This window comes from Leptodactylus fuscus, chromosome 6 (assembly GCF_031893055.1).
Source record: "Leptodactylus fuscus isolate aLepFus1 chromosome 6, aLepFus1.hap2, whole genome shotgun sequence".
NCBI classification, from domain to species: domain Eukaryota; kingdom Metazoa; phylum Chordata; class Amphibia; order Anura; family Leptodactylidae; genus Leptodactylus; species Leptodactylus fuscus.
In genome coordinates this window covers 142,245,431-142,317,519 of record NC_134270.1, presented here as the reverse complement: position 1 = coordinate 142,317,519, position 72,089 = coordinate 142,245,431, and the positions used below count along the sequence as shown (strand labels likewise).

The 72,089-nt window shown below is 43.2% G+C and overlaps 3 protein-coding genes across 3 annotated transcripts; all 3 read right to left on the bottom strand.

Annotated features, from left to right (window-relative positions):
* Nucleotides 1-1,870: 1,870 nt before the first annotated feature.
* Nucleotides 1,871-5,929, bottom strand: LOC142210088 (uncharacterized). Its single transcript, XM_075279117.1, has 6 exons — nt 5,824-5,929; nt 4,139-4,291; nt 3,570-3,716; nt 2,620-2,766; nt 2,357-2,498; nt 1,871-1,907 (listed from the first exon to the last, which is right to left on the bottom strand). Exons 1-6 carry the CDS (start codon nt 5,927-5,929, stop codon nt 1,871-1,873), a joined length of 732 nt encoding a protein of 243 aa, XP_075135218.1.
* Nucleotides 5,930-11,536: 5,607 nt separating this feature from the next.
* Nucleotides 11,537-16,534, bottom strand: LOC142210086 (uncharacterized). Its single transcript, XM_075279116.1, has 6 exons — nt 16,453-16,534; nt 15,440-15,592; nt 14,837-14,983; nt 13,670-13,816; nt 12,973-13,113; nt 11,537-11,556 (listed from the first exon to the last, which is right to left on the bottom strand). Exons 1-6 carry the CDS (start codon nt 16,532-16,534, stop codon nt 11,537-11,539), a joined length of 690 nt encoding a protein of 229 aa, XP_075135217.1.
* A 21,218-nt stretch (nt 16,535-37,752) lies between these two features.
* Nucleotides 37,753-65,507, bottom strand: LOC142210085 (uncharacterized). Its single transcript, XM_075279115.1, has 10 exons — nt 65,433-65,507; nt 63,577-63,677; nt 63,206-63,393; nt 62,521-62,598; nt 59,373-59,528; nt 57,076-57,222; nt 54,976-55,107; nt 52,285-52,431; nt 44,514-44,657; nt 37,753-37,772 (listed from the first exon to the last, which is right to left on the bottom strand). The coding sequence occupies exons 1-10, from the start codon at nt 65,505-65,507 to the stop codon at nt 37,753-37,755; spliced, it is 1,188 nt and encodes a 395-aa protein (XP_075135216.1).
* Nucleotides 65,508-72,089: the final 6,582 nt, after the last annotated feature.

Genomic DNA, 72,089 nt, shown 5'->3' with positions numbered 1-72,089 from the left:
AGGCAAAATTGCAATTTTGAGGTTGATGTTGACACATGACCCCCAGGACCAATCAGAGGTCTCATCAGTCCCCTGGGGCCTGTGACATCACCCAGGTGGCCAGAGGAGACTTGAAAATAGCTAAAATGGACAGCGATGGAACTCAGGAGAGAGAAGGTAAGTATTCATGTTCATCGTTCCCTGGGCCTCTACTTCTGAAGAAACCCCATAGTATAATAGTGATTCGTGGATGATGAATCTCAAAAATTTGGGGTTTGGTCGAACCCGCAATATTTGGAAAATTCATCAATTTTAATCAGTTTGCTCATCTCTACTACCAGAAAATGATCAATAAATCACGTGGCAGCAGCCTAAGGGTGCGTTTACGTGTTGCTTTTTTCTATGAGAATACTTGCATTTTTGCTATAATCCAAATGCACTTTTAGAGGAAAAAAAAGCAATGCATAAACCCAGCCTGAAAGTGCCAGCAAATAGTTGACAAAAAGACAAATGCTAACTTGTTGGGTGCTTGAACCTTTTATGCAGCACTTAAATCATTGGACCCTTCAGTGTACTGGTTAGGATGTTTTATAGTCATTTTAGTTGCTTTTTTTGCCTTGTCTTTGGCAAAAAAACACTCATGTAAATTCGCCTTCCTAAATTAATATGTTTTGTGTTTGTTCCTATATTACTAGTATAAGTTGAAGATGGAAGTACTGACATGGGCATGGTAGAAGAGACTCTTGCATGGGTGCACATCTTCGGGGATTTTTGTAAAAACATAAAATTTTGATACAATTTGGTAAATAAAAACACAGACAAATATATTGTGGGAAAATAAGAGGAGTCAACCACAGATTTACTAAAGAACAAACATTACAACTAAAATAAGTAATTTATTAACACATTGAAGGTCTGGCCGTCCTCCGTGGGGATAAGACATTTTTCACTATGGGTGACCTTGACTTATTCTTCCAGAAATGAAAGGGACAAAGTTCCTCATTTGTCTGTTGTGACTTCTAGAAAAAAGGATGAAACAATAGTATGGTGAAATGACACCGCTTGTATAACAACATCAAGAAACATATTGGGAGGGGGGTGGGAAAGATGTCTTTGCTGCAGAGGAGTCGAAAGAGGACGGGGCTTCCTCCACAGTAAGTATATGGAATCTGCCACCGTATATGGCCTGTTGTGTCAGCAACAATCCCATCCAATATCTGGCCACAGCTGGAGAATGGACAGCTTGTGCTCTTTCATTAAAAGGGTTATGTCAATATTAGAAATTATCCTGATAGAACTTCCACAAATAGTGTGCCAGGCCGAGCAAGTGCCTATTGCTTCTCAATGGAGAATGAATGAAGCGGCAGGGCGCATACTAAGGATGGAAGAACTAGACCCCTGTTCTGTTACCAGCTGTGCTGGTGAGCTACAGACCCGGTAGCAACCCTAAGTCCAACTGAGAAAAGCTCCATTAAAAAGAGAAGAGCTGATGGTCACAGCAATGAAAGTCCTTGGGCCCCACTGCAAAACATGGCCCACGTCTACAATGTCCTATTGGTATCTTCTTATGTTGTAGGGAGAACTTTGGCTGCTACCTTTGCAGCCCCTATAGTTACATCATTATACTTCAATGGGATAAGCTGCAAATACAGGCAAAGCCCATAGACAAGAGGGGTGCTAAAAAGAGAAACAAACCTGTTTTCTCATCCTGGACATCCCCTTTAATGCTGTCTTTGCCTATCAATCAGATTTATTACTCAGCATGTAGTTAGTTTAGGACATACCCTTCAATGGTATTGTACAATTCTTTCCCAATCCTGTCTCGCAGCACTTAGCAGGCGCTTCGCAGTCATAGTCAGAGTTACAACGGTCTGTCTTCTGAATCGTATTGTCAGATGTCACAGGAGGAGGACATGTACCACTTCTCTCTAAAATAAAGAAATATGGAAATGACATTCAAGAACAGATAAGAGGACAGGACCGCTCCTCCCAAAACCCATGGTAGATGTTTAGGGTAAATTTACACATCACCAAATGGTAACAGCGCACCTAGTGACTACATTGACAATGCAATACTCATTGATGCAATGTATTACAGTCTGCTAATACAATGTGTGGTTTACAGAACTGTACCTTTTACCTAGGTGTTGTATAAGGGGAGTTGGAACGCCCCATGGTATGACATGCTGACCTCAGTATGAAGCTTGGGTTGTGGCTGGGAAAAGTCTCATTATATATAGGGGAGCCTTTGCACCTTCTCAGGAGCCAAGTGGAACCAGGAGCAGGTGGATTATGTATATTACTAGGAAAATTCCCAGTGGGCTGACTGGAATATGGGTTGCTGGGCTGGTAGGTTACCTGCCCTAAAGCCCCTTACCCATACTGTTGCTTCAGAGTGCAGCCCATCAGCCCCTGCTCTATTCCTTCAGAGCTGAGGTCACCGAGCTGCACTAAGAGTTCATATTGGATGAATCTCACAAGATTCATCGGGTGAGGTTCACCCAGCAATTTTGTTCGGACTGCGCAGGTCAAAACCAAAATTTCTATTACACTCTGGGGGTATATATTTTAATTACTATGTGACTATGTGTATATATATATATATATTACAGTAAGTACACACCAATTATGAATATTTACCTGTTTGTGGCACCTCACAGTTATTTCCACAACCATGTAGACAACACTTTTCATTATTGGGGCACGAAGTGTCATCATTACAAATTGGACGTTGTGCTATTAAACAATATATTTTTGGGACTTCAACTTTACAGAAACCTTTTTTCTCTGGAAAAATAAAATAAAAATCAGAATACAACAAAAATAATGGAACCAACAAGTGTGTGTATATATATATATATATATATATATATATTGTTATATATGATATTGTGTCAGTTTATAGGGAGTTTTAGGGTTCATTCACATGGAGGAACTAACTGCGCCGATATCTCTGCAACAGGGGAAGATAACAGAAAAGCTGGATTCACTGCATTGTCAGCTTTACTATGGGAAATATCACTCTCTGCTTGAGAGGACATGAATGATCCCCCTTAAAAGCTTTATTCTATCCATTGTTTTCATTAGTTGTGAAATATTATAGATATTAGATAATATTATATTAGAGATATACCTTTATGTAACAATACATTATGAATGGAAAGAAAAATGCTATTGAATATCTTATTGAGAATAATGGGGCAGAATAAATGAGAGTAAGCGGAGATCTAGAAAACTGTGATAACATTAACATTAATTTGCTCCATTCCTGTATTCCTTTTAGAGGAATACAGGAATGGAGAGAGGTGAATATATCTGACATCCAGCAGATTTCCCTGCTCTTCCAGGAGTTCAAAACATCTCGCCTTTCTATGGGAATCTCTTGGATATACTTGGAGAGTCAGTAAGCATGTCTATAGGAAGACACCTGCAACCTTCTGGTGTTATGTGATCTCTTAATGACTTATTCTTATAATTTATAGTCATGAGTAATTTATTATATATAGAATAGCAACTGCTGAGTGACAATGATGTATAAAGGAAAGGAAAAAGTCATGTAAAATATGTTATATTTGGAAATAAAAACCTACCTCCAACAGAGGGCGTACAGATCCGTCCACATTTCGTAAAGCAACACTTAGATCCAGGAGCGCACTCACTGTCAGAAGTACATCCATCATTACAGGGCTCATAGCTGACAGTCTTATGTGGGTTTGTGGGGCATGAGCCACTCCTTACTATATACAAAAGAAACCATAGATATAACATTGTATTACATAGAAAGAAAAATACACAAACACAAACCTCTAGAAACTTCAAAGTGACCTCACGTCCATTGGTCACATGGCAGTGATACAACTAAGTCCTATTATAATAAATAGAACTAAGTTGCAGCATGGCCAAGTGACCAAAGGATGTGATGTCATTTCCCAAGAAGATAATGTCTAATCCTGCACAAACCCAGCTGTTATGAGAGCTGAAAGTTGTCTCTTTTCAGTAACTGGAGCAAAAGTTACCATCCCCAGAACTGACTAGAACAACAGGCAACTACTAAACTCCTTCCACAGAGAAAAAGCAGCCATGTTTTCCTTATCCTGGTACAAGCCCTATAACATTGTAGATCTCTACCATATGTTACTATATACTGGTACATACTGACCTTTAGCGGGCGGCTTGCAGAATTTGGATTCATTGTCTTTACAGCATTTTTTATCTCCTGGGCAGTCACTGTCATAAGTGCAGGTCATAGGCTGAGACTCAACCCTTTTAATATAGAACCTTTCTGGGGGGCATTCTCCAGGCTTGGTGGTCTCTAGAAAAAAGTTGCAGACAAAGCAGTTTATGTAGGTGAATCTCTTTTTCACAAATGGTAACTGAAGCAGATTTTTACTCTCCTATGCACATTTTCTTTTTTCCAGTTTTAGCTCACAATGGGTTTGTGATGTTCTTAAAGCCCCACGTGGGACCTTAACCAAAGGGTGTTTTGGGCTGCAGGGTTTTGTTGTAGTGTGTGAACAAGATTTGGAGGTTTCAGGAATTTAGCAGCATATATGTTATGTTTGGACATATGCTGAGGATGTGTTCACATTATAGAACGTGGTGCTGATTTTGAAGTAGATTCCTCTTCCAAATCTGCACCAAATTCTACTCTCATTCTGTAAAGACTGAAGCAGAATACTGAAAAATTAAGCATCGTGTTCATCCTTGCTGCAGATTCCATGGCTGATTCAGTGGCAGAGCCCGCGGTGCAAACCCATTCATCTGAGCCAAATTAGCACAGAAAGGCCAAAGTGGATAGCCAAGAGGCCAGAGGATTGGAAATGGAAGGAAATTTGAAGCAGAAATCCACCTCCAATTCTTCTTTAATTCTCACTGTGTGAATATACCCTAAAAGTAACGGCCAAGTTATGAATTTGTCTCAGAACAAAACCTCCAGATGATTGTAGTGATGTTACAGATTTACATCTACAATATCTACAGAGACTTGAAAAAAATTACAAAGAAATCGGTTTACATAACTGAATCTTATTTTTCAACTGTTTACAAAACTAGAATCACCTATAACTCACAGAACTTAAAATGCCAATGAAAGCAGCACAAAATGCTAGAAAATTCTGTGTGTTATGATAATACTGCTATAGGTTTACTAAGCAAGATCCTTGATATTCTGCAAAAACTGTATGTGCAAATCAATTCTTCTTGATGGAAAAAGGAACACTTGCTCTAGCACCTCCTTTTGTAAGGTAACTCCCTATAGATCAATGCCTGGTTTTCAGGAAACCCAATGAGTAGTGTCATTGTCTAGGCTGAAAGCCAAAACAAATACCTCTGTTCTGGTTTGGCTTTAATACAATGTCTTTAAGACAGTGTCACTAGGTTTTTAGAAAACTAGGCATTGATCTTTATGGAGCAATCTTTCAAAAGGTGGCGCTAGTTTTTCTATATCCATCAAAGATAACTTATTTGCATATTATTTTCTTCGAATACTTATCAGAGCATCTATGTCCTGTAAGACTCTGCACAAAAGGTGACCTGCATAGTCAATGTCTTTAAAGGGATATAGTACCCCTCTGACCCAGGTTCTACATGATGTGATCCTATAAGATCACTATGTTTGGCACTACATATTAGACCAGACTCACATACTATATTAGACACTTCAATAGTGCATATGTTTTATATTTGGGATGATGGCCAGAGCCCCTCATATTATTTTAGATTCTAATGAGCCTCAGTATACACGTCACATACAGTACACTGTATATAATATCAATCTATCCATCCATCTATATCATAGCCATCTATCCTGTATGTTACATCCAGCATTCACTCTTCATAACTTACCAGCTGATGATAAACTTTGGGTAAAAGAACAGAGCAAGAGCCCCAGGAAGGAGACTTGAATGGGATTCATCCTTATCTCTATGATGGTATGGTAGATGTAAGGCATCTTTGGAGAGCTGGGCTCTTATATAGGCAGTAGTAACCTGGGTGTTGTTCTTGCTCAAACAAGGAAATGGCCAAGTCAATGGGATTTTTTTCTTTGTTCTGTACCTTACGCTACTAGCCACATCCATGTAATGATTGCAAAATTTCCTAAGATCTTTTCAATGTGAACTGTGGTTACATAACTTCAACATGATAAGCAAAATCTGCTGATCTACCACCCTAGGTTGACCTCACTGCTCAGTAAAGATTGGGAAAATGGTGGAAGATTTCTTGAACCAAATGAAGGTTCTGTCATCTATCTCATCCTACCACCTGTTAATATGACAGATCCTAACATGGTAGGGTCAAGAGGGTCAAACCCCAACATCTGCACCCACCTGTGTTCCATCATCAAGAAACCTAGTAAAATATTCAAAGGGAAATTCATGCGGACCCAAGGCTAGAAGCAGTGTATAGCGGCAAAATGGCCATAGCCCTGTGAGTACATATTGCTGTCCCTACCACTCTGTTTTCAGAAGATTTTGAAGAGACTTAGTGAGTGTCACTGCTATTATTTTATATTCTTTGAAGGAGTCGTTTTCATGTTCTGTATGACTGAAGAGCTGACACCACAATCACTTCCATAATACCAGGTCCAGTTGCATGTGGATGGATTTGCTCTATATGAGTATTGCTGATGCAGCATCCCAGTGGACACTGCTTCTATTATTTTGCATTGCTTTATTGTTTTATGTGTCACTGTGTCTGCATATATTATTTCACACATAATTTCTTACGTAATGTATTATTTTGTAGCTTCCCTACTGTTTTATTTCATTTTTCCTGGAGTATTCCACTATGGAGCTGTCATTCATTTCATTTTTGGGACTTGGCTTCGCCACTCCAATCAATGGCAGTGGAGACTGAAGTTAGTTAGCGAGTTGAGACCTAGCTGAGAAACCGTGCAGTTGCTGTGGAGAAGAGAAAGACTCTTTTCGATCCATTTTCCTAGATACCATTGCCACAGCCCTGACATTGGGAATAAATGCTGTCAAATTCCCCTGAAGGGAGAGAAGTTCCATTTGGAAGAGAAGCTGAGTTATTCAGCGCCTCCCAATCAGTACCTGGCAACATACAGGTAGATAGGGATCCTTGGGACTTCATCATATCAGCCCCCCATAGACCTATTGGAGTGGGGTGGACCATCTATTCCTGGGCATTTCTCATACCATGTCCATATCAGCCACCCATAGTGACACTCACACCTACTGCTCCCATCAGAAAGCTACATATGTTCCTTGTTCATTTTGTTCAACTGCACGGCTTCCTCCTGAGTTGTTCTGCATTCACTATCAGCTCCGTTCTGAAAATCTGAGAACGGGTGAGGAACCATCTCTTTATTGGAAGCCAATCCAGTATATGAATATGCAAATCATTTTTCTTTGATAGAAAGGGGGGGCTTGCTCTATCACCATCTGTCAGAAGGTAGCTCGCTATATCAATGCCTGATTTTCCAGACATCTAATTGCATAATCTGGAAATAAAGCCAAGAAAAACTCCTTCAAAAAGAAGAGGGACCCATCAGTGAGCAGGTGGGCACTGGCAGGCTGGTGAGAGTTCATAGTCATGGGTCAAACGAGATAGTATGTCTCATTAAGTAGATATCATCTTACAGGGTACAGGAACTTATTAGTCTATGCATGCCCTGCTAAGAATTCTGGAAAAATAATAGGTCTTCCTTATCAGTGCTCTTTTGGTAGAAAGGAGGAGCTTGGCTTTATTTCCAAATTATACTACTAGGTTTTGAGGAACCCAGGCATTGATCTATAAGGATCTACCTTTTAAAGGGTGGTGCTAGAGAAAGTTTTCCCTTTCTACCAAGGAGGACTGAATTGCATATTCTTTTCTCAGAACCTTGGCAGGGTATGCATGGTCTAATAAGTCCCTTTACACAATAAGGGGATGTTTCGTTAACAAGACAGAGTATCCTTTTGACCCACTAGTATTTTTACATCAGGTATAGAGAAATGATAACAGATATAGCCAATAAGAATCAATTCACAAAACTTCACACAAAAACAGTTTCTCCTGGAACAAGAAGAAGCTTTATTTCATGTAATGCATTATGTATTATATAGACAATAACTAAAATGTTTCCAAGTCTCCACGTAGAGGAAAACTAAAGGAGATCAGCCGCCACTAGAGTATTGGAGGATGAGGAGACAAAACCTGAGAACAGCCAGAACTCGTTCACATCACATATAAGAACTGACCAATGCAAATGGATGAACAAAGACCCTTACCCTAGTAATGACTGACAATGGTAAAGAGAAAATTCTTCTATTCTGGTATCTGCTGCCAGACAGGAATTTTTTTTTTGTTTGTTTGCTACTGTACAATGCTGGGCATACACTTTAGATAACTGTCAGCCAAATACTCACACCCTTCCCCGTACAATGTACACTCTCTTTGGTGGAGTCCATATACTCTGAAGTCACTGCCAGGTATTCGTTCCCGCTTAATGCTCAGGAGGTTGAACTTCCAAGAAAACTTGTTGTAAATCTGGTCATTTGCTTAGGATATTTTATCTTATAGTTTGATAAGGCAGAACTTCAGACATCATAAGGCCTGGTTCACATCTGTGTTGGTAATTCGTTCAATTCTGAGGAAAAAATTATGGAATCATGAAAAACAAACAAAATAACACTCCAACACATCACTAGGACTTTGTTGCTCCACCACTGGCTTTTCTAACTGCTTGCAGTCTGAGGCATTGACTTAATGAGTGATAAACAGGACTCATCAATCTGGCTCAAGCCTTCTCTCATTGCTGTTGCCAGATCAGCTTTGCAGGTTGGAGCCTTGTCATGGACTATTGTCTTTCACTTCCAATAGGATTGAGATCCGGACTGTTTGCAGGCCATGACATTGACCATATGTGTCTGTCTTCAAGGAATGTTTTCACAGTTTTTGCTCTATGTCAAGATGCATTATCATTTTGAAAAATGATTTCATCATCCCCAAACATCCTTTCAATAGATGGGTAGTGTACTGTAAAGTCCTAGTGATGTGTTGGAGTGTTATTTTGTTTGTTTTTCATGATTCCATAATTTTATCCTCAGAATTGAACAATTCCAGAATGTATTTCCTGTGCTTGTTCTAAAAATCTAACTGTTACTGGCTACCACAATTTTTCTTTATTTCTTATAGTGTTTCTAAAAGCCAGAAAGTTGACATATGAAATGCCTTTGGGGTTTTTTTCATGGCTGTGATTGGCATTTTTCTACAAAATTAAAAAAACTGAAGGATCATCCTCAGGGACTGGTTATTCCATAATTTTTGCCAAGGGTTGAACAACCATTTTGTCTTCTATGTTTGAGTTATACTCTATGGTTAGCCATCTACTTTTGACCTCCTCTCCTCAGTTTGCTCTCCACTCAGTTATACCGAGCAGGATCTCCAAGGTGAAGGGAAACCTCCTGTGACACTTTCTCTGGACCAACAGGGTGGTCGTTCCCAGATGATGGGGCCCAAATTATTGGTGTAGCTCCAGGAATTTCTTCACATTCGAAGTATGGAGACATTGTTTGCAAAAGAATCTGCTGACTCCTCCAAGTTTAATGTTCTCTGGCAGTTGTGGGTGTTCTTCCAGGAGTCTGCAAATTCTTCCAACTTCTGAATCTCTTTGCCCTAAGTCAATCTTCTATGTTCATTATACATTTTCCTAATGCTCTTCTCCTCCTCTTCTCTCTCTGGTTCCCATCTCCCTCCTCTCCGGTCTAATCTTTATGTTGGTTTTTCTTTCCTTTTTTTGTTCTGTTTCTCAGTTGTTTACTTTCCTGGTGCCCTGCAGGAGTCCTCAGTGGTGGGCACTTGTTCTTCTTTTGGTCTGCCATATAAGGAATATTGCATGGTACCACTATAAAGAATAATCTGTTTCACAAAAAAGCATTCCTAGGAGTGGAAAAAATTAAAACAGTATGGTTTTTTGGAAGGTGAGGAGTTAAATTATCCAAGGTCCTAAATAATATGCTAATGGGACACTAATGTCCTAATATAGTGCCAATGGATCACTATATATAAGGCTCTAAATAAGAGAGCCAATGGATCATTACCCAAGATCCTAAATAGTAAACTGTTAAAGGATCATTATTCAACTTCCTGATTAAATGTAATGCTAATGGATCAACATCCAAGGTCCTACATCATATAATGCTAAAATGATCACAATCCAAGATCCTATATAATATGATGGTAAAGGATCACTAACCAAGTGTAGTATTTCACAGGATCATTACCTGTGAAAAGCATTGTTGTTATGATCTGGGGCTCTCTGACCATGGACTAGTCCCTAACTCATAACCTCAGTTAAGTTTAAAGGAAAAACACAAAACAAAAAGAGCATGAGCTGTTTGGAATACCTAGTGTGTGATACTCCTAATCCCTGCCTTGCACACTAGAAGTAGCCACGGGCCCGACTGACTAACCTGAGTGAGTGCGAACACAAGCGAATAAATAACTCCTACAAGAGAAACAGAAAACTTGACTAGTTTCATTTATGAAGGAGTGGTAAGATACAGAAAGTGTGAACATTCCCCTGCAGCACATCAGATGATTCATGCGCCAAATGCCATTGACCGCAAAGACTGGGTCATAACAATTGTGGCTCAGTTACTTATTCCTTTGACAATGTCAGGTTATTTAGAGCAGTTATGAACAACTATTTGTGGCAGTAATTCCAGACTACGTGAGACAGATTACTGCACACAATCAGCCATTAAAACCATCAAGTTAACGTTAGCTACATCTGTTTAGTTGGTGTAGCATTGGAGCAAATTTACTGACTGGTATTTTGTATGCTGTTAGTTCCCTCACTGGCATGTGTCACCTGAAGTATTAACATGTGCCAGAATTGAAATGTAAACCAGTCAGGGACTGGCACAGAATTCTGGTATAACTCAAGCCAGTTTCCTGAAGTGAGTAATAATAAATTTGTCGAGCAACAAAAGAAATCAGTGCCGCAGAGGAGTTTGCTTCAATTCATCAGCTCCGCCTGTGTAATTTGTGCAGAAATTATAATGTGCAATTCTGGATGTTCACAGAGAGAACCAGGCCCCGGTGTTAAATCAATATAGCAAGCTATGGTACTGGCCATCACAACACTAGACCTGGCTAATCAAAAGGTCTACTGTATATTTGATACAAAGGAAAAAATTATGACTCAGTACCACTTTTCCTACTACTAAATCTGCCTACTCACTCCATTGTCCTTGTTTTTCAAGGGCAGTCATAACAAATGTGTCCTAGGTACTGTCATAGAAACACAAGGGCTGCAGACTTTAAGCTCTTACCTCTCCAGTCTATCCTGTATGCTGCATGTGACCACACATCTTCAGGGAATTTTGTAAAAACAAAAGACTTCGATATAACTTGGTAAATAAAAACAGACAATTGTTTTGTGGGAAAGTGAGGAGTCAACCACAGCTTTACTGAAGAGCAAACATTACAACTAACACATTTATTAACATGCTGAATGTCTGGCCCTCCTCTACAGGAACATGTCCATATTTCAGTGTACACTACAGGTGCCCTTGACTTATTTCCCTGGGAATGAAAGGGATGACATTCCTCATTTGTCTGTGGTGCCATCTAGAACAGAAGAATGAAATGATATGGTGAGGGGAAAAAAAAAAAAAAAAAAAAGAAAAAAAAAAAGGGTACACAGCAATAAAGGTTTCTGGGCCCCACTGCATAATAGCCCAAACCTCCCCCAGACCTAAGTGGAAGACCCTTTTTATGGCAGAAGAGCTAGACCATGCCATCTGTACACATCCATCAGCCAAGAGCCCAGTCAGGGTGTCCATTGAAATTCTCATGGCTTCCCACCCACCATTGAACAAGTTCCTCCTTCTAAACACAACTACAGTATACATTGCTCAGACACCGGGGGCCTGTAGAACTGCAAGTTTTTTAAACCGGATGCCCATTCACACCTATCCAACTTGGACATCCCTACCATGCCTCTGTTGTTGGCCCCGTGCACAGACCAAGTCCCAGTAGATTCCACTGTGTCCTCATTTGAGGACCAGGCGTCTCCTTCAGACCACTCAGCACCCACTAAGTGGCAATATCTTCAACTGACTCACTTTTACACCAAGACCAGGGGCAAACTGCGTACATAGACCAATTCTAAACTGAACCTGTTCTCTAGATGGCACAGAGTCCCAGAGACCCTTCACTCCATGTTTCCAACTACTTCTGATCTATGCTGGAGATGCGGCCAACTGAGGGGCACAGTGTCACATGGTTGGTGTGTGGAGGAGGGGAATATTCAGTCTGTTGTCCATTTCCAATCTAAGATCAGAGACCATCCACAAAGTCACTGATGTCTAAAAAGACACTCCTGCTTTCAATCTTTCCCCACAACTCCCCCTCTCTCCATAGTATACTTACCCATCTTAGTTCCCTAAAGCTTTATTACGGTATTGAATATTCAATCCTACTGTATTCTTGCTACTCTAGGACCTAGATGTTGCTGCCGCACCAGGACTGTTACTACTAGTTTGTTAATTGATGCTTATTACTTTTGCTTATCTGAGTTTTTTTTCCAATAAACAATGTGAAAATAAAAATAAAGCCATTATTGCTAAACCTGAACATTCCCTTTAATGCTGTCCTTTGCCATCAGCAGCGCCGCACCTCCCATGAGGCGACCTGAAGCGAGCGCTTCAGGCGGCGCTATGTCAGGGAGGGCGGCATTTTTGCTACCCTAAGCCAGTCCAGGACAAGGACTGTCCTGGACTGGCTTAGCACCGAGCGGTGGTTTGGGGAGGCCACTGGCAGCAGCGCTGCTCCAGTGGCCTCCCATCACACTCAGGCAGAGAGCAGGCAGTCTCCGGGCCAGTTCTCTGCCGGCGAACAGTGCTAAGCCCCGCCCCCTCCACTCGGCCACACCCTCTCCTCCCGGCGGGGGGCGGCTTTCTGTAGATCGCCTCGGGCGGCGAAAGGGGAAGGTTCACCCCTGGCCATCAGTCAGGTTTATTACACAGTTATTTTAGGACATACCCTTCAATGGCTTTGTACAGTTCTTTCCCGTTGCAGTATTACAGCACTTCTTAGGTGCTTTACAGTCATAGTCTGATTTACAGCGGTTTGTCTTCTTAACTGCACTGTCAGATATCACAGGAGGACATGTACCACTTCTCACTAAAAGAAATATGGAAGAGATATTCAGAACAGATAACAGGTCATCTACTCAAAACCCACTGTAGATGTTTAGCACACCTAGTGGCCGCATTGGCAGTGCATTGTTCCTGTGATTGGGCCTCGGTTGTCAGTCATGATGTAAGAAATGCCAGCGTAACCCATGTGCTGTTAAGTTGGTGCCATCATTTTGCATCATGAGGGCAGAAAACCAACCAGAACCACTGTCATCATCGGGCCTCTACACCGAGTCCATCAACTAAGATTGATGGCAGATTCTGCATTAAACAATTTAATGGCCTCCCTGACCCCACTGCCTATACCTTTACTTAAATAGGACCACCTTACATGGAGGAGCTACTTGTTCTGGCCCAGTCTACTTGTCTTGACTCCACTTATAAAATGGGGTTACTTAAAATTTTGGGGAAATTTCCAGATCCCAATGCACCCTAAGTGAAAACCATCAGTTTGGTATTCCAGTTTACACAAAATGAAGCTACCATGTCATGATTATATTTTACAGTACATACACCACTTATTCTAGCCTATGAATATTTACCTTTTTTGGGCACCTCACAGGCATTTCCACAACCACGTGGACAACACTTTTCATTACTGGGGCATGACGTGTCATCTTTACAAAATGGACGTTGTGCTATTAAACAATATATTGTCGAGACTTCAACTTTACAGAAACCTTTTTTCACTGAAAAAAAAAAAGAAATTCTATTAATTTTTCTTTGTTACATTTGAGTCAGGTCTTGAACCTAGAGAGAATTTACGCATGGGGGTGGGGTCAACTGAATAGGCGAGGCAGAGGCTCCATTGCTCTTGATGGAGGTTGTTCTCTTACCAAGCTTCAATACTACTCTTGTTGCTCTGCATACGTATGATATATCTGTCACTACATTATATAAGTAAAATATATGTATAGTGAACAAAATGGCAGTGACATACAGAGATACACAGTACCTTTATGTAAAAATACATTATGCATGGAAAGAAAAATGCTATTTGAGGGGGAGTTCACACGGAGTTACGTGCCGCGAGATTTGGCACGTAGACGCCGCGTGACCCTTTGCGTGCCGTACACGCTCCCATTGAGTTCAATGGGAGCGTATGCGCTGCGCTAGTTTGCGGCCGTGAATAAATGCACGGCCGCAAACTAGTGCGGCGCATACGCTCCCCGCTCCCATTGAACTCAATGGGAGCGTGTACGGCACGCAAAGGGTCACGCGGCGTCTACGTGCCAAATCTCGCGGCACGTAACTCCGTGTGAACCTGGCCTAAGTTTGGCAAGAGAAAGACATCCTATTAATGGGACAGATTAAACTGCAAGCAGAGAGCTAGAAAGCTGTGAAGAATTGATACAGAAAGTACAATAGAAAATTCTAGAACTTTTCGTTATATAAATAGTAATCTGCTGAAATTGAACAATCTGTTTTAGACAAATGCAGGAATAGGAGAGGTGAGTATATCTGATATCCAGCAGATTTCCCTGTCCAACACATCTCGCCTTTCTATGAGAATCTCATGATATTCTTGGAGAGTCAGTAAGCATGTCTATAGGAAGACGCCTGCAACCTTCTGGTGTTATGTGATCTCTTAATGACTTATTCTTATAATTTATAGTCATGGGTAATTTATTGTATATAGAATAGCAACTGCTGGGTGATTATGTATAAAGGAATAGTTGTGTAACATGTTATATCTGGAAATAACCTACCTCCAACAGAGGGTGTACATTGCCGTCCACATTTTGTAAAGCAACACTTAGCTCCTGGAGCGCACTCGTTGTCAGAAGTACATTCATCATTACAGGGCTCATAGGTGCCGATCCTACGTGATTTTGTGGGGCAGGTGCCACTCCTTACTGTATATGCAAAACAAAAAGGACACCTGAAAAACTGAATTAGAAAGAATACAAGAGACAAACCTCAAGAAAGTAACCTGACAGCCATTGGTCACATGGCAGCACCACAACTCAGTCCCATTAAAATGAAAGGAGTTGCAGCATGGCCATGTGACATCACTTACTGAGAAGAAGAAGCCAGCTGGGTCGTCTAATCCTTAAAGTCGTCTCTTTTCAGAGACTGGAGCCAAAGTTACTATCACTAATATAGACTGACTGGTACACTAAACTCCGAAAATAATGCATGTGTTTACAGTGGTCAGTAACAGAGTGCGTGAGATACAATATCAGACACTATCAGTGTACTGGTGTGGCGCTGTTTCTGGGAGAAAGCAGCCATGTTCTGTTTATCCTGGTACAAGCCCTATAACAATGTAGATCTCTACCATTTGTTACTATAAGCTGGTACATACTGACCTTTAGCAGGTGGCTTGCAGAATTTGGATTCATTGTCTTTACAGCATTTTTTGTCACCTGGGCAGTCACGGTCATAGATGCAGGCGTTAACCTCAGACTGAACTGTTTTATTATAGAACCTTTCTGGGGGGCATCTCCCACGCTTGGGGGTCTCTACAAAGTAGTGAGACAAAGCAGGTTATGTAAGAATCTCATTTTCACATATGGTTACGAAGGCAAATTTTTACTATATTATGCACATTTTCTTGTCCCCCACCCCTCAAAGTTTGCACCATTTTCCACTGAGATTGAAGCCAGTTGCAGAAATAAGCCTTGTGGTCAACCTTGCCATGGATTACTTGGTTGATTCAGTTGCAGACCCAGTCATCTGAGCCAAATCAGCACAGAAGAGCCACAGCAGATAGCCGAGAGGCCGAAGGGTTGGAAATAGAAGGGAATTTGAGGAAGAAATCCAGTAAAATGCCAGCACTTCCAATACACACAAGTAAAGCTTCTACATGGCACTGTCACACAACGCAAAAAAAAAAAAAAAAAAAAAGAAATCCTGTATGCAGGATTTTCTGTTAGAAAGAAAAAAAAAAAAAAAAATTATATATATATATATATATATATATATATATATATATATATATATATATATATATATATATATATTGGACAGCAGATTTTAGTTTTTTTAAATTGAAGTTTATGGACAACAGTCAGTTCCACCACCACACACACACACACACACACACACACTCTGAACAGAATCCAATGATAGTGTGAACCCTACCTTACCATGTTGCTTATTTATTATATACTCTTGTTTAATGTTGTGCATATGTTAATTTAGATGCGACTTTTTAGGCCATGTGCACTTTTTGGGTAAGAGGCTCAATTGCTTTGGGATGGAATTTCATAAATGAAGTATAGTGCAGAGAAAGACCTCAAAAGGAACAAGGAGCTTAATAACTGTGCCTCAATCTGTCCTAGGATATGGTTAGCTCAAGCACTTACACTACGTAACTTACCAGCTGATGATAGTCTCAGCGCAACAAAACAGAGCAAGAGCCCCACGAAGAAGACTTGAATGCAATTCATCCTTCTCTCCATCATGGTATGGTAGATGTAAGGTATCTTTGGGGCACCTGGCTCTTATATAGGCAGTAATTACCTGTATATGGGTGTTGGCCTTGCACAAGCAAGGAAACTGCTTAACCCCTTCAAGGACTCAACAAAAGAAAAAACACCTTAAGGGGGCATTCACACGGAGTAAGGCCGGGCGTGTATCACAGCCATACACGCCGGCGTTACGGCAGATTGCCGAACACTTCCCATTCACTTCAATGGGAGCGCTCGTAAACGCCGCTGTTACGAGCGCTCCCATTGAAGTGAATGGGAAGTGTTCGGCAGTCTGCTGTAACGCCGGCGTGTACGGCTGTGATACATGCCCAGCGTTACTCTGTGTGAATGCCCCCTAAGGCTAAGGCCCCATGTTGCGGTAACGCAGCTTCTTTTGTTGCAGATTTCGCTGCGCCAGACCTAGGAACAGATATAATAGGAATGGGAAATATATAGGAAGTTCTTATACTTCTCCCTTCAGCTCAATCTACTCCTGGCTTTGGCTCTCAAAACCTCAGCAAAATCTGCAACAGAAAAAGCAGCATTTGCGTAATGTGGGACCTCAGCCTACATGCCCCACATGACTTAAACTCTGCAGTTTGGCAACTACGTTGCAAAGTGAATAGGATTCTAGCAAAAAAAAACTGTTGCTATTTTGTAAATCACAGCATATCATTTATTCCTACAGAAATACTGATGATTTCGCTCTAGGTATAATGGAAGCAGAAAGTCCGCAGAGGAAACCTGGGGCCTTAGCCTAAGGCCCCGTTCACACGGGGCACGGGACCGCATATTTTGGTCGTGATTCTGATGCGACCAATTCTGATTCCGACAGTCGCAGCTTCCCACTCCGGAGTAGGTAAATCATGTGGCAGCATCCTAAGGGCCCCTTCACGTGTGCTCCCATTGAAGTGAATGGGATGTGTTTTGAAGCGCTCGTGTATACGTGTCTGAATGAGCGGAGCGTAAACTCCATGTGAAGGGGCCCTAAGGGTGGGTTTACATGTTGCTTTTCTCCATGAAAATACTTGTATTTTTACTATGAATCTAATGTATTATTGTAGAAAAAAAGCATTGAATAAACCTAGCCAAAAAGTGCCAGCAAATAGTTGCCAAAATGCAAATGCTAGCTTATTGGGTGCTTTAACCTTTTATCATTGGACCCTTCAGAATACTGGTTAGGATGTTTTTATAGTAATTTGTGTTGCTATTTTTGCTTTATTTTTTTATATTCATGCCAAAATCACATAATGTTTGACAAAAAGTACTATTGTGCAAAGTCCTTGGCAAAAAAAAGACTCGTATAGGGTTGAGCTGATCTTGACTTTTAAGGATCGATTAAAAGTTAAAAGTTAAGATTTCCGATCATTTTCCATTCGAACCCGATCTCGATCTCAATTCCGAACCTAATGCAAGTCTATGGGTTTTTTTTTCTAAGCTTGTTTTTTAAAAGCTAAAAAAAAGTTACTCAAAAACACATACAAGTTCTTAGAATGCAGAGAAAGAGCAAGGAAACACTTAAATGGCCATAAAACATTGTTTTTTAATCACTACACAGCGTGGAGTCGAAAAATTGAAGCACATGAGTCTCAGTCACATGAACGACCTCTTTAAAAGTAAGCATAGCCGGTAAAATATATTTTCATGACTATGTAATGTCCCAGTCCTGCTCATCCCATTCCCTTTAATAGTCCTTGCAGACCGAGATGGTATGTATATTTGCATATGAAGTAAAGAGGTATCTCCCCATGCCTTCCTATATGTTTAATATACAGTATATATTTATTTCACTAGAGCCAGCACACATGGGGTTCTATTAATTCACAATCTTGTGGATATTTTGTGAACTGCACCTGCCTATACTTTCCATTTTAATTTATGTCTGTGATTGCATCATCCTAGTGTGCTAATGTAAAGGAGTGTCCAGTATGATCAGGTGACCTTCAGAACCAATCAAGCTCCCTTGATTGTCCTGGAGGAGGAGTTGAGTTATAGCTGTCTCTGGAGAGGGTTGGAAACCCTGTTGATCGGTGTGTGAAGATCTGCACATGTGGAGCAGAGTTGGACATGTTAGCCAAGCATCAGTGTACCTCAACCAGAGATGTCTCATCCTCTGTGCTCAAGATTCTTCTCAGAGAGTGTTATCCTCTGAAGCCCCAAGTCTGCAAGCACTAAAGTATACTAACCTGTTATCCATACATCTGGAAACTCCACACGTATCTCTATGCAAGTAAGTCTTTGGGACAAAGATATATTTAAGGAGCCCATAGCTAGTCTGACAGAACTTAAGGGTCTCCCGCTGTCAACACCTGTGTTTCCTCTGTTATATACGTGTACCCAGTTTGTTGAGGACTAACCCCCTGGATACAGGCCATCTTTACAAGTATATCCAAGTTAAACTACTCAAGCAACTCCTAGTTAAACTATCCAAAGTATTTTTGCTCCATTCTCCATCACCTGCTTAACTGGATACTACCTGCAGGAATCACAGTATTGTAAGTGAAGAATTACTCCATCTGTATATTTGTATTACTTTGTCCTGCTAGTAAAAGAGCAACGACTACCCCCAAGACCTGGTTGTCTGTTGTCATTGTCAGATACCATGTCGGGACGGGTAGTTGGGGACATCAACTAGGCTTTGGGCACATTTGGGATCAAGGGCCTTTCTACAAGCCGGCCACATCTGACATACAGTATCTGAGGACAGAACTGCCTATTGGATTATAGACAGCCACTGGTTGTCAGAAATGAATGGATCCCTTTCGGTGAAAGGTATATATATAAATCTGAGGACAGAACTGCCTATTGGATTATAGGCAGCCACTGGTTGTCAGAAATGAACCTTTTGTGAAAGATATATACAGTCTGAGCACTATAACACCCTCACTAGCACAGCTAAACACCTGCCTACACTGACCCTAGCTACAACTGAGCTCCTCTGCCTAGCTAGTATGTGCAGCAAAATGGTGGCGTCTGCATCATCACCGCCCTTATATAGAGGGGTGCGATGATGCTGCCAACAAGCAATGAGATTAGTGCCCATAGCTAACATGGTGCCTGAGTTTCAGGCATCATGTTAACTGTTCCCACAATGATTTGCCAGTAGCTAAGCATTGTGGGAACATAACCTTGATCCCGACAGAAGAGATCGTGTTCGGAATTCCCATCACGATCGTGAAATTTACTTGATCACCGATCGGAATCCGATCTTTTCCAAACCCGATCGCTCAACCCTACTCATATACTGTAAATTCACCATCATATATTACTAGTATAAGTTGAAGATGAAAGTACTGACAAGGGCAGGGTAGAAGAGATTCTTACATAGGTGCACATTTCCAGGGGATTTTTGTAAAAACATAAAACTTTGATACAATTTGGTAAATAAAAACACAGACAAATGTATTGTGGGAAAATCACAGGAGTCAACCCCAGCTTTACTCAAGAACAAACATTACTGCAACTAACATAACTCATTTATTAACACATTGAAGGTCTGGCCGTCCTCTGTGGGGACATGTCCATTTTTCAGTGTACCCTATGGGTGACCTTGACTTATTCTCCTGGGAATGAAAGGGATGAAGTTTCTCATTAGCCTTTTGTAACTTCTAGAAAAAAAGGATGAAACAATAGTATGGTGAAATGACACTGCTTGTATAACAACATCAAGAAACAAAAAAAGTAGCTGGGAAAGATGTTTTGCTGCAAAGTCCAAAGAGAATGGGCTTCCTCCACAGTAAGTATATGGAATCTGCCACCAAACTTGACCCCTGTTCTGAGCTAAAGGCCAGGTAGAAACCCTAAGTCCAACAGAGTGAAGCTCCATGACAAAGAGAAGAGCTGATGGTCACAGCAATGAAAGCTCTGGGCCCTCTGCAAAACAGGGCCCCCTGCTACAATGTACAATTTATAATATTGTTGTCTTGTTATGTTGTAGGGAGAACATACCCCCTATAGCCACTATATTTCAATGGGATATGCTGCAAAGAGAGAAACAAACTCATTTTTTTAAAAATCCTGAACATCCCCTTTAATGCTGCCCTTGACCATCAACCAGGGCTATTACTCAGAATATAGTTAGTTTAGGACATACCCTTCCATGGCTTTGTACAGTTCTTTCCCGATGCTGTATCGCAGCACTTATTAGGAGCTTCACAGTCATAGTCAGATTTACAGCGGTTTATCTTCTTAATCGTACTGTCATATATCACAGGAGGACATGTACCACTTCTCTCTAAAATAAGGAAATACGGAAATGTCATTCAAGAGCAGATAAGAGGACAGCTCCTCCCAAAACCCACTCTAGATGTTTAGGCGAAATTTACACCTCAGCAAATGGTACCAGCGCACCTAGTAACTGCAATGCTAATACAGTGCTCCACCTTGCCCACTATGCCCAACTTTAATGTACATTATAAATAAGCATACGATCTGAACATCAAATGTGTCATTATTTAGCTGGTAAAAATACATTGAGAAATATTCCCAAGAAGCGACATTTCATTCCCTACTTCTTTTCAAGCAATATAAGATAAAATTGGCTGCTTACAGAGACCACTGGAGAGAGCTTGGTGCATATGAATTTATAAAGCTACCAATAGGGTAGGTATAAACATCTCTTTGCACTGAGTTCCTCCAGTGGTGACTGTCGATTGGCCATGTATGTCACCGGGAAATTTCCCAGTGGGCCAACTGGAGTATAGCCCACTGTGCCAGATTACATGCCTCGAGGTCCCTTAACCTGATTATTGCTTCAGAGTGATGCCCAGTGGTCCCTTGCTCTATGCCTTCAGAGCTGAGATCACCAGTCTCAAAACTCACAAGATTCATTGGGTGAGGTTCACCTAGCAACTTTGTTCAGACTGCGCAGGTCAAAACCAAATTCCTACTTTCCTACTATACTCTGGGGGTATATATATATATATATATATATATATATATATATATATATATATATATATATGTATACATTTGTGTATATAGTACAGTAAGTACACACCAATTATGATAAGAATATTTACCTTCTTGTGGCACCTCACAGTTATTTCCACAACCACCTAGACAACACTTTTCATTATTGGGGCATGACGTGTCATTATTACAAATTGAACGTTGTGCTATTAAACAATATATTGTTGGGACTTCAACTTTACAGAAACCTTTTTTCTCTGGAAAAAAAAAGTTAAAAATCAAAATACAACAAAAATAATAGAACTAAGAAATTGTGTCAGTTTATAGGGAGTTTTATAGGGTATGGGCACTTTGGCCATCTCTGTTATCGGGATCTAAGGCTAGGGACTGGCACTGAAACACTTATTGGAACACTCAGAGGATAGTGTATACCTGTCTATCTACAGTATATTCATGTGTAAGTTACGCTGTGTATATTGCAGCTAGTACTATATACATGGCTGGACCTAGCAGGCTATTGAGCAGCTCCCTTACAGTATAACAGGATGACCTGAAAGATAGATTATTGTATTGATATGGTGGGGAGACATACCCCAGTACAGGCTATCCCTAAGACAACCATCAAACATCCCTAACAGAGTCTGTGAGGCCGACCCCTCTGAGAGTTATTGGTAGCCTAAATTTGCACCGATATCTCTGCAACAGGGGAAGATACCAGAAAAGCTGAATTCACTGCATTGTCAGCTTTACTATGGGAAATATCGCTCCCTACCTGAGAGGACATGAATGATCCCCCTTTAAAGCTTTATTCTATTCATTGCTTTTATTAGTTGTGAGATATTATAGATAATATTATATTATAGAGATACACTTTTATGTGACAATACATTATTAATGGAAAAAAATGCTATTGAAGCTTGGTAAGAGAAGAACATGCCATTGAGGATAATGGGGCAGAATAAATGACAGTAAGCAGAGATCTAGAAAATCATGATAATATTAACACTAATTTGCTGAAACTGTACATTCCCTTGTAGAGGAATGCAGAAATGGAGAGAGGTGAGTATCTGACATCCAGCAAATTTCCCTGGTCTTCCACATCTCACCTTTTTATGGAAATCTCTTGGATATTCTCAGAGAGTCAGTATGTATGTCTATAGGAAGACACCTGCAGCCTTCTGGTATTATGTGATCTCTTAATGAATTTTATTATTCTTATCATTTATAGTCATCGGTAATTTATTGTATATAGAATAGCAACTGCTGGGTGACAATGATGTATAAAGGAAAAGCCATGGAAAATATGCTATATTTGTAAATAATAACCTACCTCCAACAGAGGGCGTACATTGCCGTCCACATTTCGTAACGCAACACTTAGCTCCAGGAGCGCACTCGCTGTCAGAAGTACATCCATCATTACAGGGCTCATAGGTGCCGATTGGAAGTGGGTTTGTGGGACATGAGCCTTCCCTTTCTGTACATACAAAAAAAATGAACTAACATTCAATTACATACAAAGAAAAAATACAAAGACACAAACCTCTAGAAAATTCAAAGTAACCTCACGACCATTGGTTACATTAAAATGGATAGGACTGAGTTGCAGCATGGCCATGTGAAAAACGGACGTGATGTCACTTCCCAAGAAGAAGAAATCAGGCATGATGTCTAATCCTGCACAACCCCTTTGCACATTACCAGATTGTACAAATAGCTAGCTGGATGAGTGAGGATGATCATCCTCATGTATGTGTGTACAGTGGTCAGTTACACAAGAGTGCCACACAGGGTGAATGAGCTGAGTTGAGATGCAATACCAGACACTACCAATGTATAGGTGTGGCGCTGTTTTCTTATCCTGGTACAAGTCCTTTAACGATGTAAATCTCTACCATTTGCTGGTACATACTGACCTTTAGCGGGCGGCTTGCAGAATATGGATTCATTATCTTTACAGCATTTTTTGTCTCCTGGGCAGTCACTGTCATATGTGCAGGTCATAGGATGAGACTCAACCCTTTTAATATAGAACCTTTCTGGGGGGCATTCTCCAGGCTTGGAGGTCCCTAGAAAAAAAAAGTTACAAACAAAGCAGTTTATGTAAGTGAATCTCATTCTCACAAATGGCAACTGAAGCAGATTTTTCCTTTCCTATGCATATTTTCTTCTATTTTTCCAGTTATGTTGCGCAATGAGATTGTGCAATAATTTGTATTGTTCTTAAGGCTGGGCCTCTTGTAGCAGAAACGGTTACACAGTCCCTGTAAGGTGGATGAGATTCTAGTCAATCCCATACATACACTACAGAAAAATATGGTGGTTTCCCTAATAAAAACACTGCGGGAAAAACTGTGATGCTTTTCCAATATGGTTTGTCACACAGCACTTTTTCACTGAGGCCTTATGTGAAGCCGTAACCTAAGGGTGTTTTTGCATTTGGGCAAAAAATCAATGGAGCAGGACCAAAGACTGCAATTTTGAGTCATAAAATGATAATTACAGATAATATACGGAAGGAAACTACGGCTGTCCTTGAGCTCAATGGTTGAATCCATGGTGAAGATCCACAACATAAATTCACATGCTGTGAATGTAATTTCTGTGCCACAGGTCAGTTTACATTGCAGGGTTTGTCGTAGTGTGTGGGGAAAAAAAAATTCTCTAGCTCCATCTTTTGGAAGGTAACTCCCTATAGATCAATGCCTGGTTTACTAGAAACCTAATGAGTAATGACATTGTCTGGAAAGCCAAAATGAATACGTCTGTTCTGGTTTGGCTTTAATACAATGTCTTTAGGACAATGTCACTAGGTTTTATGAAAGCAAGCATTGATCTATATGGAGCTACCTTCCAAAAGGTGGCACTAGTTTTCCTTTCTCCATCAAGGAGGACTTATTTTCATATTCTTTTATCACAATACTTAGCAAAGCATTTATGGCCTGTAAGACTCTGCTCAAAAAGTGATCTGTAAAGGCAATGTCCTTAAAGGGATATAGTTCCCCCTCTGACCCAGGTCCTACATTATGTGATCCTAAAAGATGACTATTCCAGGTTCTTCATAATATGATGCTATTAGATCACTACATATTAGACCAGACACACATACTACATCAGATACATCAATAATGCACGTTATATATTTAGGATGATGGGCATTTTAGAAATAGATTCTAGTTCACATGTCACATACAGTACACTATATATAATATCTATCTACCTTATGATTAGGCTACACCTAAAATTTACTCTTCTTAACTTACCAGCTGATGATAAACTAAGGGCAACAAAACAGAGCAAGAGCCCCAGGAAAGAGACCTGAATGGGATTCATCCTTATCTCTATGATGGTATGGTAGATGGAAGGTATCTCTGGAGAGCCAGGCTCTTATATAGGCAGTAGTAACCTGTATATGGGTGTTGATCTTGCGCAAGCAAGGAAATAACTAAATCAATGGGATTTTTTTCTTTGTTCTGTACCTTACACCACTTGCCACATCCATGTCATGATTGCAAAATGTCCTTTTCAACTTGAATTTTGGTTACGTAACTTCAACATGGCATGCAAAATCTACTGATCTACCACCTTAGGTGGACCTCACTCCTCAGTAAAGATCTTGGGAAAATGGTGGAAGATTTCTGGAACCAAATGAAGGAGCTCATCCTCCCACCAGTCAATATGATAGATCCTCACATGGTAGGGTCAAGTAGGCAAACCCCAATATCTGCACTATGTAAGTTCCATCACCAAGAAACCTAGTAAAATATTCAAAGGGACCTTCATGGGGGCAAAACCAGACTCTCTTATTGCAAACAGCGATTTTTTTTACTTTATTTTCTTTAATAATAAAAAGAAATTCAGCATGGGAGGAAGACTTCTTGAAGTCAAGCTATCATCGACCTGGTCATACCACCGATCAATGGCTTCTCATGTGACACGGTAGGGGCAAGTAGGAAAACCCAACATCTGAAGCTCCCTAAACTCCATCATCATGAGACTTTGTAAAACATTTAAAGGGATGCTGTCAGGAGATTCATTGGGGCAGAACCAGACTGCCTTATTACAAACAGCTATGGTTACTCTAAAACATTGCAGCATTTTAGAGAAAATTATGCAATAGCTTAAAAAACAAGGTAGATATGGGGACAAGTATATTCTTTAGGGGCATAATTTGAGAGGGTGTAGAGGGTGCTGTCACAACTTGGACCAGAAGCTTTTCGGGCCCAGAAGTTGTCACTTCCCAAAATTACTATGTTACATTATAGTTGGTACAGATTTTGTACTGGGACCCAGAAGATTCATGATATTCCTCTGGTCTCTTGGATGGCTTCGTACTAGCATCTTCCTGCCTGCTTTGGCTTGATTGAAATGGAAGAGACCTGACAATCTAGTCAAGGCGGTCATAAAGATGCCAGGAGGTAGTCACTCAGTAGGCACTCTTCTTCTTCCCTGGCCCCAGGGTAAGATTCTTGCTGTCAGGATTCATGCTGCCTGAACCAGACTCACCTGGAGAACATGTTTTACCGCTGACTTTTGTGCGTCATGACAGTAGTAGAACCTATTATCAGCAGCATATTGTCACCGGAAACACTCCATCAAAGAAGTGAAAATAATAGCAGGCCACTCACCGATCCTCTAAAAACTCTTCTTTACTAAAATCTGAAAACAGAGTGGTGGGACCAACAATGAGCATGTAAAGGACTATGGCTATTTTGCAGCTATGTGCTGCTTGTGTTGTCTGAATTTATAGGCACTACAGATTCTAAAACTACGAACTGTATCACCAGCATGTTCTTCTCTAATACACTTAAAGGGGTAGCCCATTAGCAGAACATTTTTGATACTGATGACCTATCATCAGTATCAGATCAGTTAGGGACCAAACCCGAAACCAATATGGGCGCCAGAAGCCATATTCCAAGTATATGGCCATTAGCAGCCCTGCTCCTATCCAAGTGCATGGGAGAGGGACTGCAGTTCCTGGTGCCACCGCTAAACTCTACGGAGCTTCCAGTCCATACACTGTATCAGTGGAACCTGGAACTATACGGCGAACCTACAAAACAGGGGTGTGCCACTGCAATGGTCATTTGACCCAAGGCCAGAGGCAGTGCATAGTGGTAAAATGGCAATAGTCCTGTGAGTACATATTGCTGGTCCCACCACTCTGTTTTCAGAAGATTTTTTTAGAGACTTGGTGAGTGTCGCTGCTATTATTTTCTCTTCTTTAAAAGAGTAGGTTTCATGTATTATCTTACAGAAGAGAAGATCACCACCATAACTTCCATAATACCAGTTCATAGTCCAGTTGGCCAAGAAATCAGTGGCCAGGGCTTAAGGGTGTTGACTGAAGTTTCCAGGACCATTAGGTAGCTAAGACATAGGCAATAGACTGTGCAGTCCCTGAGGAGAATACCCGACATGTAGGTTTTTGCTGTCCACTTGAAAAGTCGGACATCTTTGGGAACGGACACTTAAGGACAGACACGGACTGTAAAAGAACGCACCCGATGTCCATTTAAATCAATGCAAAATGTCACGGACACAGCTAGTGTCCGCTGCTAATGTCCGCACAAGATTTTGAACGGACATTAGCAGCGGACACTAGCTGTCGGACACCGACGGTAGCGAGAACGCTCCCTTAGTTATTATTCCCAGATTATATCCTATGGGTTTTTTTCAAATCAGGTATTAATCTATATGGAATTACCTTCAAATAGGTGGTGCTAGTAGCAAATTCCTCTTTTACACCAATTAGGTCTTATTTAAACTCTTTCTGAAAATAATATGCAAATCAGTCCTCTTTGGTAGAAAGGGGGAACTTGCTCTATCACCATCTTTCAGAAGAGAGCTCCCTATGAGTCATTGTCTGATTTTCCAGAAATCTAGTGGCATAATATGGAAATAAAGCCAAGTCAGAAAAACTTCTTCAAAAAGAAGAGGAACCCATCCACTGCTGTTTGGTGGTTACTGGGTACTGGCTGGTTGTGTGAGAGGTCATAGCCATGGGTTAGATTGGATAATATGTCTCAATAAGGAGATGTCATCATACAGTGTCCAGGGAATTATTAGTCTATGCATGTCCTGCTAAGAATTCTGGTAAAATAATATGTCTTCCTTAGCAGTGCTCCTTGGTAGAAAGGAGGAGATTGGCTTTATTCTCATATTATCCTTTTATGTTTTAGAAAAAAACAGGCATTGATCTATAGGGAGCTACCTTTGAAAGGGTGGGGCTAGAGCAAGTTTTCCCCCTTTCTACCAAGGAGGAATGATTTGTATACGTGCGTATCACATTGAAACCAATAGGGAGAAAAGCAGCCCATTCATTTCAATGGGGAGCGCACATATGCCGGCTCCCATTGAAATGAATGGGATCTGCTTTGTACGCGCTGATTCTGAACGTGTTTTACGTTCAGAATCAGCTCAGCGTATACTTAGTGTGAATGCACCCTTACCCTAGTAATGACTGACAATGGTAAAGTCTGGATTACTATGGCCTGAGAGATAAAATTCTGCTATTCTGGTATCTGCTGCCAGACAGGAATATTTTTTGTTTGCTACTGTGCAATACTGGGCATAGACTTTAGATAACTGTCAGCCAAATACTCACACCCTTCCCAGTACAATGTACGCTCTCCTGGTGGAGTCCATGTATTCTGAAGTCACTGCCAGGCATTGCTCTGAATGCTCAAAAGGTTGAACTTCCGAGAAAACCTGTTGTAACTATGGTCAGTTGTGTAGGATATTTTATCTTATAATTTACAGAACTTCTGATATCATAAGAAAAGCCTCATTTGCTTCATTTGTCTATTTTCTCTTTCCATCAGAGACTGAAGTATAACTCTAAGGGGACTTTGGGCCCCCCAGGCACCAGGGTCTATATGTGACTATTACCTTTGTAGTCCCTATAGCTATGCACCTGTGACCAAACATCTGACAGCTTATATCTATCTAATGTCTATGGTCAGGGGCGGATCCAGGGCCGGGCGAGCCAGGCAACCGCCCGGGGCCCCGCGCTTAGCGGGGCCCCGCAGCCCGGCCCTAGCAAAATGGTCCCGGTCAGCTCGGCAGTCGGGCAAGTGCCGGGGCCCACAGAGCCTCTGGGGGCCCCCTGGCACTTGCCTGACAGGCCGCACCTCTAATGAGGCGACCTGAGGCGGTCGCTTCGGGCGGCGGCACACGGGCGGCTTTTTTTTTTTTATTACATTTTTTTTTTTTTTTTTTTACTTCAAACCAGCGCAGGAGAGCTGCTTCTCTCTGCGCTGGTTCAGACGTCTGCGTAGGCGGCGTCACTAGGCCGCCTACGCACGCTGATACGTACTCAGACGTCTAGGTATCAGCGTGGGCGGCGTCATCACGTGATGACGCTCGCTGATACCTAGACGTCTGAGTACGTATCAGCGTAGGCGGCCTAGTGACGCTGCCTACACAGACGTCAGCCTGCAGGAGAAGAGGATCGCGGAGGCGGCGGGAGCAACAACAAGATCGGTAAGTATAAAACTTCTTTTTTTGTTGTATAATAGGCCGCTACCTGCTGGAGTATTCCCAGCAGGTAGCGGCCTATGGTCAGCTTAAAACGCCTACACACTATATATACAATGTCCTTTCTTTCTTGATCTCCTATGGTATGATGCAGAGATCTACTTGTGGCTGATCTAATACTGCAGTTCAGCCCTCCATGTATGGAGATATAGATGGATACATGACAAGTTCTGCTGAATCTTTTACCACAAAACTATTTGTCAATCTGCTCAGAGTCGCCTGTTCTTTCCTGGTGGCAGACTCCCTTACTATTCAATCACTGATTGATATGAAATTTCCACGTCCTCTTGACAAAGAGGTTCTGCAGAAGCTGAAGTGCATATTATTAGGAATTGTGTACTGCTTACAGATCCCTTTAACAAATGCAACAAACAAGTATCCCAGACCCACTAAATTGAGGGGATATCGTCACTCCATAAGGAGAGAACCACCATTTAGGTGTGTGGAGTCTTATTAAGCCATGAGCGCTCCACTGTGCAAAGGAACATGGGAAGAATATGCAAATCTGACTTCCATGATGTAATTAGGATGCCAGTGCCTCAAATATGCACACCAATAGAGGGCACTGACTGAGAATGTGCAAGTCTATCTTCCAGACCCAGTGGCGTAACTAGGAATGGCGGGGCCCCGTGGCGAACTTTTGACATGGGGCCCCCCCCCCGACACCGAAGATCTCGACCGAGTCCCTCCTACGCATTCCTGCACACTCTATTATGACCAATAGTGGCCCCTGCACACAGTATTATGTCCCATAGAGGCCCCTGCACACAGTATTTTACCCAATAGTGGCCACTGCACACAGTATTATGCCCCATAGTGGCCCCTGCACACAGTATTATGTCCCTCAGTGGCCCCTGCACACAGTATTATGTCCCATAGTGGCCCCTGCACACAGTATTATGTCCCATAGTGTCCCCTGCACACAGTATTATGCCCCATAGTGGCTCCTGCACACAGTATTATCCCCCATAGTGGTCCCTGCACACAGTATTATGCCCCATAGTGGTCCCTGCACACAGTATTAGTGGCCCCTACAGGACTAAATACTGTCACGTCACCGCTGACCGCTATACCAGGACAATTGTGGATAAAAAAAATCTGGTCATGTGCATTACAATTTAGTAACTCCATGTGCCTCATATTAATAGCAGTTAACCCCATCATATCCTTCACATTAACCCCTGTGTGCCTCACCATAAGAGTTACTGATATGTGAGAGACATGGAGGTACCGTATTTTTCGGACTATAAGACGCACTTTTTTTCCCCAAAATTTGGGGGGAAAAGAAGGGTGCGTCTTATAGTCTGAATGTGGCGCCTGGCACCCGCCGTAATAGAGAGGCGAATGCCGGCAAAGGATAGACGCCGGGGCCTGAGACATCGCTGCGCTCCTCTGCCCTGCATGAAGCCAGCAGCGGCAGGGGCGATGCTATTCCGCTCCTCCGTGCCCCCGCCGCTGGCTTCATGCAGGGCAGAGGAGCGCAGCGATGTCTCAGGCCCCGGCACCTGTGCCGGCGTCTATCCCTCCCCGGCATCCGCCTCTCTAGTACAGCGGATGCCGGGTCAGTATCGGCGGCCCCTTCTCCCCCGGGGCCGGTCCCCACCGGCCCCGTACCTGTAAAGTTGCAGGCCGGCTCCTGCGCGGCGATATCGCAGGAGCCGACCTGTTCGGGTGACAGCCGGGAGCCTAATGAGGCTCCCAGGCCTGTCACTGCTATATATTAGTATTGCGGCTGGGTCTATGACAATGTCCCAGTTGTATTGCAGTCTATGGGACTTGCAATCAAGTGACCACAGGTTCAAGTCCCCGGGGGGAATAAAATAGTAAAAAAAAAAAAAAAAAAAAAAAAAGCTTTAAAAATATATAATAAAAATATGAAATAAATAAAAGTTCTAAATCACCTCCTGTCCCTAGAATATATATATAAAAGTAGAAAATCATATGTCATAAACCACCGGGTTTTTTTTCAATACAAGGTGATCTAAGCAATAGATATTCCCCAAAATGGTATAACTAAAAAGTACTTCTGGCCCCGCAAAAAAACCCACTCTATGCGTCCCCGTACAGCTGCAGGGTTACCTGTCAATGTGGCCTTGCAGCTGTTGCAAAACTACAACTCCCATATATTAAATATTTTACCATTTTTTGCTTCAAAATTTTTTTTCCCTATTTTCCTCCTCTAAAACCTAGGTGCGTCTTATAGTCCAGTCCGAAAAATACGGTAATAATAAAGTATCTTCATTACTATTACCCCCATATGTCTCACATATTAGTAACTCTTATGGTGAGGCACACAGGGGTTAATGTGAGGGACATGATGGGGTTAACTGCTATTAATATGAGGCACATGGAGTTACTAAAACAAAAGTAATCACAACAAATGCCTGATATTAATAAGTAACCCCAGTATGTACCTGTGTACCTGATATTAATAAGTAACCCCAGTACGTACCTGTGTACAGGGCCGGCGTCAGCGCACGGCATAGTCGGGCAAGTGCCGGGGCCCACAGAGCCTCTGGGGGCCCCCCGGCACTTGCCTGTCACAATTTCAGCTCATCGGCGTCCGTCCGCCGATGAGCTGGAATACATACTCGATGCAGGAGCTGTGAGATCAGCTCCTGCTTTAAAGCTCCGGCCCGGCTTGCGTGTGTAGGCGCGATGATGTCATCGCACCACGCCTACACATGCAAGCCGGTCCGGAGCTAAGCAGGAGCTGATCTCACAGCTCCTGCATCGCGTATGTGATTGGAGGGAGAGAGAGAGGAGCGTCGGGGGAACGATGGAAGGTGAGTGATAGAAGGTGAGTGTAAGTGTTTGTTTTGTATTACATATTAAGGTGAAACATAATGAAGGGGGCCCATGAAACTGGGGGGCAAATGAAGGGGAGGGGGGAACAGCATGACACTGGGGCAGATGGAGGGGGGAGAACAGCATGACACTGGGGCAGATGGAGGGGGGGGGGAACAGCATGACACTGGGGCAGATGGAGGGGGGGGAGAGAACGGCATGGAACTGGGGACAGAGATGGAGGGGGCCCAATGAAACTGAGGGGGCAAATGAAGGGGGGGGAACGGCATGACACTGGGGAAGGGGGTGGGGAGAGAACGGCATGAAACTGGGGACAGAGATGGAGGGGGCCCAATGAAAGTGAAGGGGCAAATGAAGGGGAGGGGGGGAACGGCATGACACTGGGGCAGAGACGGGGGACATTAAACTGTGGGCAGATGAAGGGGGAGAACGTGATGAAACTGGGGACAGAGATGGAGAGGGGGACATGAAACTGGGGGCAGAGGAAGGGTGTATATGAAACTGGGGGAGAGATGGAGGGGGGCATATAATTTACGGGTGACTGTAGGAGGACAGTCGCACATTTTGCCCCTCTTTCTGCTCTTTAAAAGATTGGGAGGTATGGCGTTGGTGACGCCACCCTCCTGCATGACGTCACTCGCTTCATCTGCAACGCACAGTGTCTCGACTCCCCCACCTCCTTTACAAGGGGGCCCACTGAGACCAAGGGCCCATAAAAACCTGGAGCCGGCCCTGCCTGTGTATCTTTAGTTTCATTTTCCTGGAGCAGCTTCTTCTTCCTCTTCTTCTCTTGCAGGACGGCAGGAGCTCGGCAGGGATAAGCCCCGCCTCCTGGGCTCTCCTCAGCCCTCTCATTGGTGAGCAGAGGGCAGGCAGAGAAAGGGAGGGGGGAGTGAGGGGGAGAGGGAGCGTTCTGAAGCGCTGAGAGGAGCCAGACCTGCAGCTCCTGTGTCTCAGCCGTTGCTGCAGCTTCTGGGCCCCCTGTTGGTGGAAAGTATTCAACCAACAGGGGGCCCCGATCATTATACTCGGGGGTCCGAAAAGACCTCCGAGAATAATGATAGCAGCGGTAGCAGCTGTCACCGGGCCCTTGATGTCCCGGGCCCTGTGGCAGCTGCCTCTGCTGCCTCCATGGTAGTTACGCCACTGTCCAGACCCCAAACTAAACTCACAAAAAATGACCTGCCAGAGGCTCTGAACTAAGAGACTGCAAATCAGACTATTCCTGATTTATATTCAGTTCAGTCTACCCTAAAATTTTCACACAAAACAAGACTATCCCCAAAATACAGATCCCAGACCAGATAATCCCTTCATACAAACCCCACACCAAACCATCTCTAAGACTCCATGCACATGATTGTAGTTTTTATGACCCGTAATTGCGGATAAAAGTATATGCCCATTTATCTCTATGGGCCCATAAATACATCAGTAGTTTTTGGAGCTGTTTTTGTTGTTGTGAAGAGCTCCAAAATATGGCGCAGATGCTATACTTGTCCATATTTGTGCATCGTCCATTTATAGACCTCAATGCCATTCTTACTGACCCACACTCTGGGTCTGATGTTCCAGCAGGGCAGGAGATGAACTCTTTTTTGCAGAATCTTCAATGTTCAATATGGTCTCCAGTGCCTCAAAGCAGACCGAGGCAGCATTTTCCCGGCGGCACATGGGTGCTGCTATTTGCTGGTCCCCAGAACAAGATCTGAGGCTGGATCCATTTCCATGACACCGGGGGACTATTGAAGACTCCCACACTCATCTCGGCATTACAAATTTGAATCCCTCCCAATTCCCTAGAACACATATAAAACTTAAAAAAACACTGTATACACATTAGATATATTTTTGTTTGTTCAGCCGGGAAAAATCAAAATAACACAACCGCTCTTTTTTCACTGTACCTCACCTGTTTGCTTCTTGAGGTGTGTGGGGATCCTCCATGTATGACCCCTGTTATCTACTTAAAGGGGCTCTATCAGCAAAATTATGCTGCTAGAGCCCCACATATGCGTGAATAGCCTTTAAAAAGGCTATTCAGGCACCGTAAATGTTATATTAAACCCCGGTCCCGTTTTTAAATAAAAGCATTAAAACATATATGCTAATCGTACCTGAACGTGCACCATGGGCGGGGATGCACGGTGCGACGTCAGCTTCGGGCACGCCTACCTCTTCGGTCTTCTTGTAGTGACGCCCTCTGGTTCCGTGTCTTCTTCCGTCTTCTTGTCTTCAAATCCCGCGCCTGCGTAGTAGCGCTTCCCTCCGGAGCGCTACTGCACAGACTCACTCACCATTGTACTTAATGGGAGTTCGCGAGTGTACTGCGCAGTAGCGCTCCGGAGGGAAGCGCTACTATGCAGGCGCGGGATTTGAAGTATATAAAGTATAAAACGTATATACACATGACCTTCACAGTCCCCCCTTGAAACAGCTCCAGACAAAGGGAAGGCAGGGTAGGATATCTGTCCCTATCTCTTATGCTCTATTCACATCACACGCCATCTGTTTTTATAGCAGCCGTGCACTATTATTACCTTGGGGATAAAGTGATGTTTTATTGGAAAAAACATTTTTCATTTTCACTGCCCAACGTTAAAAAAAATTATGAAATAACTGTAAGTTCAAGATGTTCACAGATGTCTGAATACGTTTCCTGAGTGTGCTGTTCTCATACTTATTAGTTAAATGTCCTGTATTACTATTTCCCTTTCATGTTATTTCTATGCATTGTTGTTGCTGCCATCTGCTGGCCAGAACTTGCATGCTGCATGCCCTTGTTCTTTTTGTTAAAGTTTTTACTCTCTGGGCGTGGTTTTAGGCAAAGCCCTAGTCCATGTCACTCCCTGCAGCCATTTTAGCTCTTCATAGCTGTGTGACAGGACTTGCTTATACTTGGGCTTGTGAAGGCATCAGTTTTTGATCAGCAGTTAGCCTCAGGAAAGACACCAACAGGACTGCATTCAATACCACTACTACCAAGGCTATTACAGTATCGTGTTATCGCTTGCCGCTGTTCTTAAGTCAAATTAACCCACGTTGGTTCATTATAATATTGTGAATTGTTTGAATCCATCTATCCTGAGCTCCTGCCGGTCCGGTCTGCTCCACTGCTTGGATACGAAGGTAGGAGAGTCACACGGCCACTATTATTTACATCTTCAATCGCCTTCATGTGGCGACACAACACTGAGTGTTCTAGTTTATGGGGTGTTTTTTTTCATTATATTAGTAGTATAGCAGCTCTGCAAATGAGATAAGGCACCTGCAAGGAACCTCCATTTTTCTTTAATTCTTTTTAAAGAGATTCTATCATTAGAATTCCCTTTTTAAACTTAATACACATAGGAATAGCCTTAAGAAAGGCTATTCTTCTCTTACCTTTATTATTCTGATCCGTGCCGCCGTTCCTTAGAAATATCTTCTTTCTTCCTTATGCAAATGAGTTTCCTTTCAGCACTTGGGGTGTTCCCCAGCGCTCAAACAGCACTGGGGGTTTCCCTATTGCTGCTTCAAAACTCTCCAGCGACGGCCTCTGTCTTCTTCTCCACCTCTGAGTTTTCTCTCACGCTCCTGTTCTCTTCTTCAAAAAGCGCCGACTGCGCATGTCCGTCGGCCATTTTTCCTGTGGCCGAGCAAGACAGGCCACGGAAAAATGGCCGACTGTGCATGTCCATTGGACATTTTCCTGTGGCTGAATGGGAAAGGCCACAGGAAAATGGCTGACAGACGTGCACAGTCGGAACTTTTTGAAGAGAAGAAGCTGCGAGAGAAGAGACGGGAGGCGTAGAAGAAGACAGAGGCCATCGCTGGAGAGTTTTCAAGCAGCACTGGGGACTCATTGCTGCGAGAAAACTCATTTGCATAAGGAAGAAAGAAGATATTTCTAAGGAACGGTGAAGCAGGTCAGAATAATAAAGGTAAGAGAAGAATAGCCTTTCTTAAGGCTATTCCTACATGGATTTAGTTTAAGGCTGAGGCCCCACGTTGCAGAAACGCAGGTTTTTTTTTGTTGTTGCAGATTTTGCTGCAGTTTTTTGAGACAGCCAGGAGTGGATTGGGCAAAAGGTAGAAGTATAAGAACTTCCTATATATTTTCCATTCCTTTTGTAGCCATTCTTGGTTTGGGCTCAAAAAAAAACCACAGCAAAATCTGCAACAAAAAAACTGCATTTCTGCAATGTGGGGGCCTTAGCCTAAAAAGGGTTTCTAATGATAGATTCTCTTTAATAGACTTCTTAAATGCTTTTTTTTCCATAAAATAACTTGCATTTTAACTATAATCTGAATATATTTTTGTAGAAAAATAAACATTGCATAAACCCAGCCCAAAGGTGCCAGCAAATTGTTGACAAAAAGCAAATGCTAGCTTGTTGTGTTACTTAAACCTTCCTTTTATGAAGCACCTAAATCATTGGACCTTTCAGTGTACTGGTTAGGATGTTTTTATAGTAAATTTTGTTGCTTTTTTGCCTTATTTTTTTGGTTCATGCCAATATCAAACAATTTTTGGCAAAAAACACTATTGGGGAAAAGTTCTTGGCAAACAAGACTCATGTAAATTCACCTTCATATATTACCGTATTTTACGGACTATAAGGCGCACTGGACTATAAGCCGCATTGCCCATGAGCGCCTTATAGTCCGTCTCGGTTCATATATAAGGCGCACCGGACTATAAGCCGCAGTCCGGTGCGCATTATATGTTATTGAAAGCGGCGGCAGGCAGACTTTGCCAGCGGCCGCTTAACCCCCCGCGTGCCAGCCGCTTCTATTGGAAGCGCTCGGCAGGCAAGGAGGGTCTCTATCAGCAAAATCATGCTGATAGAGCCCAACCGTAATGTTGTGAAACTTACCGAGCGGTGCAGGGTGGGCGGGCATTCAGGCCTCCTCTTCCTCCGATGTTCCGTCCTCCTCCTCCGCCGCTCGCTGATAATGGCCTGGGCGCTTGCGCAGTAGTAGAAGCATTATGATATTGCGCATGCGCCCAGGCCATTAGTTCGCGAGCGCCGGAGGAAGTGGTCAGGACATTGGAGGAAGAGGAGGCCTGAATGCCCGCCCTGCACCGCTCGGTAAGTTTCACGTTCTGTTTCAGCGTGACGGCAGGGCTGCCGGACACTTCCCATTCATTTCTATGGGAGCCGGCATGCGAGCGGTCCCCTTAGAAATGAATGGACTGCTTTTTTCCATTCATTTCTATGGGGAGCGCTCGCATGCCGGCTCCCATAGAAATGAATGGGAAGTGTCCGGCAGCCCTGCTGTAACGCCGGCGTATACGGCTGTGATACACGCCTGCGTTCCGTAGTGTGAATGCACCCTTACGGTGCCTTTTATGTATGTATGGAAGCGGCACGCAGACTTTGCCGCCGCTTCCATCCATATATAAGGCGCACCGGACTATAAGCCGCACTTACGATTTCTGAAGAAATCGTAGGTTTTTATGTGCGCCTTATAGTCCGGAAAATACGGTACTAGTATATGTTGAAGATGGAAGTACTGACATGGGCAGGGTAGAAGATATTCTTACATGGGCACAAATATCCTTGAGATTTTTGTATTATCCTTGAGATTTTGTACTATTGTGGCAAAGTCCTTGGCAAAAAAGACTCCTGTACCATAAATTCACCATCAAATATTATTAGTATATGTTGAAGATGGAAGTACTGACATGTGTAGGGTAGAAGAGACTCTTACATGGGTGCACATCTCCAGGGGATTTTTGTAAAAACATAAAACTTCGATACCATTTGGTAAATAAAAACACAGACAAATGTATTGCGGGAAAATCAGAGGAGTCAACCACAGCTTTACTGAAGAACAAACATTACAACTAACATAACTAATTTATTAACACATTGAAGGTCTGGCCCTCCTCTGCGGGGACATGTCCATTTTTCAGCGTACCCCATGTGTGATCTTGACTTATTCTCCTGGGATGAAGTTCCTCATATGTCTGTTGTGTCATCTAGAACAGAAGGATGAAACAATAGTATGGTGAAATATCACTGCTTGTATAAAATCATCAAGAAACAAAAAGAAAACATTGGGTGGAAAAGATGTCTTTGCTGCAGAGGAGTCGAAAGAGGACAGGCTTCCTCCACAGTAAGTATATGGAATCTGCCACCGTATATGACCTTTTGTGTCAACAGCAGTCCCATCGAATACCTGGCCACACCTGGAGAATGGACAGTTTTTGCTCCTTCATTGAAGGGGTTATAACAATATTAGAAGATATCCCCTGCTCAGACACTGTTAAATAACGTCCCACACCACTTGACTGATGAGACAAGAGGTGTACTTCGGTGATACCAAGAAGCAGCTGGAGTCCAATCCAATTTGCGGTTAAAACAGCAAACGAAGGTTTAATTCAAACGAATAGATAGGTTACAATCCAAAAGTTAAACAAAGTTAAAAGAACATAGAATATGCATGACAAATATCAAGTGTCAAAATGAAGAGAGTGAGAGCTGGTATGAAGGTGGAGTTAGTGCTCTACCCCCATGTGTTACCAAAGCCTGCTTATAAAGGCTGAGGACGCTGTACCCTCATCCAAGTTTTTTCCCCATGTTAGAGTCAAATCCTCCATCTTTGTATTTTGTCAGTCATCTTGTAACCTTTCACACATAAACTGTGTAAGTAAGTCGCAGCTGGCTATTTGTATATCTTATCTTCATGGTATATGGAGGTCACTGAGACTCATTTAGCACCAACATGACATCTTATCTCTGTTTCCATGATATATGCATATAGACATAGTGTGAGCTGCTAGTTCACACATAAGTGTTTTTGAAACTTTCTTTGTTTAAGGACAAAGTACAAAGTCCATTAAGCTGTAATGATATGCAAAATACATAAGGCCTCAGCCAATAGTCATGTGCCAGGTTTATCTTATAACCAATTATTTTATGCCAACTATGTTAGAATAGTCCAACCTGCTCTTGTCTGTATTGTATTTAAACCACCTTTGTGCACCATTAAATTAGAACTCACTTGATACACCATCAGTTGTGTGTGTGTGGCTTCTCCAGACCTGATAATGGGCGTAATTACTTCAGGCCTGATATTTAATTTGGAACTCAGCAACATACTCTATCATGGGGACCCCTTAATGTCCCTAACAGAACCTGACGCCCATCGTGGGGAATCGATAATCGTTTAATGTGCAGCCGATAGTGTACTGATCCACTCACCAACCGATTTGGAGACGGGCCCGGAGGACCTCAGATGAATAAAACGGCGCTGTAACGGTAAGTCCTTTTCTTGCCAAATAACTAATCTGAGTTCCTACGTGTCCCGGATCCTGTGTGTCGGTGAGTGAGGATTAGTGCTGCATATGTTATAACAATCGATGCCATATTATATAGTGTGCAAGAACCTGAATAGTATGTTGTCTGTAGTGGGGTGGGAAATGTTATACCTCATTCTTTGTCTACTGTCCATGCTGTCATTTGGTTGTTACATCTGTTATAGAGTGTAAAAAGCGGTGCAGAAGAGAGAGTTATTCTTCATCCTTAATCCCTAGAGTTGCGAGAGTGGAAGTACTGAGTGATTGAAAAGTCCTTGTTTTGGACACTAAGGACTGAGTAGAATCTGAGTAAGTACATGCAATGATTCAGGGGTGTTCGATAGAGGGACACAGACAAAATGGAGTCTGTGGAAACCAAATGAGGGTTTTGCCCTGAGCACTAAGTCAGAACATGCACATTAGAGATTAGTTCAATGAAAACAGAGTGACTGTTTGGGAGGTCCCACTAGGTGAGTCAAAAGTGACCCTCTATTGTCTTAATTGCCCTAGAGGAGTGGGATGCTCACGGCTGACTGGCCATCAGCTATTATGGGGGAGGGACCCTCTGAGGTAGGGTATACCCCCATATGAACTAATAGGAATGGGAGAGAGAGAAGAAGATGCCGCTCAAGAAAAAAAAAAAAAAAAAAAAGAGCAGGAGTTACCAATGGAGAATAGGCAGGACAGATACAGGGATAGAGGGTAACCAGGAAGTGTTTTAATTGTGGAAACCAGGGACACTTGGCTAGAGATTGCTGGTGTCCTAAGCGAAGGACAAAGGCTTTGAGTGTAAGGAAATGTATAGTGAGCATCCATTGACAGTCCAGCTAAAGGGTTAATGTGCTTGGCACTTAGCATTGTGTTGTTAGTTTGTTGGTTAGTGGAAAGTGGAAACCTGATATGTTTTGTGGTGAGGATACTGCAGGTTAAGTGTAGGTATGTGTATACACATATGTGTGCATATAGGCTTGGGGGTGGACATTAAGTTATTTCTAGAATGTCTATAGTGTCCTTTTATTCAGGAAAGGTTTCCCATTTTGAGAATGCTCCCCTCATGGTAATGTTTTTAAAAATTGGATAAATGGTATAAATATGAGATCAACATTATTATGTTTATTTTATAGTAATATGCAAATTGGTAAAAAGATGAAGGCAACTATTTACATGTTTTGGTTTGTTTTCTCCTCAATATTTAGCTGTGCAGGAATTATAACTAACTCTGTGCCTATTTGTAGGAATAAGCCGTCCCGAGACGATAAGTGATATCACGGTACAAAATATATGAATATTTTTATTTTAGTTCAGACAAGTTCTTTTTGATTTAATTGACATCTGTTTTGTTCTGTCTGGAGCTCCAGTGTGACGTTGCATGTTTGTATGGAAGGTTCAGAAAAGTGAATGGGCCCATATATGTGTGTCAGTTATATGTACATGTTACATGTGTCTGCCATGTGTACATGTTCTGTTTGTCCATGTCTGTATTGTTACATTTTCAGTCTCCACAGCAAGCAGATATTGAATGCTGATAACCACAGAGGGTGGTGACAAGTAGATATGAAAGGGAGGCATAAAAGTTCTTTCCATTGTTGAATATATATGTGTGTTCTGGTGTAAATGAGATGTACTTGATATACCATGTACATGTATTATGTACTCAGTGTGTATTGGTGCGTATGTGTATCAAATGTATCACATGGGCTTTACACTTGTAACATAAATATTTGTTATGGGTTTATACTATAATTCCAAGAATGTTAACAATCGGGATTTATTGTGTGAAAAAGTTATTCAGATGTTCCTTCTGATATGGGATTAGGCCCCATAGGGGTAGGCAATACATGTGAACTATCTTGCCACAAGGGGCACAGAACGCCCCTAACATGTACACGCAGGTAAAGATAAATTGCAGTTCTACAAAGTTAAAGTGGTGTTTCTGGGTCATTGTTTGCGACAAGGTGTTAGATAGCTGTCTAAGTAAATCAGAAGTCACTCACATATCTGCTCTGTAATTTAAGGCTTCCGCCTTCTCTGCTGATATATGTTGAGTATTTACTTACCTTAATGAATTTCTGGAGTGTTTAGAAGTTTTAGAGAACTGAATTTACTTGGGATTGTATAAATAAGTCTGCTGGGATATGTAGTACTACAGCTATGACAAGTGTGGGGAGAGTCAGCGCAGCTGCTTCCATGATAAGACACGGTTTACAAGGGGTGATAAATCTTGCATTGGGAACAAAGATGACAATGGCTGGATATCTCAGGCTGCAGTGTGTCTTATCTATGTCTTCTAATGTAAGCTTTGCATTCTGTGCTGCACTACAAGTCCCTTCTAACCTGTTAACAATAGTTTCAGGGGAGGAGTAAGGAGAGTCAGATAACTTAAAATTAATTTTACTTTTGCTGATTTGGTTATGTAAATGATGAATCTATTGTTAACTCTGATGAGAGTTCTTTTATTTTAGATGATTCTCGACTTGGGAATGATGGTGGATTCTGCACCAGATATGTCATGGTCACTGAATGTGAGGTAAACCAAGGGTAAAACCAAGCACAAGTAGAACCATTATAGAACTGTATGGGTCTCAGCTCATGAAGCTGAACTAGAAGCCATCACTGAGACAGGGTACAATGTCTGAGGGTAGGTGTTTGATATAGTGGGACTATGGTCCAATCTGGAGAGCGAGAGCTTTCTGTAGGGTCAATGTTAAGCTTAAAAGGATTTCCATGCTGTTCAGGTAGTGATGCTGCCACCCCCACATAGGTGGGTATAGTCAAAAGTCAGGACACACACTAAGGCTGATACGAAGGAAGGTAGAGGTAACTTGTGGGCAGACACTGCCACTAACCCAGTTGCAGAGGCCTAGGGGATATGCCTTACTGAGAAGTGGTCACTATACTCGATCCAAACCCCCCTTTTAGTTCTCTTTTCAGGTTTTACAACACTGAGGCACCAAAAATGGTCCAGGACTACAGTAAAAGAGGATGTACAAGTCCTGATCTCTGGTGGTAAGAGAATATATTTACTGAGTGCATTGTCCCCACTGATGGCATAAAGCAGTGTTTAGAAGTAGCCATGTGTGACCTGGTGAGCAGAGGATGGGCGGCTGCAGGATTTAACATCACTACAGACACTGCATGGCATGTGTTAAATGCAAAGTAGGCCAAAAAGTGAAAAGTTTCTCAGAGCCAGGCCCAGAGCCCTTGTACCTGTTCCAGAGATTGCAGGTTAACTATATGCAGTTACTAAAGGTGAGACGGTATAAGTACGTGCTTGTGTGTATAGTTATCTATCTTCAGAAAAGTCTGGGGCATATCTGGTGAAGAAAGCCATCACAAACGGGGCTGCAGATAGACGGCTACTGAAGAAGTAGTGTGTCACTTGTATTGGTATTTTCTGTAAGGTACCCTCCTAAGAGAAGAATTGACTTTAGCCCATGTCAAACTTTCTTTGGGGGTTGTATTCTTGGCAACTCCTACAGATGTGGTATGGTGTACTGACTGACTATGTGATGTATTGGCAAAAACATTTGACTAATGTATAGTTTTGAGTTTTCTCTCCTTCTCAGATTTTAAGTTAGTGGGCGGGACCTATTCATTTGAACCAAGAGATTGATGGTGATAAAGAGACACGTGAGAAAAACCTTGGAACCAAGATTTGATGGTCCATTCCAAATGCTGATGATAACCAGTACTTCTGTGATATTTGAAGGAGAGCCTAATTGTATCCATGCTTCATATTGCAAGAAAGTATCTAACATAAAGCGATGAAGAGTCTCCTGATAATGCTGTTACAGATGGTCCTGACGATAAGCCTGCATAGAACATTTAACAATGAAGTGGGACAATAAGTTTCTTAAACATCATATGATTTTGATCGAAGATCTGAATGTGTCAGATTGTAGGATATGTAGTCATAACCCCATATTAGCCTAAGTCATGTCATATATAGCTGTTTCTTTGACGCAACAGGAAATGTTTAAAGTATATAGTTAAGAAGATACCACCTCATATTTTAGGAACAATACATAGTATAAACAAATAAATATCAGCAAGTTGTAGTAAAAATCTTATCTTCATTTTGTTTGTTTAATACAAAACATATACAAAAGGATGAGCAGACCAAGATATAAAAGGCCAGAACTATGATTGAGATTAGGTTAGAATACAGGAACATATGAGGGGAATCTGGTAAAGTCCGGCAGTAGACATTAGGTCACTGAAGTACCTAAATATGAATTCCTGTATTCAACCATCTCAAAATGGGGGAATGTTAGAGTCAAATCCTCCATCTTTGTATTTTGTCAGTCATCTTGTAACCTTTCACACATAAACTGTGTAAGTAAGTCGCAGCTGGCTATTTGTATATCTTATCTTCATGGTATATGGAGGTCACTGAGACTCATTTAGCACCAACATGACATCTTATCTCTGTTTCCATGATATATGCATATAGACATAGTGTGAGCTGCTAGTTCACACATAAGTGTTTTTGAAACTTTCTTTGTTTAAGGACAAAGTACAAAGTCCATTAAGCTGTAATGATATGCAAAATACATAAGGCCTCAGCCAATAGTCATGTGCCAGGTTTATCTTATAACCAATCATTTTATGCCAACCATGTTATGTTATTAGAATAGTCCAACCTGCTCTTGTCTGTATTGTATTTAAACCACCTTTGTGCACCATTAAATTAGAATCCACCTTGATACACCAAACACCATGTGTCTTCGTGATTCTCCAGGTCAAAGATCAGCTGTAGCCAATCTTGGCCTGTTAATTAATTTTCCTTTACAGACAGCATATCTCTGGGGTATTATGATTCCCCCGACACCCATAAGGAAAAGTGTAGGTACGATCCTTCCATGTACTCCGGATCGTTCCTTGTTTGACCATAGCCCTAAGTTTGGCTACAATGACGTGTTGTTGTTGGTAACGAGACTTCTTCTACCTCCACCCAACATTCCACTAGCCCCTTCATCTGTCAAGGATGACATGCTGGACACAAATGCTACTCCATGACCTTCTCCATTCACACTCTAAGTTCAGCAAATTATGAGATTTAACAGATACCTACAAATGGTGTGTGTTCTGTTGCTTCCTTGATTCTTAATGGGGCAGGCCAGTCCAGTCGGTTAACCTGATTGTCACTGTACCAAGCCATGGTAGACCTCACTACATGACAGCTGGCATTGTCATTCTGGAAGTAACATTGGTCCGACCCATAAAGCCGCCATAATGTAGGAAGCACACTGTTATCTAAAATAGTGCCATAGGTGTCGGCGTTGAGTTTACCATGCACTAGGACCAAGGGTCTCAGTCCATACAGGATAAACACCCCCAGACCATAACTCCACCTCCGCAAGAACTTTACTAGGTGCCCAAATACTTATTAGTAGACAGTGTAGTTAGTTTAGGACATACCCTTCAATGGTATTGTACAATTCTTTCCCGATCCTGTCTCGCAGCACTTAGCAGGTGCTTTACAATCATAGTCAGAGTTACAGAGGTCTGTCTTCTGAGTCGTATTGTCAGATGTCACAGGAGGAGGACATGTACCACTTCTCTCTAAAAAGAAAAAGAAATATTGAAATGACATTCAAGAACAGATAAGAGGATCGCTCCTCCCAAAACCACTGTAGATGTTTTCGGGTAAATTTACACATCACAAATGGTAACAGCGCACCTAGTAACTGCATTGGTAATTCAGTGCTCCACCTCGCCCATTCTGCTCAACTTTTATGTGCTTTATAAAGAAGCAAAATACATTGAGAAGTATTCCCCAATACAGTAAATTCAGTTCTTTTTTCAAGCAATAGGAGATAAAATTGGTTGCTTACAGAGACCACTAGGGGGAGCTCAGTGCATATGAATTTATAGAGATATCAATGGTAGATGTAAACATCTCTTTCACCGAGTTCCTTGAGCAATGTCTGCCAAAAGTGTTGTGGATCTGTATTGGGATGCAGGTGGAGTTCAGCACATCAGACCCCCACTCAGCACAGGTCCCATAGCAGTTGCAAGGACTGGCTCCACTGGGTGCAGGCCAACCTCTCCAGTTACCAATTTTAGATAGGCGATGGCCACTTACAATGTCTCTACCCTTATTAGGTTAGCGACCCCTGTTTGTCAGTGTATATGCACTGTTGTGCTCATTAAGGCAATATATTACGGTCTCATATGTGTTGTATAAGTGGAGTTGGCACGTCCCATGGTATGACACTGCTGACCACAGCATGAAGCTTGGGTTATGGCTGGGAAAAGTCTCATTATATATAGGGAAGCCTTTGCGGCCTTCTGAGGAGTCAAGTGAAACCAAGGGTGGCTAGGCCATGTATATCACCGGTAAAATTCCCAGCGATTCCCCGAAGCCCCTTACCCTGACTATTGCTGTTCCCTGCTCTATACCTTCAGAGTAGAGGTCACCAGGCTGCACTAAGAGGATGTTTTAGACAAATCTCATGAAATTCATCAAGTGAGGTTCGCCCAGTGATTTTGGTAGACCTGCACAGATCCAAACCAAAACTGCTATTATAGTCTGGGGTCTCATCACTATACTCCCCCAAATTTTGGGTTCTTCCAAACACAAAATTTTTGGAATATTCATAAAGAAAACTGCATGGGCCACTATAGGACATTATAGTTTGTGGAGGGGACACTGTATGGGATTATAGTGTGTTCAGGGGCAACAATGAGATGTTATACAGTGTGGAGGGGCCACAATAGGGCATTATGCTGTGTGGAGGGGCTGCTATGGGACATGATACTGTATGTAGGAATGACTGTGAGACATTATATTGCGTGGAGGGGCTACTTTAGGAAATTATGCTTTGTGAAGGGACATTATAATGTGTGCACATTAAGTAACATTAAGACAAAAAAACAATCAGCAATGTCCAGTGTTCCAGTGTCTGACACTGCAGCCCATTCAGCCGTACAGCATGCCTCATTCCCCCTGCATCCCATGTAACTGCTGCTGCAACTGGTGATGTCACTCACATACGTCATCAGTCCCTCTCCAACGATTGCTGAGGCTGCTGATTGGCCTCAACAGTCACATGGGGGTGCATAGGTTCTGAGGACTGAAGCATGGCGAACAAGTGAGCAGGCTGCGGCAGCGAACACCAGAGGACCAGGGAATATGTTTTTCTTTTTATAAGTTACACCTGACCGGGCCCCTCCAGAGTTTTCCCAAATCTTGAGGTTCTCTAAATTGAGGAGTCAGTGGACTGTGATTGTGGTGACTGCTGCACCTACAGTGTAATGGCCACCCTGACCCCATCTACATAGGACTTCTGCCTTTACATAGAAAGCAGGCAGATCTGTGTAAAAGAAATGTCTGCTTGAGGCTGAGGCCCCACGTTGCAGAAACGCAACTTTTTTAGCTGCAGATTTTGCTGCAATTTTTTAAGCCAAAGCCAAGAATGGCTACAAAAGGAATGGGAAATATATAGGAAGTTCTTATACTTCTACCTTCTCCTCAATCCACTCCTGACTTTGGCTTAAAAAACCGCATCAAAATATGCAACTAAAAAAGCTGCGTTTCTGCAACGTGGGGCCTCAGCCTTACATGGAGTGAAAGTCTGACATGGCAACTTACATAGGTCTGCTGCCTCTCCCTCTATGTATAGCAGTCCTGTACGAAATTCCTTTACACAGGACTCCATTACATGGAGGAGCTACTTGTGCTGGCCCTGACTATTTGTATAGACTCAGCCTGCTTGTATGCAGCCCACTTATAAAATGGGACCAATTTAACATTTTTTTTCCAAGGACACTCTCAGGTCCTATTCTGCCCCTGAAGTTACTATGTCACAAAGAATCGAGGCCTAGTCCATTGTGAACTACTTTCCTGTCCACATGTTCCCTGCGGAGATCTGGCGGCAAGCCATTATAGTGTATGGCAGACCTGGGCAATGTCCGGCCCGCAGGCCACATCTGGCCCTCTGACTGCTTCTATTCAACCCGCATAGCTAATGGAAGTTTTTTGAAGGACCTGTGATGATGTCATCACAGCCTCTCACCAGGATAGGCTATGACTCGTTAGTGGGCGGAGCCACACGGGACTGTGTGCTTGTTGCAAGCTGCCGGCAATGGAGGCTGCTGGATGATAAAGAGAGAAGAGACAGCATGTGTGAGCAAGAGAGGGAACTAGGGGCAGATGTAGGGGGGCAGTTACACTGAATGCACATGGAGGGGGGACATTAAACTGGGGCAGATGGAGAAGGATATTAAATCATGAGGGGAGGTATCTGGAGGGGGACATGTCTGCCTCTAGTTGCCCCCAGTTTAATGTCCCCCTCCAGCTGCCCCAATTTAAAGGGGCTCTATCAGCAAAATTATGCTGTTTGAGCCCAACATATGTGTGAATAGCCTTTAAAAAGGCTATTCAGGAACCGTTAATCTTATTTTAAACCCCCTGCCCGTTTTCAAATAAAACTATAAAAACATATATGTAAATCATACCTTTGCGTGCACGGTGGGCAGTCGTGCACGATCTGACGTCATCTTCGGTCCCGCCTTCCTCTTCTTTCTTCTTCCAGCGACGTCCTCCTGTCCTGGCTCTTCTCCGCCTTCATCTTCTGTTCTTCTGGCGGGTTGTGTTCAAATCCCGCGCGTGCGCCATTTTTGTTGTAGTTCTAAGTATCCCTTAGAACTATGCGAGCATGCGCAGTACGCTCACGAACTTCTTCACTCCAGAGGAAAAGAAGACGGAGAAGAGCCATGACAGGAGGACGTCGCTGGAAGAAGAAAGAAGAGGAAGGCGGGACCGAAGATGACGTCGGACAATGCAGGAGCGCCCAGCGTGCATGCAAAGGTATGATTTCCATATATGTTTTTATAATTTTATTTGAAAACGGGAGAGGGGTTTAAAATGAAATTACCGGTGCCTGAATAGCCTTTTTAAAGGCTATTCACGCATATGTGGGGCTCATATAGCATAATTTTTCTGATAGAGCCCCTTTAATGTCCCCTCTAGTTTCTGCTAGTTTATACTGGGGCGCCAGGAGAGGGACTTAATACTGTTGGACATTTGGAGGGAAACGTTATAATGTGGGTGTATAATGTTAGGGTGACTGTACGAGGATTTTACTTTCTGGGGCACATGGAAAAATGATTGTGAATGGGCGGAGTCAGCAAAGAAGTGGGTGGAGCTAAATTTGGCACACCGCGCATGGCCCTCTAGAACCATTACAAGTTCTCATGTAGCTCCAAGGGAAAATTAATTGCCCACCCCTGGTCTATGAGGTTCGTGTGCTTTTACTGCACAGCGCTTACAAATGCGTTCAGTATTCCGTTCAGGGGGGGTCCCCATGCGGATTCCTCTGAACGGAATACAAACGCAGATGTGAACGAAGGGTTACTCTGTATCTCTACAATCATAATCAGAAACTTAGAGATGAGCGAACAGTGTTCTATCGAACACATGTTCGATCGGATATCAGGGTGTTCGCCATGTTCGAATCGAATCGAACACCACGTGGTAAAGTGCGCCAAAATTCGATTCCCCTCCCACCTTCCCTGGCGCCTTTTTTGCACCAATAACAGCGCAGGGGAGGTGGGACAGGAACTACGACACTGGGGGCATTGAAAAAAATTGGAAAAAGTCATTGGCTGCCGAAATCAGGTGACCTCCATTTTAGACGAATAGTGGATTTCAAATCCGGGTCATATGAGAATGTGAACTTTGTGACTATGAGACAGGGATAGCTGTACAGGCAGGGATAGCTAGGGATAACCTTTATTTAGGGGGGAATGTTATTAAAAATAACTTTTTGGGGCTCTATCGGGTGTGTAATTGTGATTTTTGTGAGATAAACTTTTTCCCATAGGGATGCATTGGCCAGCGCTGATTGGCCGAATTCCGTACTCTGGCCAATCAGTGCTGGCCAATGCATTCTATTAGCTTGATGAAGCAGAGTGTGCACAAGGGTTCAAGCGCACCCTCGGCTCTGATGTAGCAGAGCCGAGGCTGCACAAGGGTTCAAGCGCACCCTCGGCTCTGATGTAGGAGAGCCGAGGGTGCACTTGAACCCTTGTGCACCCTCAGCTCTGCTACATCAGAGCCGAGGGTGCGCTTGAACCCTTGTGCACACTCTGCTTCATCAAGCTAATAGAATGCATTGGCCAGCGCTGATTGGCCAATGTATTCTATTAGCCTGATGAAGTAGAGCTGAATGTGTGTGCTAAGCACACACATTCAGCTCTACTTCATCGGGCTAATAGAATGCATTGGCCAGCGCTGATTGGCCAGAGTACGGAACTCGACCAATCAGCGCTGGCTCTGCTGGAGGAGGCGGAGTCTAAGATCGCTCCACACCAGTCTCCATTCAGGTCCGACCTTAGACTCCGCCTCCTCCGGCAGAGCCAGCGCTGATTGGCCGAATTCCGTACTCTGGCCAATCAGCACTGGCTAATGCATTGTATTGGCTTGATGAAGCAGTGCTGAATGTGTGTGCTTAGCACACACATTCAGCTCTACTTCATCGGGCTAATAGAATGCATTGGCCAGCGCTGATTGGCCGAATTCCGTACTCTGGCCAATCAGCACTGGCTAATGCATTGTATTGGCTTGATGAAGCAGTGCTGAATGTGTGTGCTTAGCACACACATTCAGCTCTACTTCATCGGGCTAATAGAATGCATTGGCCAGCGCTGATTGGCCGAATTCCGTACTCTGGCCAATCAGCACTGGCTAATGCATTGTATTGGCTTGATGAAGCAGTGCTGAATGTGTGTGCTTAGCACACACATTCAGCTCTACTTCATCGGGCTAATAGAATGCATTGGCCAATCAGCGCTGGCCAATGCATTCTATTAGCGTGAACTGAGTTTGCACAGGGGTTCTAGTGCACCCTCGGCTCTGCTACATCAGATTGCTACATCTGATGTAGCAGTGCCGAGTGTGCATCAGATGTGTAGTTGAGCAAAACTGACTCAGCACTGCTAAGTCTGCATTCGCATAGGAATGCATTGGCCAGCCTTCGGCCAATCAGCGCTGGCTCTGCCGGAGGAGGCGGAGTCTAAGGTCGGACCTGAATGGAGACTGGTGTGGAGCGATCTTAGACTCCGCCTCCTCCAGCAGAGCCAGCGCTGATTGGCCGAATTCCGTACTCTGGCCAATCAGCACTGGCTAATGCATTGTATTGGCTTGATGAAGCAGTGCTGAATGTGTGTGCTTAGCACACACATTCAGCTCTACTTCATCGGGCTAATAGAATGCATTGGCCAATCAGCGCTGGCCAATGCATTCTATTAGCGTGAACTGAGTTTGCACAGGGGTTCTAGTGCACCCTCGGCTCTGCTACATCAGATTGCTACATCTGATGTAGCAGTGCCGAGTGTGCATCAGATGTGTAGTTGAGCAAAACTGACTCAGCACTGCTAAGTCTGCATTCGCATAGGAATGCATTGGCCAGCCTTCGGCCAATCAGCGCTGGCTCTGCCGGAGGAGGCGGAGTCTAAGGTCGGACCTGAATGGAGACTGGTGTGGAGCGATCTTAGACTCCGCCTCCTCCAGCAGAGCCAGTGCTGATTGGCCGAATTCCGTACTCTGGCCAATCAGCACTGGCTAATGCATTGTATTGGCTTGATGAAGCAGTGCTGAATGTGTGTGCTTAGCACACACATTCAGCTCTACTTCATCGGGCTAATAGAATGCATTGGCCAGCGCTGATTGGCCGAATTCCGTACTCTGGCCAATCAGCACTGGCTAATGCATTGTATTGGCTTGATGAAGCAGTGCTGAATGTGTGTGCTTAGCACACACATTCAGCTCTACTTCATCGGGCTAATAGAATGCATTGGCCAATCAGCGCTGGCCAATGCATTCTATTAGCGTGAACTGAGTTTGCACAGGGGTTCTAGTGCACCCTCGGCTCTGCTACATCAGATTGCTACATCTGATGTAGCAGTGCCGAGTGTGCATCAGATGTGTAGTTGAGCAAAACTGACTCAGCACTGCTAAGTCTGCATTCGCATAGGAATGCATTGGCCAGCCTTCGGCCAATCAGCGCTGGCTCTGCCGGAGGAGGCGGAGTCTAAGGTCGGACCTGAATGGAGACTGGTGTGGAGCGATCTTAGACTCCGCCTCCTCCAGCAGAGCCAGCGCTGATTGGCCGAATTCCGTACTCTGGCCAATCAGCACTGGCTAATGCATTGTATTGGCTTGATGAAGCAGTGCTGAATGTGTGTGCTTAGCACACACATTCAGCTCTACTTCATCGGGCTAATAGAATGCATTGGCCAATCAGCGCTGGCCAATGCATTCTATTAGCGTGAACTGAGTTTGCACAGGGGTTCTAGTGCACCCTCGGCTCTGCTACATCAGATTGCTACATCTGATGTAGCAGTGCCGAGTGTGCATCAGATGTGTAGTTGAGCAAAACTGACTCAGCACTGCTAAGTCTGCATTCGCATAGGAATGCATTGGCCAGCCTTCGGCCAATCAGCGCTGGCTCTGCCGGAGGAGGCGGAGTCTAAGGTCGGACCTGAATGGAGACTGGTGTGGAGCTATCTTAGACTCCGCCTCCTCCAGCAGAGCCAGCGCTGATTGGTCGAGTTCCGTACTCTGGCCAATCAGCACTGGCCAATGCATTTCTATGGGGAAAAGTTAGCTTGCGAAAATCGCAAACTGACAGGGATTTCCATGAAATAAAGTGACTTTTATGCCCCCAGACATGCTTCCGCTGCTGTCCCAGTGTCATTCCAGGGTGTTGGTATCATTTCCTGGGGTGTCATAGTGGACTTGGTGACCCTCCAGACACGAATTTGGGTTTCCCCCTTAACGAGTTTATGTTCCCCATAGACTATAATGGGGTTCGAAACCCATTCGAACACTCGAACAGTGAGCGGCTGTTCGAATCGAATTTCGAACCTCGAACATTTTAGTGTTCGCTCATCTCTACAGAAACTTTCATTTCTGGTATATGACTGCACAACACCACTGTCAGTGATTGTGTATAATATATACACAGTATATATATATATATATATATATATATATATATATATATATATATATGGGGGGGGGGGTATTGCGTATATATATATATATATATATTTATATATATGTAGATGTATGTGTAAATGTTTAGAGATATATACGTAGTTGTACTGTGTATATGTATATAGATATAAATGTATATGTACTGTGTATATTACAGTTAGTACGCCACCTATTATGAGCATTTACCTTCTAGCGGCTTTTGGCAAGTCATTCCACACATGGTTTGGCAACACTTGTAATCTTCGGAGCATGCAGTGTCATTTTCACAAGTTGGGCGTTCTGGTACGAAACAAAATGTTTCCTTGACTTCAATTCTACAGAAACCTTTTTTCACTGAAAAAAAAAAAAGTTTGAAATCAGAATACAACAAAAATAATGGAACTAAGAAATATATATAATAAATGTAGTGTCAGTTTATAGGATGTTTTATAGGGTATGGGCACTTTGGCCTTCTCTGCTATGGTGATCTAAGGCTAGTGAAATGCACTGAAATACTGTAACACTCAGAGGATAGCGTATACCTGTCTGTCTATATTCATGTGTGAGATACATTTTGTATATTGCGCTAGTACTATATACATGGCTGGACCTAGCAGGTTATTGAGCAGCGCCCTTACAGTGACCTGAAAGATAGATTATTATATTGATAGGGTAGGGAGACATACCCCAGTACAGGCTATCCCTAAGACAGTCATCAAACAGCCCTAGCAGAGCCTCTGACAGTGATGAGATATTGGTAGCCGAAACTAACTGCGCCGATATCAGGAGTCAGGAGTGGATTGAGTAAAAAGTAGAAGTATTAGAGCTTCCTATATACACTCACTGGCCACTTTATTAGGTACACCATGCTAGTAACGGGTTGGACCCCCTTTTGCCTTCACAACTGCCTCAATTCTTCGTGGCATAGATTCAACAAGGTGCTGGAAGCATTCCTCAGAGATTTTGGTCCATATTGACATGATGGCATCACACAGTTGCCGCAGATTTGTCGGCTGCACATCCATGATGCGAATCTCCCGTTCCACCACATCCCAAAGATGCTCTATTGGATTGAGATCTGGTGACTGTGGAGGCCATTGGAGTACAGTGAACTCATTGTCATGTTCAAGAAACCAGTCTGAGATGATTCCAGCTTTATGACATGGCATTGCATTATCCTGCTGAAAGTAGCCATCAGATGTTGGGTACATTGTGGTCATAAAGGGATGGACATGGTCAGCAACAATACTCAGGTAGGCTTTGGCGTTGCAACGATGCTCAATTGGTACCAAGGGGCCCAAAGAGTGCCAAGAAAATATTCCCCACACCATGACACCACCACCACCAGCCTGAACCGTTGATACAAGGCAGGATGGATCCATGCTTTCATGTTGTTGACGCCAAATTCTGACCCTACCATCCGAATATCGCAGCAGAAATCGAGACTCATCAGACCAGGCAACGTTTTTCCAATCTTCAATTGTCCAATTTCGATGAGCTTGTGCAAATTGTAGCCTCAGTTTCCTGTTCTTAGCTGAAAGGAGTGGCACCCGGTGTGGTCTTCTGCTGCTGTAGCCCATCTGCCTCAAAGTTCGACGTACTGTGCGTTCAGAGATGCTCTTCTGGCTACCTTGGTTGTAACGGGTGGCTATTTGAGTCACTGTTGCCTTTCTATCAGCTCGAACCAGTCTGGCCATTCTCCTCTGACCTCTGGCATCAACAACGCATTTCCGCCCACAGAACTGCCGCTTACTGGATGTTTTTTCTTTTTCGGACCATTCTCTGTAAACCCTAGAGATGGTTGTGCGTGAAAATCCCAGTAGATCAGCAGTTTCTGAAATACTCAGACCAGCCCTTCTGGCACCAACAACCATGCCACGTTCAAAGGCACTCAAATCACCTTTCTTCCCCATACTGATGCCCGGTTTGAACTGCAGGAGATTGTCTTGACCATGTCTACATGCCTAAATGCACTGAGTTGCCGCCATGTGATTGGCTGATTAGAAATTAAGTGTTAACGAGCAGTTGGACAGGTGTACCTAATAAAGTGGCCGGTGAGTGTATTTCCCATTCCTTTGGAAGCCATTCTTGACTTTGGCTCAAAAAAATGCAACAAAAGAAGCTGCGTTTACGCAACACGGGGCCTTAGCCTAAAGCTTTATTCTATAGTTTTTTCATTAGGTGTAAATCAGTTCTTGAACCCAGAGAGAACGTATACAAAGGGGGTCACCCTAATGGGTGAGGCATAGGCTCCATTGCTCATGATGGTGGTTTTTCTCTTACCAAGATTCAATACTACTTTGTTGCCCTATATCTGTATCTGTCAGTATAGTGAATGAGTAAAATGCATGTATCTTGAACATAAATTGCCCTGGCATATAGATATAACTTTATGTAACAATACATTGCATGATAAACAAAATGCTATTGGAGCTTGGTAAGAGAAAAACATCCTATTGAGAATAATGGGTCAAAATAAACGATAGTAAGCAGATATAGGAATTTACGACAGCAAGTATATCAGAAAATTGTAGAACTTTTTATTATACAAACAATAACATTAATTTGCTGAAACTGAACAACCCTTCTAAGGAAAGTACAGGAACAGGGAGAGGTGAGTATATTTGACATCCAGCAGATTTCCCTGTTCTTTCAAGAGTTCAACACATCTCGCATTTCTATGGGAATCTCTTGGATATTCTTGGAGAGTCAGTAAGTATGTCTATAGGAAGACACCTGCAACCTTCTGATGGGGTCTCTTAATGACTTTTATTATTCTTATAATTTATAGTCATGGGAAATTTATTGTATATAGAATAGCAACTGCTGGGTGACAACGACATATAAAGGAAAGGAAAAGACATGAAACATATGTTATATCTGGAAATAATAACCTACCTCCAACAGAGGGCATACATTTCCATCTGTAATCCTCAAAACAACACTTAGCTCCAGGAGCGCACTCACTGTCAGAACGACATCCATCATTACAGTCCTTATATGGTTGTATGGGGCACGTGTCATTCATTTCTGTAAAGAAAAGAAAACATAGACATAACATTATATTACATAGAAAGAAAAAATACACAAACTCCAGAAGTCTTGTTCTTCTTCTTCTTCTTAGAAAGTGACTTTATGTCCATTGGTCACATGGCAGTGCCACAACTCAGCACCATTAAAATTAATAGGATTGAGTTGCAGCATGGCCATGTGACCAACAGATGTGATGTCACTTCCCGAGAAGAAGAAATCAGCCATGATGTCCAGTCCTCTACAATCCCTTAAAATAGGGAAGAGTGTTTGAGAGCTGAAAGAGATAGCATACCTAAGGTGATGTCTAGCGGGGAAAGCAGTGTAGCTGTGGATACAAGCACAGCAGCAAAAAAGGTGGCTAGAGGCATAGGACAGTCACTTATTCCTGTATACTGTCATAAAGTATATAGGGCCTAATATACGCTCAATATATATAGCCTCTGTGTATACCAAAAAAAAAAATTGTATACATCACAAAATGCGTAAGGCTAGCGCTAAGGGACATGGATGTGCCCGGGGGCCTGGAAATGCAGCAGGGGAGCAAGGTTGCGGTCAAGCTAAAGCTAGAGGCAGAGGCATGTCCAGAGGCACAGGAGAGCTGCTTCACAAAAGCCAGGCCAGAGCCAGCAAGGCCCAATATTTTCCCTGTACTAGCCACTCACCCAAAACTCGCCTATGTTGGCCACTTCCCTCAAAGCTGTGTGAATTTTGCAGCGTATGCGTGGAGGACAAACTGAGTGCGTTTTGCACACTGTGCAACTCAAAACTAAATAGGGGCTCTGAGAAAAGCAACCTGACCACCTCAGCCATGCGCCATCATTTGTAAGGCAAGAACTGGGCTCAGTAGGAGAGAGCAAATGCAGGACAATCGTCGGCCGGCGTTGCCGACACTGCCTCTTCCACTGTTTCCAGTGCTGGTGATGCAGTCCAGACCACCAGCCTGGACACCTTCACTTCTGCCTTTTACACTTTGGGGAGTTCACCCTCATCTGCCTCTTTTCCTGTCTCTGCTCCTTTTGCCTGCACCATCATGCGCCTCTTCCCAGCAACCCCCCATCTCCCAGGCGTTTCATTGCAGGCAGAAGTACAGCGTAACCCACCCACATGCCCAAGCCTTCAACGGTCTTATCTCAAAACTGCGTGAATGTAGTGGAGTCTGGGCCCAGCTCACAAACTGGAGTGGCCTATCTCCTCTCCCAGCCCAAAATTCATGCCAGGGATTCTCAGAAAGTCTACTGCTCCGCTACAACCTCGACCCCACCTGCGAGCTTGTTCTGTCTTTAGTTCTGGTAGGGGAGAGGAACAATTGCCTAACTGATTGCCACAAGCACCTGGTGCAGAATATTATGGGAATGTTTCCGTCAACCCTCACTGGTGGCAGAGAGGACATTTCCTCCAAGAGGCTAACAACTGCCATCCGGTCCACAACCACCAGGAGAACACTCTCCAAGGTGCGGGACACGTTAATGCCCCCCCCCCCCCCCCCCGGCCAAACTACCGCCAGTGAGGGGCCTAGTGTCACCAGGAGGGAAAAGTATAGGCGCATGTTGCGTGAGTACCTGGCCAACCACAGCCCTGTCCTCTCCGATCCCTCTGCGCCTTACACATATTGGGTGTAGAAGTTGGACCTGTGGCCCTTGGGGTGAGTGGAGGCTTCCCCCAGCTGAAGTTTAGTTGAGTTTAGCGAGGGGGCCCATTCTGTTGCTTCAGCCCACAAGCAGAGATCTTTTTCTGTGCCCCTTTGTGCCAATTCAGCCCTGCCGTCCCTAGCCATCTCTACTTCTCCTGGTGTGCCATACACGCCTTGCACCAGCATTTGTCTTCTGCCTGATGGGAACCCGTCCTTATAATGTATAGTCATGGGTAATTTATTGTATATAGAATAGCAACTGCTGGGTAGACAATGACATATAAAGCAAATGAAAAGACATGAAACATATGTTATATCTGGAAATAATAACCTACCTCCAACAGCGGGCGTACATTTCCATCTACAATCCTCAAGACAACACTTAGATCCTGGAGTGCATTCCCTATCAGAACGACATCCATCTTTAGAGCGGTTATAGATGCCATTCTCAGGTTGTTTTGTGGGGCACGTACCATTCCTTACTGTGTATACAAAAGAAATCATAGACTTAACATTATATTACATAGAAAGATAAAATACAACTTCTTCTTCTTAGAAAGTGACTTCATGTCCATTGGTCACATGGCAGTGCCACAACTCAGCACCATTAAAATGAATAGGAGTGAATTGCGACATGGCCATGTGACCAACAGATGTGATGTGACTTCCCGAGAAGAAGAAATCAACCATGCTGTCTAATCTTGCACAATCCCTTATAATAGGGAGCAGTGTTTGAGAGCTGAAAGAGATAGCATACCTCCCAACTTTAAAAAGATAGAAAGAGGGATAGAATGTGCGGCACCTTATGCGCAATGCAGTTGATTTAGCTCCACCCACCTCTATGTCGACTCCTCCCATTCTTATCCAGTTTTCTTTGCACCCACACTACAGTCACCCTAACATTATATGCCCCCTCCTCCCACATTATAATGTTCCCCTCCAACTGCCCCACAATATGAAGTCCCTCTCCTGGTGCCCTAGTTTAAACTGGGGTAAACTAGAGTGGAGCTTAAACTGGGGCAGCTGGAGTAGGACATTAAACTGTGGGGGTAGATGGAGTGGCACATTAAACTCTGAGCAACTAGAGGCAGACATGTCCAGCTACCCCCACATTTTAATTTCCTCCTCCAGTTGCCCCCAGTTTATTGTCCCCCTCCAGCTGCCCCCAGTTTATTGTCACCCTCTATCTGCCCGCCCCCCTACAGTTTAATGTCCCTTTTCATCTCCCCTTAGTTTAATGTCCTCTCCTCCATCTGTCCCTAGTTTAATGCCCTATCTGTTCCCAGTTTAATGTCCCCCCCTTCATATGCAGCCAGTTAATGCGCTCCCTTCATCTGCCACCAGTCTATTGTCTCCCCTTCATCTGCCCACAGATTAATGTTAGATTCTACCATTACAATCAATTTTTTTGTCGATCACACGTCGGAGTATTCTTTTCCTACCTTTAGATGTCTTCTCTGGGCCGCCGTTCGGTAGAAATCGTCGGTATGCAAATGAGTTTTCTCACAGCACTGGGGGCGTCCCCAATGCTGCGAGAGAACTCTCCAGTGCCCCCTCCATCTTGTTCAGGAACGGCCTCTTCACGCGTCAATCGGCTCTGCCTGAAGCCTAGAAGTTTGACCCCCAGCGCCAGAAGATGTGTAAAGAGGCCGTTCCTGAAGAAGATGGAGGGAGCGCTGGGGAGTTTGCTCGCAGCATTGGGGACGCCCCCAGTGCTGTTTGAGTGCTGGGGACCGCCCCCAGTGTTGTGAGAGAACTAATTTGGAGAAGACATCTAAAGGTAGGAGAAGAATAGCCTTTCTTAAGGCTATTCCTACATGTGATCGACAAAAAAAATTATTTTAATGGTAGAATCCCTTTAAGTACCATTCATTTTGTATCTGTAGGGATCTGAACCCAAGACACAGAGTATGTAAGGCTGTTATTCTTCTGACAGACCCACACCCTCAATTTCTTCAAATGAAAGTATATTTCTTATACCAAGCTTTTATATGCTTTTATATACCAGATCTTTATATGCTAGTACATTGTATGCTTAAAAATATATTTTCTAAGTATTGAATGTACTGGCAAATATAGATATTTCTCTAGAGATCATGCATATGCAGGGAAAGAAAAAGCTTGGTATGAGAAAAATATATCTGATGAAAAAAATTATTAAAATAAGGCTTTAGCAAGTTTTTTTTTTTTACTACTAAATCATTATAAATAAGTGTATGGATACATGTAACACTGCCCTTTTATATAGGCCATGCCATGCTTAAAAAGGCCATTGCCATTTGGGAATCACTCCCTGGTTGACATCTCTGCATGGGTGGATGGGCAAACAGTTCACACAGGGACAAATAGCCGGCCATGGTTTCTGGATGGACAAATGTATACCTGCCCTCAATGTCTAGATTAGTGACTGTACATATAGCTTTGATTGGATGAGCAAGGACGAACAATCTCATGTATGTGTGCGTACAGCGCTCACAGGGGGAATGGGCTGAGATGCAATACCAGACACTACCAAGTGTATAGGTGTGGCGCTGTTTCTGAGAGAAAGCAGCCATGTTTTTCTTATCCTGGTACAAGCACTTTAACAATGTAGATCGCTAAAATTTGTTGCTGTATGCTGGTAAATACTGACCTTCAGCGGGTGGCTTGCATAGATAGGCTTTATTATCTTTACAGCATTTTTGTTTTCCTGGGCAGCCACTGTCATTGGCGCATTGTATTGGCTGATTCTCAAAAGCCCTTGTATTATAGAACCTTTCTGGGGGGCATTCTCCAGATTTGGTGGTCTCTAGAAAAAAAAGTTACACACAAAGCAGTTTATGTAAGTGAATCTCATTTTGACAAATGGTTACTGAAGCAGATTTTTATTCTCCTATACATCATTTCCTAAGTTCTTCCAGTTTGGTGCACAATGGAGTTGTGCAAAAACTTCTAATGTTCATAATTCATAAAAATCTAAACCTCAATGGCCACACAAGGGAAAACGGGACAAACAAAACCACAAAGGGATAGAGCAAAGGAGGGTTACTATACTGCTAATAAAGACACCCCCTTATCCATTAGCAAAGGGGGACATGACTTTGGGATGGGGATGGGTAAGTTCTAGCAGAGCAGTGCAGACTGCGCAGGCGCACAGGTCACGGGATAATGGCCGCTTGCACAGTATTGTTAGTGGCCATTTTCCCGTGGCCTGTGTAGTCTGCTCTGCTCTGCTAGGTTACGAGCCTGCGGCGGAAGAAGACATTGAACATGACGTGGCGGACGAAGAAGGAGGCGGCGCTTGGAGACACTTCTCTGGCAGTGGTGGGGACGCCCCCATCGCATTTTTAGTGCTGGGGCCCGCCCCCATCGCTGCCAGAGAACTCATTTGCATACCGGTAAAAAACGGTATTTCTAAGGAACGGCGCAGTGGAGACCACGTCTAAAGGTAAGGGACGAATAGCCTTTCTAAAGCGAATCCGACGTGTGATCGCCAAAAAAAAAAGTTTTAATGGTAGAATCCCTTTAAACTTGGGGCAACTTGAGGCGGAAAGGTCCCCCTCCAGCTACTCCCACAGATTAATGTCCTCCTCCAGTTGGCCCAACTTAATGTCCCTTTCTAGTTGCCCCTAGCTTAATGTCTTTGTCCAATGACCCCCATTGTTTAATGTGACCAAACCAGCTGTCCCCAGTTTAATGTCGGGCCACGGAAAAATTGTCTGCACTGAATCTGGTCCTTGGTGCAAAAAAAGGTTGAGGATAGTAGGAAGTAAGCATTGTGCTCAATTTTACTGCAGTTTCCATGGCTAATTCAGTGGCAGAGCCCGCGGTTCAGACCCGTTCATCTGAGCAAAATCAGCATGGAAAAGCCACAGAGGATAGCCGAGAGACTGAAATGGAAGGAATTTTGAGGAAGAAATCCACCTCAAATTCCTCTTCCATTCTCGCTGTGTGAATATACCCTAAAAATAACTTCCAAACTGTCTACACATGACAAAATCTGCAGTGGATTGTAGTCATGTTACAGATATACATCTTTATAAGGTATGTTCTGTCATATACATTTATGTCTCTGCGTGTGAAAAAAGTTTCAAAGAAAACAGTTTACATAACTGAATCTTATTTTTACAACTGTTTGCAATACTAGATTCGCCTGTAACTCACAGAATATAAAAATGCCAATGAAAGCAACACAAAATGCTGAAAAATTCTGTGTGTTATGATAACACTGTATGATGCTATAGGATCACTAACCAAAGTCCTAGGTAATCTGGGAAAAGAATAGCACCACCTTTTGGAAAGTAACTCCCTATAGATCAATGCCTGGTTTTCAGGAAACCTCGTGAGTAGTGACATTGTCTGAGATGAAAGCCAAATGGAATACCTCTGTTCTGGTTAGGCAATGTCACTAAGTTTTTTGAAAACCAAACATTGATCTATATGGAGTGACCTTCCTATAAGTGCTACATTTTCCTTTATCCATCAAGGATGACTTATTTCAATATTCTTTTCTCAGAATACTTATCAGAGCATGTATGGACTCTGCCTAAAAGGTGAACTGCAAAGTCAATGTCCTTAAAGGGATATAGTACCCCCTCTGACCCAAGTCCTACATTATGTGATCCTATAAGATCACTATTCAAGGTTCTACATAATATGAAGCTATAAGATCACTATGTTTGGCACTACATATTAGTCCTGACACACATGATAGATTAGATACATCAATAGTGCACATCTCCTATCATGGCGCCGCCTTGAGTGGCTGCCTCGATACAGAGCTCCAAGCTGGGAGCAACCTTTATCTTCCTTTTTCACTCTTTTTGTCTGTATCTTCAAGAATCCTCTAACCAAGCAAAATAGCACTATGAATTAGCAGCTATAAATTGAATGGAAGACCCTGTGGAGTATATTTTTCCATTTGTTTCTATTGTTAAGCATGGACAAGACTCTAGACCTGATTCAGCTGGAGTTTTCCCGTTTGTACATGTGCCTGTTACCATCCCCTCAGGAGCTAAGGACAGCATGGACACCATGCGGCATGGAGGAGAAACCTGCATGGAAGTGCGGACTTCTTCTTTCAAGGACATAATTTCTGGAGTCTATTGCTGATGTATGAAGATGCCTACAGCTGACTGGCATTTCTTTCTTTTACTGGGATGGCTTCAGACGTCTTTGGGCAGTAGAACACAGTGGTAAGAAGAAAGGAGGAGGGTTGTGATGAAAGACATTTGGGGCATTTTTTGTGGTTAATGGACAATAGTGCTTATGCAAGATACCGAACTATCAGCTGTGAGCAGGAGATCTCACCACCTACCAAAGAACTACCACATATTTATCATGATAGCTGCTTATGTCCCCCACCTCTGCAAAAACATTTCTGCCTGTTATATCTACATGCTGTGACCCCCCTCCTCATGTCCTCCAACCACGGTCGGGCTGTATTATTAACATCACTCCGCACAGAGAACTAAATGATCCTGCAGTGTGTCTGTGTTTCTTTCTTTTTTAGTTGCTATGATTCCTAGGATTTCTCTATCTGCCATGAGCTTGTATGTGTTTTTCTCTTGTTATATACTACTGTACCATCCATGAAACTGTATCACTGAAATTTCCCCATTGTGGGACTATTAAAGGATTATCTTATCTTATCTTATATATTTGGGATAATGGCCAGAGCCTCTCAAATTATTTTAGACATAGATTCTAATGAACACTTGTATACATGTCACATACAGTACACTATATATAATATCTATCCTATGATATGTTACATCCAGCATTCACTCTTCATAACTTACCATCTGATGATAAACTTAGGGCAACAAAACAGAGCAAGGCTCCTAGGAGGGAGACTTGAATGCGATTCATCCTTATCTCTATGATGGTATGGTAGATGTAAGGTATCTATGCAGTGCCTGGCTCTTATATAGGCAGTAGTGACCTGTATATGGGTGTTGTTCTTGCTCAAACAAGGAAATGGATGAATCAATGGAACTTTTTAATTTGTTCTGTCCCTTATGCCAATTGCCACATCCATGTGATGATTGCAAAATATCCTGAGAGTTCTTTTCAATGTGAACTATGGTTACGTAACTTCAATATGATATGTAAAGCCTGCTGATCTACCTTACTAAGTGAACATCGCGCCTTCCTCACTAAAGCTCTGGAGAAAATGGTGGAAAATTTCTTAAACCCAAATGAAGGTTCTATCATCGATCTTGTACTACCACCAGTCAATATGACAGATCCTCACATAGAAGGGTCAAGTAGCCAAACCCCAACATCTGCATTCCCCTATGCTCCATCACCAACAAACCTAGTAAAATACTCAAAGGAAGATTCATGGGACCCAAACCAGTCTCCCTTATTACAAGCAGTTATTTATTTTACTCTGAAACATTGTAGGCTAGCAAGAAAGAATAAAAAGCAAGTCAGCATGGGAGTAAGATTGCTTAAGTCAAGTGATGGTCCCTACCTACCTACCTGGTCCACGAATCGATGGCTTCTCATGTGACAGAGCCTGACGTAGTAGGGACAAGTAGGCAAACCCCAACATCTGCAATTCCCTAAGCTCCTTCACCATGAAACCTTGTAAAACATTTAAAGGGATGCTGTCAGGAGATTCATTGGGGCAGAACAAGACTCTCTTATTACAAACAGCTATGGTTACTCTAAAATATTGTAGCAATTTAGAGAAAATCATGTATTAGCTTACAAAGCAAGCTAGATATGGGGACAAGTATACTCTTTAAGGGCATAATTAGGTCACACCATGGCCCAGAAGCTTTTGGAGCACAGAAGTTGTCTCTTCCCAATAGAAGGAGACCATTACTATGTTACATTATAGTTGGTACAGATTTTGCACTGGGGGGAGCTTCATGATATTCCTCTGGTCCCCTGGATGGCTTCTTACTGGCATCTTCCTGCCTGCTTTGGCTTCATTGACTGGTCTCTTCTTTTATGCAAAATGAGAAAGACCTGACAACCTAGTTAAGGTGGGCAGGAAGAAACCAGGAGGTAGTCACTCAGTAGGCACCAACCCCAGGATAAGATTCTTGGTGCCAGGATTCATGCTGCCTGCATCAGACTCATCTGGGAAAAGCATTTTTCAGCTTATTCTTGTGCATCATGATAATAGTAATAATAATAATTATTATTATTATATGATCAGCAGCATATTGTCAGTGGAAACACTCCATCAAGAAGTGAAATTCATAGCAGGTCCACTCAATAATCCTCTAAAAACTCTTCTTTACTAATATCTGAAAACAGCATGGTGGGTACAACAAAGTACTTCTTCCACCCTCGAGTCACATGACAATTGTATGGCAAGTCTATGTAAACTGTTACATCATTGCCAAGAACACCATATAAACAACATACAGGTAGTCCTCGACTTACGACGTTGATCCGTTCCTGCGCGGCGTCGTAAACCGAATTTCGACGTAAGTCGGAACCTACCATACCGACGCCGCGTAGGAACGGATCAACCTCCCCCCCCCTTTAAAACTTACCGTACGGTGCAGGGTGGGCGGGCGGGCGGGCATTCAGGCCTCCTCTTCCTCCGATGTTCCGTCCTCCTCCGGCGCTCGCAAGCTGATAATGGCCTGGGCGCATGCGCAGTAGCCGTAATAGAAGCATCATGATACTGCGCATGTGCCCTGGCCATTATCAGCTTGCGAGCGCCGGAGGAGGACGGAACATCGGAGAAAGAGGAGGCCTGAATGCCCGACCGCCCGCCCACCCTGCACCGTACGGTAAGTTTCACATTCTGTTTCAGGGTTTTATTTTACAAGCTCACTTGTAACAGCAAGCTGCCAGCATTGATTTTCCGCAGGCTAGTCCTTGCTAGCTGGGAGTGCTGGCAGTTTTCTGTTACAAGGGAGCTGTCGTAACGACGAAACGTCGTAAGCCGAGACCGTCGGAACCCGAGGACTAACTTGTATATAAATACACAGAAGACCGCAATAATACACATACAAATAATATAAACAATTGCCATATCTATATTGCACAACCACATCTCTCACCATCAATATGGTCACAGTGCCAACACCTTTGATAATAAAAACTTCTATAAGAAGATACTCAGATTATTTCCATTATTAGATTCTAGGGCACCTATGTCATCCAAGGCCTTTATCCACATTGCTTCTCTCATACGGAATTCTTGATGTCTATCTCTGAATTTACAAGCACCACAGTTTCTAAAACTACGAACTGTATCACTAGCGTGTTCCTCTCTAATACGCTTAAAGGGATTGTCCAGGATCTGAACATTTTTGATACTGGTGACCAATCATCAGTATCAGATCAGTCTGGGTCCGACACTCAAACCCAAACCAATAAAGTAATGGGGCCGCCAGAAGCCATAAACCAAGTATATGGCCGGTAGCAGCCCTGATCCTATCTAAGTGAATGGGAGAGATACTGCAGTTCCAGGCACCTCTGCTACACTCTACAGAGCTTCCCTTCCATACACTGTAGCCGTAGTGCTTGGAACTGCAGCGCCACTGCCATTCACTTGAATAGGATCAGGTACACTTCAGGCCATATACTTGGTATATGGCTTCCAGCGGCCGCATCAGCTGATCGGTTTGTGTGTTGGACCCTGACAGATCTGATAATGATGATCTATCCTGTGGATCCCAGAGTATAATGTTCGGAGAGCCAGGGAAGGTGAGAGAACATAAAAAGCACTATTACTTACCTCTCCTTCACTCCGGCAGTCTGTGGGCTTGTTTGGTGATATCCCAGATGTCATGTGGGCAAGGTTGGTGTCCATTATCCGTCGCGACGCTGGCCTTGTTCACGTGACATCTGGTCCAACGTTGAAGATGGCTGAAAGTATTGGGGAGTGCTTCGGACTCAGGGAGAGGTAACTTTGTTTTTTATGTTGTCATCCTCCCCTGGGTCTTTGATCATTATACTCTGAGGTCTGAAAAGACCCCAGAGTATAATAATTTTCATGAGTGGTCCACAATGGGGCATAAAAGTGTGCAGGGGCCACTATGGGGCATAATAATGTGTGCAAGAGCCACTATGAGGCACTATACTGTGTGCAGGGGCCACTATGGGGCATAATAATGTGTGCAAGAGCCACTATGAGGCACTATACTGTGTGCAGAGGCCACTATGGGGCATAATAGTGTGCAAGGGCTACTATGGGGCATAAAACTATGTGCAGGGGCCACTATAGGGCATAATAGTGTGTGCAGGGGCCACTACAAGGCATTATACTGTGTGCAGGGGCCACTATGGGGCATAATAGTGTGTGCAGGGGCCACTATGGGGCATAATAGTGTATGCAGGGGCCACTACAAGGCATTATACTGTGTGCAGGGGCCACTATGGAGCATAATAGTGTGTGCAAGGACCACTATGGCAGATAATAGTGTGTGCAGGGGCCACTATGGCACATATTAGTATATGCAGAGGCTACTATGGGGCATAATACTGTGTGCAGGGGCCATTTTGGTACATATTAGTGTATGCAGGGGCTACTTTGGGGCATAATACCATGTGCAGGGGCCACTATGGGGCATAATGGTGTGTGTAGGGGCCACTATGGGGCATAATCCTGTGTGCAGGGGCCACTACGGGCATAATAGTGTGTACAGGGTCCACTATGGGGTATAATACTGTGTACAGGGGCCAATATGGCGCATAATAGTGTGTGTAGGGGCCACTATGTCGCATGATTCTGTGTACAGGGGCCACTATGGCGCATAATACTGTGTGTAGAGGCCAATATGGGGTATAATAATGTGCGCAGGGGCCACTATGGGGCATTATAGTTTGTACAGGGGCCACTATGAAGCACACTACTGTGTGCAGAGGCCACTATAGGGCATAATACTGTGTGCAGGGGCCAATAAGGGACATAACACTGTGTGCAGGGGCCACTATGGGGCATAATACTGTGTGCATGCGCACTATGGGGCATAATAGTGTGTGTGTGGGCAACTATGGAGCATCATAGTGTGTGCATGGGCAACTATGGGGCATAACAGTCTATGTGTGCAACATAGTGATACTTGATACCAACCACTATGTACAATTGTGTGAAAATATCTTGAAAGACAGGACCGGATATAAAATACTAAGCGAAAACCCCACAAAGGTATACAGCAGTGAACTTAGGGCACTACTTCTGACAGCTAAAACAGATAGTCTCATTTCGCAGGAAGAGTTTGATTTTCTATTCCCAAAATATCCTCAAACAGCAACCTTCTATACTGTCCCTAAAATCCACAAGGGTTTTAACCCCTTAAAAGCCAGACCAATCGTGTCCGGGATAGATAGCCTAACACAAAACGCTAGCATCTACTGTGATCGAATTATGCGCCCATTCGTGACCAGTTTACCATCTTACGTCCGCAACACCACGGACGTTCTTTTGAAGTTGGAGGGGATCACATGTGAGGCAGATACGTTGTTTGCAAGCATAGATGTGGAGTCATTATATAGCAGCATGCCACATGATAAAGGATGTGAGGCAGTGAAATACTTCCTCTCAACAAGAGGACCGCGATATTTGGCTCACACGGACTTCACGGTAGATTTCCTCCGCTTCGTACTTGAACACAATTTCTTCACCTTCAATCAGAAATTCTTCCACCAGCTCAGGGGAGTGGCCATGGGGAGCCCTTCTGCCCCGGCCTATTCTAACCTCTACCTGGGCTGGTGGGAGAAGTCCGTGGTGTTCGCGGACGAACTGGAGTCACGGGTGGGCGCAGCCTTGATGTGGCTTAGATTCATAGATGATGTGATTGTATTATGGCAGGACACTGCAGAACGATTTGCAGAATTGATTCAAATATTAAACCAAAATGATCTGGGTTTGTTTTTTACGTATGAGATTCATGAATCTGTATTAACATTCTTGGACTTAGTTTACCCTCTGGACTTTTAGTTATTACTATCAACACGGATGCACCGCAAAACAACGGCCACAAATAGCCTGCTCAGATGGTCCAGCTGGCATCCCCTACCATTACGCAGAGGCATCCCAAAGGGCCAATACTTAAGAGCAAAGAGAAACTGCTCAGAGATGAGGGATTTCAAAAAAGCAGCGGACGATCTGAGGGAACGTTTTGTGGCACGGGGATATCCAGACAATACGTTGAAACAAGCATACAATTATGCACGCCAGCAGAATAGAGACTCACTACTAGTTCCGAAAATGAGAAATGACGATAATCCACAAATTCGGATCATTGGAACATATGACTGTGCTAGTCAAGAAATCTATAGAATATTACAACAACACTGGAACATTTTAAAGCTAGATCCAGATGTGGGAGAAATTATAGGACCCAAATGACTAGTAACGTACAGGAGAGGTAATAATCTTAAGGATCATACTTGGTTGGGATCAACAGGAGCTATAGGAACCAGACGATGTGGTGACTGCAGAGCTTGTTCCTATATGGATCAGAATAAATATTACTATAACAACTATCTAAAAAAACGGGTTTTGCGTAAATATCTGGCAACATGTAGGACAAAGGGAGTTATCTACCTATTGACCTGTATCTGTGGCAAACAGTATATAGGAAAGATAAATAGGGAATTAAGAAGAAGGATACTGGAGCATGTAGGTGATATAAATAGGGGTGAAGATACCCCAATTTCCAATCATGTTAACAATTATCACGAGGGAGAAACCATGAGTATTAAATTCATGGTACTGGAAATTGTCAAACCACCAATGCGGGGAGGCAATTTCGAAAAGAAAATTCTACAAAGAGAAAGTCGGTGGATATTTAGCCTACGTACTTTAAAACCAGAGGGATTAAATGAACAATTGTCTTTTCATTCGTTCCTAATGTAGAAAATTCTCATAATATAAATCAAATGTTGGGAAGAGTTGTGTGGTAACCACATATAATATCAAAAGAAATGACATCCACCAATAAAGAACAATGAATTATCATAAGTAGACACAATAGTGCATATTGTGGATGAGGGAGTAGATAATAGACACACAATAAAATCAGTGTAATATCAACTTGATAAATAGAGATTGAAATAAAGGTATTGGAGGAATATTACAAATACATCATAATGAAAGAGTGATAGATCGAACCTTTAATTCCAAATCCAACAAAATACAAGGCAGGATGGATACAATATGTTCACCAGACATCTGAATATGGATGAGTTCATACTGCCTAATTCATGAAGGATATGCACTCTGTAATCGCTGTGTTTTCAATATACAGTCATGGCCAAAAGTTTTGAGAATGATACAAATATTAATTTTTACTAAGTCTACTGCTTCAGTTTTTCTAATGGCAATTTGCATATACTCCAGAATGTTAGAAAGAGTGATCAGCTTAACAGCAATTACTTGCAAAGTCAATATTTGCCTAAAAAATGAACTTTATCCCCCAAAACACATTTCAACATCATTGCAGCCCTGCCTTAAAAGGACCAGCTAACATCATTTCAGTGATTGCTCCATTAACACAGGTGTGGGTGTTGATGAAGACAGGGCTGGAGATCAATCTGTCATGATTAAGTAAGAATGACACCACTGGACACTTTAAAAGGAGGCTGGTGCTTGGCATCATTGTTTCACTTCTGTTAACCATGGTTATCTCTAAAGAAACACATGCAGTCATCATTGCACTGCACAAAAATGGCCTAACAGGGAAGAGTATCGCAGCTAGAAAGATTGCACCTCAGTCAACAATCTATTGCATCATCAAGAACTTCAAGGAGAGAGGTTCCATTGTTGGCAAAAAGGCTCCAGGGCGCCCAAGAAAGACCAGCAAGCGCCAGGACCGTCTCTTAAAAGTTCTTCAACTGCGGGATCGGGCTACCAGCAGTGCAGAGCTTGCTCAGGAATAGCAGCAGGCAGGTGTGAGTGCATCTGTACGCACTGTGAGGCGGAGACTCTTGGAGCAAGGCCTGGTCTCAAGGAGGGCAGCAAAGAAGCCACTTCTCTCCAGAAAAAACATCAGGGACAGACTGATATTCTGCAAAAGGTACAGGGAGTGGACTGCAGAGGACTGGGGTAAAGTCATTTTCTCTGATGAATCCCCTTTTCGATTGTTTGGGACATCTGGAAAACAGCTTATTCGGAGAAGACGAGGTGAGCGCTACCACCAGTCCTGTCTCATGCCAACTGTGAAGCATCCTGAAACCATTCATGTGTGGGGTTGCTTCTCAGCCAGGGGAATCGGCTCTCTCACAGTCTTGCCTAAAAACACAGCCATGAATAAAGAATGGTACCAGAATGTCCTCCAAGATCAACTTCTCCCAACCATCCAAGAGCAGTTTGGCGATCAACAATGCCTTTTCCAGCATGATGGAACACCTTGCCATAAAGCAAAGGTGATAACTAAATGGCTCAGGGAACAAAACATAGAGATTTTGGGTCCATGGCCTGGAAACTCCCCAGATCTTAATCCCATTGAGAACTTGTGGTCAATCATCAAGAGACGGGTGGACAAACAAAAACCTACTAATTCTGACAAAATGCAAGCATTGATTGTGCAAGAATGGACTGCTATCAGTCAGGATTTGGTCCAGAAGTTGATTGAGAGCATGCCAGGGAGAATTGCAGAGGTCCTGAAGAAGAAGGGTCAACACTGTAAATATTGACTTGCTGCATTAACTCATTCTAACTGTCAATATAAGCTTTTGTTACTCATAATATGATTGCAATTATATTTCTGTATGTGATAAAAACATCTGACAAACACACAGAAAAACCAGAGGGCAGCAGATCATGTGACAATAGAAGATTTGTGTCATTCTCAAAACTTTTGGCCATGACTGTATACACATGAGCCAAATGATAAACACCTATGACCAGAAAACCATAAATGGCATATGATTATAATAAGTAGACACATAGATGTGTCATAAACGGTGGAGAGATTAGATAGTCCCAATCAAGACAAGTGACTTTTTCCTGTTTGTCTGAGAAATATGCACAGGAGCAAGAGTATTTAGATATCATCTGATTAGGTAGAAACAGTGAATCATTAAGTTGACTATAGTCCAGCCAGATCTAAGATGAGACTGATATAGGGACACATGTGGAAGATGCTAATTACACACTGTTGGAAAAACCTATTATAAATATTGAGATTGTAGTTTGAAACACCCGTTGGTAGGGGTGATGACTTGCCGACTCTCATTATGACCGCCGTAGTCTCTACTAAAAACAGCTCACACGGGGATCCGGCAGCCGCGGGAAATAAGTAGGCATTAGGACCCAGATATGCAGGGAACTGCAGGGTCCGTGATTGGTATACTGTGAGGTAGGCCTCGCCCCCGAGTGGGCGGCACTAACAGGCAGCGCTTGACTATATCAAGCGCAGTACGAGCGGCCGCGCTTGCGGTCATTCCAGCACCGATACAGACAGCAGGCGGATGACACTGGATGGTGGCCGTCTGCTGTCTGCTCCATCCTTGCATCCCTAAACTGATCTCCTAATTTATAGCTCCTGATGAGCTATAACAAATGGTGAAACGCATAGGGATAAAGGGGGTATGGCAGGGTCAGTTATTATACTGTGGAGGTGGCAGGAACTGATAAAGAAGCAGATATAGGGCAAAAGGGAGTCAGTGACTAGAAAGATCATAGTCACTGATTGAACATCCCGTTGTGTAGGTGTAGTGGGTAAATATTTAAAGAGGACCTTTCATCAGATCGGGTACATGCAGTTTTATATAGTGCTGGAAAGCTGACAGTGCGCTGAATTCAGTGCACTATCGGCTTTCCCGATCTGTGCCCGATGTAAAGCGCTATCGGTCCCAGTACCGTAGCGCTTTACAGTCAGAAGGGCGTTTCTGACACTTAGCCAGGAACGTCCTTCTGCCCAGCAGCGCCAATCGCGCTGTACTGTGGAGCGGGGAGGAACTCCCCCCTCCCTCTCCTGATAATACTCGTCTATGGACGAGCTGTGTGAGCAGAGGGAGGGGGCGTTCCTCCCCGCTCCATAGTACAGCGCGATAGACGCCGCGAGGCAGAAGGACGTTCCTGGCTAAGTGTCAGAAACGCCCTTCTGACACTAAAGCGCTACAGTACTGGGACCGATAGCGCTTTACACCGGGCACAGATCGGGAAAGCCAATAGTGCGCTGAATTCAGCGCACTGTCAGCTTTCCAGCAGTATATAAAACTGCATGTGCCCGATCTGATGAAAGGTCCTCTTATAGGCAGCATTCACACTGAGTAACGCTGGCGGTTTTTGTGCTTATTTTGGCACATAGCGCCGCGTTTGCATCGCGCTATTTTGCGGTCGCGTTGTACGACGCAAACGCGGCGTTTACGCGGCGCTATGTGCCAAAATAAGCACAAAAAACGCCAGCGTTACTCAGTGTGAATGGAGCCTAACCCAACAAGT

Excerpts from the sequence above, each read along its gene's own strand:
- LOC142210086 (XM_075279116.1), bottom strand. The coding sequence starts at position 16,534 with ATGGAGAGAAGGATGAATTGCATTCAAGTCTTCTTCGTGGGGCTCTTG. Across the intron at positions 15,593-16,452 it reads GCTGAGACTATCATCAGCTG|AGACCCCCAAGCGTGGGAGA; the intron begins GTAAGTTACGTA and ends ACTACTTTGTAG. Across the intron at positions 13,817-14,836 it reads ATGTACACCCTCTGTTGGAG|TGAAAAAAGGTTTCTGTAAA; the intron begins GTAGGTTATTTC and ends TTTTTTTTTCAG.
- LOC142210088 (XM_075279117.1), bottom strand. The coding sequence starts at position 5,929 with ATGCCTTACATCTACCATACCATCATAGAGATAAGGATGAATCCCATT. Across the intron at positions 4,292-5,823 it reads CCAAAGTTTATCATCAGCTG|AGACCACCAAGCCTGGAGAA; the intron begins GTAAGTTATGAA and ends ACTTTTTTCTAG. Across the intron at positions 2,499-2,619 it reads CTGTGAGGTGCCACAAACAG|TCCGAACAAAATTGCTGGGT; the intron begins GTAAATATTCAT and ends TGACCTGCGCAG.
- LOC142210085 (XM_075279115.1), bottom strand. The coding sequence starts at position 65,507 with ATGGACACCAACCTTGCCCACATGACATCTGGGATATCACCAAACAAG. Across the intron at positions 62,599-63,205 it reads GCCATCGATTCGTGGACCAG|AGATAAGGATGAATCGCATT; the intron begins GTAGGTAGGTAG and ends ATACCATCATAG. Across the intron at positions 52,432-54,975 it reads ATGTATGCCCTCTGTTGGAG|TGAAAAAAGGTTTCTGTAGA; the intron begins GTAGGTTATTAT and ends TTTTTTTTTCAG.